This window comes from Trifolium pratense, linkage group LG1, assembly GCF_020283565.1.
Source record: "Trifolium pratense cultivar HEN17-A07 linkage group LG1, ARS_RC_1.1, whole genome shotgun sequence".
NCBI classification, from domain to species: Eukaryota; Viridiplantae; Streptophyta; class Magnoliopsida; order Fabales; family Fabaceae; genus Trifolium; species Trifolium pratense.
The window spans coordinates 44,655,471-44,708,964 of record NC_060059.1 but is presented as its reverse complement, the minus strand read 5'-3'; the positions used below and the strand labels follow the sequence as shown (position 1 = coordinate 44,708,964).

Sequence of the window (53,494 nt, the reverse complement as noted above, 5' to 3'; positions counted from 1 at the left end):
AAAACTCCACTAGAGAGGGGGGTGGAGAAGGTCGTGAGGTAAAGCACCGGGATCGCCATGATGGGGCCCGAGGGCTGTTACATCTAGCCCAGTCACAGTTCATGGGTTTTGTTGCATCTATGGCACACAAAATTACAGAGAATACCCTTTGATAGAAGAAGATTAGTCTCGACTGAGATTACATTATGAAGGATTCTCCATAATAGTTGGATTTGTTTGGGTGTGGAACCACAATTTTCCATAGCTTGTTCCAAGAGTTGTCACCCTCTAGATAATTACTTGTCTGGGCTTGCTTAGAATTTGAAAATTCCCACTCCACTTGAGCATTGTATCCATATTTAACTGTGTAATTACCATTTATAGTACCCTGTTAGTTGAGAATGTCCTCCTCGATGGTGGCAGTAAGAGGGATTTGGAGGATTTGATCAACTTCAATATTAAGAAAAGTTTGGGTAATAATTTGAGCATTCTAAGAGTCGTTGAAAGGGGTCGACAAGGTCTTGGACCTTCTCCAAGGTAGTATTATCAGGTTCGAGAGTCCAAGTGGTGTTTCCCCCTAGGGTTGATCCATCTGTCTTCCCAAATCTTAATGTTTTGCCCATTACCAACTAACCAGAAGCAACCCCTTTTTAGAATCCAATTGCCTTTCTATATGCTCTGTCGATAGTAATTAGATATGTAGTCTTGTTTTGCTTTAAGAAACTTGTTATGGGGGAAATACTTTTCTCTTTTGATGCATTTGGTTGCCTTTTATTTATTCATTTTTTTTCTTTTTCATATACACATGCATTTCTAGTCGTTTTGGGATCAACAATCTTTTCAGATGAATAATATATTGGCCGGGTTACCCTTCTTAGTTCGAGTAGTTACCTTTTACTGACTTGTCATTCATACATTACATTTTTGCTCAAGAATTATCACCACACAAGTTTTAGAAAGAAGGACTTATTGATGGAAGAGTGACAATAACTTTGATTTTTTATTAGTGAGCACTCCGGTACACATATTATGTGGACATGTACCGGTACATCGCTAAGGTGTATAATTTAAACTGGTCCATGTGTAATGATAATTTCAAGACTTATTTAAATATGAGTTTTCTAAATTACTATTTTAATTTACAAAAATTTCAAAATCACGCCCTAGGAATTATTGTAATTTAAAAATCTTATAACATGTTTCAATAATTTCAAAAGAAGATCAAAACCTCTATCCTAAAACATTTTCTCTTCTCAGTTCTCCATTTGTTCCTCTCTCTCTCTCTCTCTCTCTCTCTCTCTCTCTCTCTCTCTCTCTCTCTCTCTCTTTTTCACTTCTTTGTTCTCTTCTCTCTCCACGGCGTCCTTCCTCTTCCACCGCCGAAATAATAGTTTTTAGGGTTTTTCTTGTCTCTCTGTTCTTTAATCTTCTACTTTTAGGATTTTTCAATTTTGGGAAATTGACCTTCTTCTCTCTTATTCCTGTTGTTGTTTGTTCAGTTGACCAAAACATTTTGTACTGTGCAAGAAGAGTGTCAAACTTTATTTTGACACAAAATAATAACCATTGATCTCTGTTAATCCAACAGTTCATATTATTTCACTTAAAAACTCATGTGATATTCCTTCGGTGATTGTCTCTTTCGCAAATTCAACCCAGGCCAACTCCTATCTGTTTCATTTTCCATCTCTGCTGTGGAGGGTAGGGTAACAAATTCAAGAAATTTCTCGTCTGGAAAGAATTATGTAGAGTCCAATTCTGATGTGAGAAATAAACTGCAAAAGATTAATTGACTTTCCGGTTAAGGAATAAGTTTTTATCTCCATTGATTTTTTTTTTTGAAGCTGAGTATTTATATTCATTGATAGATCCTTTATCGAAAAAATCTTGGAACAACTAAAAGTCAAAAGCTTCATATATGCATTTGGAATCACATCGTATCAATTACAAAGAAAAAGAAAATAGGCAATGACTTGCGATACAATAATCATCACAACAACAATGGAAAATTCAGAGAATTAGAGATTTGGAGGAAAAAAGAAAAAGGTGTGCTGGAGTGTGTACGTAATAAACAATGCTCACACAAGTTTTTACGTGAAATAATATCAACATTTGGATTAACAGAGATCAAGGGTTATTAAGGACCGTTTGGTCTGGCTTTTATAGGTCTTAAGCTATCTGAAAGCTAAAAGTGAAAATAGCTTTCTAGAAAAAAAAAAACTAAAGTTGTTTGGTGGTTGTTGTTTTTTTAGCTTCAAAGCTATTTTTAAGCTAAAAGTTGTTTGGTAAAATATATTTTTAAAAACTTAAAAAAAAAATTTGAATATCAAGCGTATAAATAAATAAATATTTTAAAAATAAAAGATAAGTATGTAGTAGTATAAAAAAAGCTCCAAATATTTTTTTAAAATTAGGTTTCAAGCTAGCTTATTTTATTCAATTTTCCAGATTGAAAAAGAAAATTGCTTTTATAATTAAGAGCTTTATTAAAAAATTGTTTAGCCAATCTTTTCATTTTAAGGAGAATAAAAAGCTAAAAAAAGTCAGGACAAACTGTTCTGGTAAAAAACGAGGGGGTTTGTATTATTGATCAAATGGTGTGATTACACTCAGTTCAATCCCAACAACCCTGGGAGTTTAATAAGTCAGAATTCGATCCTCCTTTACAGATGAAAGTATCAAACTATTTATAGACCATTAAAGCCTTCTTCTCCAAGCTAGGGTTCCTACAAATCCGGTCTTCAGCGCCTTTTCCGGTGATGCAGCGTGAAAGTAGGAATAAAACCTTGATCTTCAAGCCATGGCGGTTTCAAGGAGTTGGTTTCTTCGTTCCCAAGTTAATCGCTAAGACAGGGAAGGATGAAGATATTTTATTGTCATATGCAAATCCGTCTTATGGGCGTCGTCCGTCATTACCCACCTCGCCTAGGCCTTGTATCGCCAAATGGGCGTTTGGAATTCAATTGTTTTGGGCCTGTTTCCTTTCTTATATTAATTGGGCTAATTTGATTTTGCCTTTAGGCCCATTGCCCAGTCCACAGCCCCCCAAGCATGAAATCCGTAGGAATGAAATGCTTAAGTACAATTCGAATTTCCCTCCAAAATTCTTGGCGCGCGATATACCGCGTTTCTCTCCCACTCTTTGGTGCACGTTCTTACATTCATGAGCAACTCTCATTAACCGTTTCCCCTCCTGCTGCTGCCACGATGAGACTCTCCGTCTATAAAAGTGGTACTTTGATGAAATAATCAGTTCATCCCTTCTTACCTGCAGAACTCTAAGCTTTCCTTTCAGAGTTATGTCTCCCAAAAATCCTTCTTTCGAATGTGGTCAATCCCCGGCTTCCCCTGTCATTAAGCGGCTCCGGCGTATGTTGGCCTTAAGCACGGAGGACTTGATGGATGATTTTGGCGAATTCTCAGAGTTCGTCAAAGAGCTGAACGATTATTGCTGGAGGCTGACCAAGGAAGAGAAGCGTTTTCTTGACAGTGTGCTGCGTCTAGAGAAAGAGTTGAAGGATAGTGCATCCTTCGTGATTGCTGTGGAGAATGTCAAAGAATGCCATGCCGAAGTTACCGAAGCTGTCGACAGCCAGATAGAGATCACGAAAGAGACCATGGGTGTGCAGGAGGAAATCTTAGGGATATGCTTCAACGAGGAGCGGAGAGTGGACGATCGTTTGGCGCTGCTGAACAAGGAGATGAAGCCGCTTGTGAAGAGGAAGAGGGCTCTCCAAGGCGAGATTAGGGACGATGTTGCTAAGCTGATTTCAAGGCGCCATTCTTTGATGGACCTTTTAGACAAGCAGAACGAGCTGAGAGAGGATCTGAAGCCCATTGACGAGAATATGGTGAAGGCGAAGAGGGTGAAACGGGCATTGGAGGAAATGCACCGTATCGCCGTTGCCGATGCTGGTGAATTGGGGAATTCCACCATGCCATGAAGTCTTTTGTTTGCTCATCTTTCCGTTTTATGCTTTTCTTTCTAGTATTTGTAATTTGCTTCCGGATTTTGGGATCTTTGTTATTTTTATTCTGTTTCTTTGCTTCCGTTGTATTTCTTTTGTACGAATTTGAATGCTTAAGCAATTTCCTTTACTTATGTGTTGCTCTTCTGTCCTTTCTGGTACCGCCTTCCTTTGCAGTCTTTAATAACTAAAATGGGTCAAATTTTGACTCCTTGGAAACGTAAAAGTGACATTTTTCGAGATGGTCAAAGCTCGGTGGCTGCAACCGTTCAAGCATTTATTACTACCGTTAATAACGATGTTAAGGTTAAATATTGACTATAAATATCACCTGCTCAAAACTCGAATTTTTATCCTCTTGTTTTGAATCTTTAAGATGGAAAATAACAATGCGAAAAAACCTGTTGCCAGAAGCACCCCGCCTCAGCGAAGGAAGAAAAGGGTAGAGGTGTCTACCTCCAACTTCACTCGCTCCCGAAGGTCTAAGGATGTCAAAAAGGTGGAGGTTATCGTCCTTTCCTCGGATACCTCCGATTCTGGTAGTGGCGATGAGGATTACGTTTCGTTTCTGGAGACCTACGTTCCTCCTGAGCTTCGTGCTTCTTCGTCTAGTGAAGAAGAGGGGTCTCGGGTCACCGTGGAATCCAAGATGACTTTCCCTGAGCCTGCGCCAAAAGATTCCGAGTCCGAGTGATAGGACTTTTAAGATTAGTTTTTCTTTGTAATTTTGCTTTCTGTCGTTGTACCTTTATTTTTCAAAATTAATAAAGATTTTTGGTCTAGGGCTGAATTTATTGTTCTTGTGTTTTGCTTTCTCCTTAATCTTGAATTTTTTCTCTTTTTGAGCGTTTTTCCTTTACTTATATTATGCTCAAAAAAGGCGAGGTTTGTACTTTTGGCGTGGTCACTCCAGAGGCGCATTGTGTTTCGAGGCGACTTCATGTTCGCCTTTTAGGGTGATAACTATTTGACGATAAATCTTCCAAAACTTATTCTCGGGATACACGCTTTTTGACGCGTATTTAATCCGACGGCGCACTTGGTACTTCTTACTTCGACTTCTGGACTTCAACCAAAACGAAAAGATTTCCCTCTTTATAAGTAGTATCTCCGTTTCTTCTTTCCCTTTACTTATTTCTTCTCGCGAATCAGCATTCTCTTTCGCATATCCTTCTTCGATCCAGCAAGCCTTTGTTCAACGATTAGGACGCTTCCAGTTTATTTCTCCAAGCTTTGTCAATTCCTTTGAGGTATTCTTTCTTTCATACCTTACTCCTTTTTGCCGATTTGGTCTGTCTTGAGTAGGGACCCTAATTTTTTAATTAGGTTTAGAAAAAATGGTTATTTTGAGGGAGTTAGATGAGGATGATGGTGGGAGAGTTCCTATTTCCTCTCCTAGTTATCTCGAGTGGGCGCAACAAGTTCAAGCCCACTATACTAGGGCTAACGGCGTTCTTAATAGCCGGGGGTTTTATTCGGAATTATGGGGTTTTGATGTTGGGAGTAGTAGTAGTGATAGTGATAACAGTAGTGATAGTAGTAATGACAGTGATTGCGTCATAATCTCCCCTTCCTCTTTCACAGGAAAGCGGAAGAACCCCTGCCGAGACCTGGTCGTTGCCGACTACGCTCCAGTCACCATGGAAGTTTCTTCAAAGTATACTAGTGTGGAGATGGTGAGGAGCTTTAGGAAAGCTGTCAAACTCTCTGATTCCCTTCTTCGTGAAGATCTGATTATAACCGAACCCGTCAGGGAGGGCGAGTTCGTGTTTCTCCAGAATGTTACCCCGCCAGATTATTTCTATCTTTATACTGGCGTGATCCAGCCCCTCAATATTTGGTTGCCTTTCACCTCTTTCGAGGCTGAGATGTTGAGGGTTCTTAATGTCGCCCCCACCCAACTTCATCCTAATAGTTGGGCCTTTATAAAAGCTTTCGAGGTAATGTGTTCAGGTTTTAACCTAGACCCTTCTGTTGGTGTTTTCTTCTCTTTTTACCAAATAAAGAACCTAAAACCTCAATCTCTAGTTTCCCTTAGTAGTCAACCCAACCGTCGTCTCCTAAGCTTATATGCCTCCAATTTCAAAAACTTCAAAGATTCTTTCCTTCGGGTTCGCCATGATGAGAAATTTCCTGACCTGATGTATGATGAGGTTGAGGATCCTTTATTTCCTTTCTATTGGACCAAAAACCCTAGGCTTATCAAGGGAGCCATCTTTGAGGCTTTGAGCGACTTTGAGCAAGATACCGTCAACTTCCTTGATTCCTATGCCCTTATGGATACCTCTGACGTTCTTAGGTGTGAGGGTAATAGTGGCGCCTTGGAAGAATATTTGCGTAAGTAATAAATTTGTATCTTTTATTTGTTTAATGTTGATCTCGCCTCGTTACTAACTTGTATTTCTTTGCCTCTTTTTACTTTTGCAGAGAGAATGAGGACTATTTCTAATGAGGAGAGACTGGCATTCTTGGCTAAAGCTCGCCAGCAAAGAGCCAATCCTGTTGTCGACGTGACTGATCCCCTGAAAAAGCTGCAAGTGGAGGAAGCTGCTATGAAGGAAGGGCGGAGCAAGAAGAAGCATGAAGGGCGGATCCGTGTTGAGATCCCTGGAAAGACAGCTGCTGAAGCGGAGGGAAACGAGGGTGCTGCTCCTCCTCCTCCCAAAAAACAAAAGATAGAGAAAACTATTCAAAATGCTGGGGGTGCCGACAAGGGCAAAGGTGCGGCTTCCAGTTCTTCTCAGCCTCCTTCTCAAGATGCTGAAACCGCTGCGCCCCTTTCCTGGAGCTCCTTCGATCCTCTGGAATTCATTGAGAGAGGAGTAACCATGGTGGGTGACATGACTCGCTTCACCAACACTTCGACGGAAGACCTGAGGAAGAAAGCCTTAGAGTATGAAGTCAAGGGTACTCTTCTCAATTATCTGTTGACAAACCGCCAGGAGCAAGAGGTTGTGGAGGCGAGGCAGAAGGTGAAGATGGTTGATGATAACCTCGCTGATATTGAGAAGAGGTATTCTGAAACCAAGGCGAAGCTGGAGGATGACATTAAAAAGTTGAAGGAAGAAAGGGAGGGCGAGACAGAGAGACTGAAGAAAGAGTATGAAGAAAAGCTGTCTAAAGTTAAAGAAAGCTATGCCGCTTCGGAGGCTAAGCTCAAGGAGAATGCTGCTGCCCAGGCTGAGAAACTCTCTAAACTATCCAAGGAGAAGGATGAAGCGGTACAGTCTATTGGGACCTTAGCTGATGAGAAAGTTAGATTGGAGAGTGATGTCACAGAGCTTCAGCTCTATGCCGCCAACCAATATGACGAGGGCTTTTCTTTTGCTATAGAACAGGTCAAGCTTCTTTTCCCGGATCTCGATGCTAAGCGCCTTGGCGAAGCTGATGCAATGAATCAAATTGTTGACGGCAAGCTCGTTCCCTATGTTCCTCCTCAATGAATGATCTCTTTGTAATGATCTTGTTTCTGCCCTTCTGTGGCTTTTTGTAATTATTTTGTATGCCCTTTTGTGGCTTTGAACAATTTTGCCCCTTGGCTGGGTCCTTTATAAAGTTCTTTATTCGTCTGATTTCTTCTTTTCATAGCTTTACGAATTATTTTTGCATTACGTTGTGAGGTAACGCCTTCTGTCGTCTTTGTCTAGGAAACTTCGTCCTTGCACCTGTGACATCTTCTACTTTCTATAATAATTGTAAATTGATGCAAATAACTTTATACCTGTTGTTTTTTTGTGGTATAATGAATCGCCTGCTTTGGTTGTGTATAAGCTTCTTCCGGCGGTGTTGATAATTTCGCCTTTCTTTGTTGTATCTTTTTCTGACGTACCCAACTCGTAAGACTTACAGGTAACGCCAAGGCCTTGCAACCTTTTTTGATTTTTCTTTTTCTGACGTACCCAACTCGTAAGACTTACAGGTAGCGCCAAGGCCTTTCAACCCTTTTAATTTTGCTTTTTCTGACGTACCCAACTCGTAGGTGACGCCAAGGCACTGTAACCCTTGTTTAATAAAATTTTTTTTTTTTCTGACGTACCCAACTCGAAGGTGACGCCAAGGCACTGTAACCCTTGTTTAATAAATTTTTTTTTCTGACGTACCCAACTCGAAGGTGACGCCAAGGCACTGTAACCTTTGTTTAATAAATTTTTTTTTCTGACGTACCCAACTCGAAGGTGACGCCAAGGCACTGTAACCTTTGTTTAATAATTTTTTTTTCTGACGTACCCAACTCGTGGGTGACGCCAAGGCACTGTAACCCTTGTTTAATAAATTTTTTTTTTTCTGACGTACCCAACTCGAAGGTGACGCCAAGGCACTGTAACCCTTGTTTAATAAATTTTTTTTTTCTGACGTACCTAACTCGTGGGTGACGCCAAGGCACTGTAACCCTTGTTTAATAAATTTTTTTTTCTGACGTACCCAACTCGAAGGTGACGCCAAGGCACTGTAACCCTTGTTTAATAAATTTTTTTTTCTGACGTACCTAACTCGTGGGTGACGCCAAGGCACTGTAACCTTTGTTTAATAATTTTTTTTTCTGACGTACCCAACTCGTGGGTGACGCCAAGGCACTGTAACCCTTGTTTAATAAATTTTTTTTTTCTGACGTACCCAACTCGAAGGTGACGCCAAGGCACTGTAACCCTTGTTTAATAAATTTTTTTTTCTGACGTACCTAACTCGTGGGTGACGCCAAGGCACTGTAACCCTTGTTTAATAAATTTTTTTTTCTGACGTACCCAACTCGAAGGTGACGCCAAGGCACTGTAACCCTTGTTTAATAAATTTTTTTTTCTGACGTACCCAACTCGAAGGTGACGCCAAGGCACTGTAACCTTTGTTTAATAATTTTTTTTTCTGACGTACCCAACTCGTGGGTGACGCCAAGGCACTGTAACCCTTGTTTAATAAAATTTTTTTTTTTCTGACGTACCCAACTCGAAGGTGACGCCAAGGCACTGTAACCCTTGTTTAATAAATTTTTTTTTTCTGACGTACCTAACTCGTGGGTGACGCCAAGGCACTGTAACCCTTGTTTAATAAATTTTTTTTTCTGACGTACCCAACTCGAAGGTGACGCCAAGGCACTGTAACCCTTGTTTAATAAATTTTTTTTTTCTGACGTACCTAACTCGTGGGTGACGCCAAGGCACTGTAACCTTTGTTTAATAATTTTTTTTTTCTGACGTACCTAACTCGTGGGTGACGCCAAGGCACTGTAACCTTTGTTTAATAATTTTTTTTTCTGACGTACCCAACTCGTGGGTGACGCCAAGGCACTGTAACCCTTGTTTAATAAATTTTTTTTTTCTGACGTACCCAACTCGAAGGTGACGCCAAGGCACTGTAACCCTTGTTTTTGGTTCAGCGCTCACATCTGAGTTGATCTTTAAGTAAAGATTCAGAGCTCAAGTTTGAGATAACCATTTTTGTTGGTTCAGAGCCCGTAACTTAATCAGGTTGACCTTTATTGACGCAAATATTTTGGGATATGCAAGAAGATATAAACTACTAGAATTTTGAAATTCAATGAGCCTCGATAAAAACCCCCGTTGAAACAGGGGAAAAGAGTGTCTCATTGTTTTTTTTTTTTTTTTATTCCTTTATGAAAACGGTTCTTATACATCATTTAAAAATATTGCTAAAAGAAGAGAATGGTTTTACTTATTCTTCCACCGATAAAGTGATGCTCCGTGATTAGCTATAGTAGAACTTTAGGTTTGCTACGTTCCATGTCCTTGGGAGGATTTTTCCTTCCATGGTCTCTAGGCGATATGCTCCTCCTTCGAAAGCTTCTTGCACCCGAAAGGGGCCTTCCCAGTTTGCTGCGAACTTTCCTCCTTTATCCTTTCCCATAGGTCTTTTCAGCACCAGGTCGCCTTCTTGAAAACTCCTTTGTTTGACTCTCGTATTATAACGCCTAGCGGCTCTTTGCTTTATGGCGAATTCCCTGAAATGCGCTCTTTCTCTTCTTTCCTCGATCATGTCTAGGTTCTCTTCCAGAGCTCTGTCGTTCTCTTCCTGCGTCGTGGTTTCTCTGCGCCAACTAGGAGGATTTATTTCCACCGGGATCATCGCGTCCGAACCATAGACCATTGTAAATGGCGCTTCTCCTGTCGAGGATTGGGGAGTGGTGTGATACGACCAGAGGATGGGTGAGATGTGGGCTACCCAAGCTTCGCCTTTACTATCTAGCCTTCTTTTTAAAGCTCTTAGTATCACCTTGTTTGCTGACTCTGCTTGTCCGTTAGCTTGTGGATGCTCCACTGATATAAAGGTGTTTTTGATTCCTTTGCTTCGACAGAATTCAACGACCTTTTCGCTGGCGAACTGTGTACCGTTGTCGGATACGATGTATTTGGGCAATCCAAATCTGCAGATGATTTTCTTCCAATAAAAGATTTTTACCTGTTCCGCCGAGATGCTGGATACCGGCTCTGCTTCAATCCATTTTGTAAAGTAGTCTACGGCGACGATGATCCATCGCGCTTGTTTATAGCCAACCGGAAATGGACCAACGATATCTACACCCCACATGAAAAAGGGCCAAGGGGATAATACTGACTTTAGTGGCTCCCCCGGAACGTGATGCAGGTTGGCGTGTCTTTGGCATTTGTCACAGTTTCTTACATACATGGCGGTATCATCATGTATATCTGGCCAATAAAATCCTGCTCTCAATATCTTTCCTGCTAATGCTCTTGAACCGATATGACTACCACATGATCCTTCGTGTACTTCATTCATGATGCGCTTGGCTTCTTCAGTATTGACGCATAAAAGGAGGGGGGACGCGAATCCTCTTTTATATAGCTTATCCCCTACCATTGAATACCATGCCGCCATTTTCCTTAATTTAAAAGCCTTTTCCCTTTCTTTCGGGAGCTCATCCTTTTGGAGGTACCGGATAATGGGCGATCTCCAGTCTTCTTCTTCTATTACCATCATTACCTCTTCCCCGTTGATGCTGGGAGTTTTTATGGTTTCTTGGATAACGGTTCTATGGCTTCCTGGTTTTTTGGTGCTCGCCAACTTTGACAATAGATCTGCTCTCATGTTTTGTTCGCGGGGAACGTAGACTAATTCGAACGAATCGAAATGCTTAGCTAGGTTCTGCACCTTCTCCACGTATTTGATTAACTGCGGCTCTTTCGTTTGAAACTTCCCTGATACTTGGTTGGTTACCAGCTGGGAATCACTCATGGCCTTTAGCTCTTTTACCTCCATATCGCTTGCCAACTTCATTCCTGCTATCAAAGCCTCGTATTCCGCTTGGTTGTTGCTAGCTTTGAAGGCGAAACGTAGTGATTGTTCTATCATCACGCCATCCGGTCCTTCCAGTACTATTCCGGCTCCACTTCCTCGCACATTGGAGGCCCCGTCAACTGAGAGTGTCCAAAACGCCGTTTTCTCTGTTGTTGGCGGAGTAGACATCTCCAATACAAAATCAGCTAGTCTTTGTGACTTAATGGCCCCTCTAGGTGAGAAGGTGATGTCAAATTCCGATAATTCCACGGACCACGCCACCATCCTTCCTGCCAAGTCTGGCTTTCGGAGGACGTTCTTGATAGGGTAATCTGTTTTAACAACTATCTGGTGGCTTTGAAAATACTGCCTTAACTTTCTTGCTGTGACAACTACCGCGAGAGATAATCTCTCTATTCTTTGATACCTTGTTTCTGCTCCCCTTAAGGTTCTACTTACAAAATATATAGGTTTTTCTTCGCCCTCTATTTCTTGAACTAGAGCTGAACTCAAAGCTCTATCCGAGACTGCGAGATATAGGTAAAGGGTGTTACCTGGTAATGGGCGTGTCAAGATGGGCGGTGATGCCAGGAACTCTTTTAGTTGTTTGAAGGCTTCTTCGCATTCTGGCGTCCAGGAAAATCTCTCATTTTTCCTAAGAGATGCGAAGAAGTGGAAACCCTTTTCGCCCGCACATGATAGGAATCTGGATAGTGCGGCTATTCTGCCTGTCAAGGTCTGTACTTCTTTCACGGATGTAGGGCTCCTCATGTCTATGATGGCTTGGCATTTTTCGGGGTTAGCCTCTATTCCTCTGCTGGTGAGCATAAACCCTAAGAATTTTCCGGCTTGTACCCCAAAGGAACACTTTGCTGGGTTTAGTCTCATGTTGTACTTTCTTACTGATCCCATGATGTCCAACAGATCATCATCATGGTGACTTCCCTCGGAAGTTTTTACTACCATGTCGTCGATATATACCTCTAAATTCTTCCCTATTTGCTCAGCAAAAACCCTGTCCATCAACCTTTGGTATGTTGCTCCCGCATTCTTCAGTCCAAAAGGCATGACGTTGTAAAAGTAGTTGCAGGTATTCGACATAAAGGCTGTATGGCGGGCGTCGGAGGGGTTCATCTTTATTTGATTGTATCCGGAGTAGGCGTCCATAAAACTCAGCATCTTACACCCCGAGGCGCCATCAATTAACCTGTCTATGTTAGGTAGGGGATATGGATCTTTGGGACACGCCTTGTTTAAGTCTGTGAAGTCCACGCACATTCTCCACTTCCCGTTGGCCTTTTTCACCATGACGACATTTGCCAACCATGAGGGGTATTTTATTTCTTCGATGAATCCTGCTTCCTTTAGTTTCTCTACTTCTTCTGCAATAGCGACTCGTCTTTCTTCTCCCACCTTCCTTTTTCTTTGGGAAACTGGTTTTGTGCTGGGTGATATTGAGAGTTTATGTGTTATCACCCCTTCGTCAATCCCTGGCATATCTGAAGGTTTCCATGCGAATAGGTCAGCGTTATCCTTCAGGATTTTGATGATTCGTCTCCTCTCCTCGCTGGGCAACGCTGTTCCCAAGCTAGTTGTCTGGTGAGGGTAATCGCCAATTTGAACCTGCTCCAGGTCTTCTATAGGGCTTACCCTTCGATCTTGGAATTCCTCCCTTGGATCCATATCTGCGCTCTCTATCATGTTTATGCCGCCTGGAGTTGCGGCTTGTCTTCTTTCGAATTTCCCGCTTGCGCTGGAAGTTCGGTGTCGTATCTTTAAGCTAGACTCGTAGCACTTCTTGGCGAGAATCTGATCGCCCCTTACTGTTCCTACTCCCCCATTCTCGAGGGGGTATTTTATTGCTAGGTATAAAGTGGACATGGCCGCCCCTAATGCGTTAAAGGCGGGTCTTCCTATAATAATATTATAGGAGGTAAAAGGAGTTTTAACTACCAGATATCGCACTTTGATAGTTTTGGCGTTGATGCCTTCTCCAAACGTGGTAAGAAGGGAGGCGTAACCCATTACGTCCACTTGTTCGCCAGAGAACCCAACCAGGGTTCCGGAGTATGGTTGCAATTGCTCTTCTGCTAATTGCATGGCCTTGAAAGCTTCCCAGTACATAATGTCCGCTGAACTCCCCGAATCTATCAGTACTCTTTTCACATCACAGTTCAAAATTTGGACTTGTATCACTAAGGGATCATCGTCGTGGGGTGCTACCTCCAAACCATCCTTTGCCGTGAATGCCAAATCCGGTACGTCTAATGGCTGGGGTTGACTTACGAGGTATATCTCCGAGATGGCTCGGCGTACATACCTTTTCCTTGCTGAGCTTGATTCGCCCCCGCCTGAGAATCCCCCCGCTATTGTATTTACGGAGATCCTCCCCTTGGGAGGCTCTCTGTTTGGCCCAGGAGGGTCTCGTGGCTCCTGCCGGGGAACTTTTGGCACGACAACTCGCCCTTGGGCGGCGTCGTCAATAAATTTGCGAAGGTGTCCGCTTTTGATTAGTTCTTCGATTAAATCTCTTAAGCGGAAGCATTTCTCCGTGGAGTGACCTCTACACCTGTGATATGCGCACCAGGCGTTGTCGTCCAGCCCCATGGGGATGTTACTGGTTCTCCTTGGGGGAAGGTTTGCCAAACCAGTGGCCAGAATCTCATTTAAGACGTAAACCTTTGAGGCGTTTAATGGCGTGAAGTCTTCATTGGCGGGATGATTCCTGAATTCTCTTCTGGGCGGTTGGCGGTAGGGCTTCCCATGGTGCCTCTGCCATGGGTCTCCTTGGTGGCCCCCCGATTTTGGTCGTGGGTGTTCGGGCGCTCTAATGGCACGGCCCACGTATTCCTTCTCCTTAACGTCTCTTTGCCTTTTCTCGGCGTTACTTTCTTCGCCCTTAATATAACACTCCGCCCTCTTGTTTACCTCTTGCATCGACGAGGCTGGCTTTTGGGCTAAGGACTCATTGAAATGTCCCGCTCTTAGCCCATTGTGGAAGGCTGCCACAAACATCTCCTGATTTGGATTTGAGACTTTGATGGTAGCTTCGCTAAATCTGGCGAGGAAATTACGCAATGACTCGCCAGGGTTTTGGCGGATAGAGAAAAGACTGGTTGATGTGACTTTCACGTGTTTCGATCCAGCGAACTGGTGAATAAATTTTTTATGAAAGTCAGCATAACTTTCAATTGAGTTTTTTGGAAGGTTCATGTACCAACGCAGGGCGACATCCTTGATGGTGCCGGCTAGTAATTTACACTTTAGATGTTCCGGAGCATTGATTATGGCAGTTTGTGTCCCAATTGCCATCAGGTGCTCCCTTGGATCCGTCTTTCCGTCGAAAGTAGGAAGGTGAGGGACCTTGATTGTTTCCACCACTTGGGCATCCCACAGGTGCTGTGCTAAGGGTTGTACGTCCATGACGCCCTCTCCCTCCTCCTCTTCCAAAATCAACTTCGCTTTCTCTTTCTCATTAGTTCTTTCGGCTTCTATGGCCGCAATCTGAGTTTGTAAGCGCCGAATCTCTACGACGGCGGCTTGCAGGGTGTTAACGTTAGAGTTGTCGTGGTTTTCGTGTTCTCCAGCCATGTGAAGATGTTTGATTTTTCGTCTAGTTGCTGTGATAGGCTGGGATCAAATGATTTTACCGCAGCCCCACGGTGGGCGCCAAAATGTTCTGGTAAAAAACGAGGGGGTTTGTATTATTGATCAAATGGTGTGATTACACTCAGTTCAATCCCAACAACCCTGGGAGTTTAATAAGTCAGAATTCGATCCTCCTTTACAGATGAAAGTATCAAACTATTTATAGACCATTAAAGCCTTCTTCTCCAAGCTAGGGTTCCTACAAATCCGGTCTTCAGCGCCTTTTCCGGTGATGCAGCGTGAAAGTAGGAATAAAACCTTGATCTTCAAGCCATGGCGGTTTCAAGGAGTTGGTTTCTTCGTTCCCAAGTTAATCGCTAAGACAGGGAAGGATGAAGATATTTTATTGTCATATGCAAATCCGTCTTATGGGCGTCGTCCGTCATTACCCACCTCGCCTAGGCCTTGTATCGCCAAATGGGCGTTTGGAATTCAATTGTTTTGGGCCTGTTTCCTTTCTTATATTAATTGGGCTAATTTGATTTTGCCTTTAGGCCCATTGCCCAGTCCACAAACGAACTCTTATTCATTGTCAAAATAAAATTTGACACCTGGTGTCAATGAATCCTAACTCGTGCGGAAAGGTACCGATAAAAGTATATTTGCTATGTGTTGTTTGGCATAACTTATGCCTACACATGATAAAGTATATTTTGTTGTGTGATTTTGTATAAGTGATATAATGATTATATATAGAATATATTTGAAGAAAATCAAAGTTGAAAGATGTTGTTACTTTTTGTTTGAATATGTAGTATTTTTTTAAAAAAATGAAGTTCATAAATTTGTTAATTTTTGCTTACAATAATAGTATTTTCGATGAAAATCAAAATTTAAAAAAATCTTGTTATTGTTTGTTCACTGCGACATCAAAATGGGGTTAGGGATACAGTTTTAGGTTTACCTTTTTCTCTTTCTATTTTTAATTTTATTTTAACAATATAAAACAAAAGATTTTTTTTTGAAACAAAAAACAAAAGTCTAATATAAAAGAATAACAAACACTTTATTTAATAAAATGATCATTTGTCTTTGTTGGTAATAGTAATGTTGTATGCTTTTTTTTTTTTTAATAATGTAATATGTTGTATGCTTTGTTAATCAAAGGTCATGGTCATGGGTTAATTTTTATTTTACTTTTTTCTAATAAATTTTTAACCTTTACAAAATTACGATCTTTTATGGGTATGTTTGGATTAATTTATTTATGAACTTATAGAAAATAATTTATGTAAATAAATAATGATTAAATCTCAACTAACCAAACTAACAGTTACTGTTTGACCCGTTTTTTTAGGTGTAGAAACTCTTTTAACCATAAAGGTGGAAATAATAGCTTTTTAACTAAACTTGTTTGGTAAATCTTACTTAAAAGTTTTTTTTTTTGTTTTTTATTATAATAGAGTTAAAAGATATGTTTAATAATATATTATAATTTTTCCTAAAATATAGAAAGCTGTTTTTTATTTTTACTATAGCTTTTAAAAATTGTTGTTTGACCTGGCTTCTTACTTGTAAGAAAAAAGAAGAGGAAAAGTTAGGTCAAACGGTACCTAAGAATCCTTCGTGGACCAAATTTTATTTTTTTAAGCTTAAAAAAAATATTTCTCTCTAACAATTAACTTATTTTCGATATTCTAATGGTAACTGAACTAACGGTCAAGTAAGAATCTTAGTTCCTAGGAAAGGACGATTAAGTCTCAACTAATTCTACCGACAATGATTTCTCAAAAAAAAAATAAAAATTCTACCGACTGTGACTAAGGAAGTCAAATTTTCTCTCAAACAATTCAATACGACCTGATTGGAATGATCTACCAATAAGATTCAAATTTTTTGCAATATAACAGCTCAATATCAACTACTTTGATTAACTATTAATTACTCAAATAACCTAGTCATCAATTATTAAGTCTCTACCAATGATCTACCAATAAGAACCAACGAAATAAATTGACAAAATTAAATGGAAAACACTTAAGAAGTTAAATGTCCTTAATCTAACCGTTCAATCAACTAGTTAGATTAATTATGAGTTCTTCACAAAAAAGAAGAAGATTAATTGTTGAAAATCAAGTTACTTGAAAAAAAGGCAAAAATGATCAGGAACTAATATTTACTTATACATTTTAGTGTCAGGACTCAAATTTATTTGTACATCTTATAAATGTACATGTACATTTTGGTAGTTCTCTGCACAAACTTGCTTTAAAAATTCTGTTACACCGTTCCTTGCAATATATATATACCTCTTAGTAACTTTTCAAGATAAAAGAATACGAAAATATACAAACACATTCTCCATCTTCCTCATCTCTCTAAGCTCTCATCTCTCTAGCTTAACATCTAGTAGCTTTGGGTGCAAATATATTATATGTAGGATAACGTTCAATCATATGATTAGGAAAATTTATGCAATTGGATTGAATTGGTGTTTAGGGATTCAAAGAAAACCTAGTGTTTCTCTCCAATTGAGATTGGAGAGTTTTGGTGACAAGTTCATTGCCAAAATCAGACAAAGTTCAAGGGTTAAAGATAGAATCTTGCAATTGAAGATTGAAAAAGGATTCTCACAATCAATGGGGGAAAGTCTTGGTTTTGGATCAACCTGGGATCCATCTTCGTGTAATCAAGATCAAGAGTACAACGGAGTTAAGGTCTTGAAGCTATAAAGATTGAACATCTATAGTTTCATTACTATTGTTTTGTATTTCCTCTGATTCTTTGTACAAACGTTTTTCATAGCAATATATTGTTCGATGGACAAAACTTACATGCATTTTCATACATGAATTTCTTACTTTTCCACTCACAAAGAGGTGGTTATTTGTGTTTTTTTCATTTTGCAAAAATAAAAGAAATTTTTTTTTTAATAAAAAAAACTACCTCTTTGTGAGAGGAAAAGTAAGAAATGATATGGTTTTTTGTGTTTTTGTATTGCGGAATTTGGTGAGATATAAATTTAGGGAGAAAACTCTCCTCAAATATAGGGTTATATGAAGAATACTAAAGTTCTTGTTTTATTCATTATGCTTATGGCTCTATATATAGAGCTACATAAAAACAAATCATATATTTTAAAAAAAAAGAAACTAATCCTATAATAAATTCTAAACAAATCTTAGATATTCTAACAGAAATATAAATCATAAACCCTAATATTATTTTATTTCAAATATAAATCTAAACTATATTTAAATATAAAATCTTCCAAAAAAGATATTTAGGCATTATTCCCAACACTCCTCCTTGACCGAATATCTTTTTGTTGTATCCAATCTGAGATTTGCGCTGAAATTTTATTGTATTTTTTTGTTTCTCAAGCCTCTCCTCTTTGACCGAATATCTTTGTGTTGTATCGGACATGAGATTTGAGTTGAAAAAACTTTTTTTTTGAACACTCCTCCTCGACTGAATATCTTTGTGTTGTATCCAGCATGAGATTCATGTTGATTTTTGTTGTTGTTGTTGTTGTTCATCCACATTCTTTGTTGCTGTTTTTGTTTAACACTCCTCCCTGACTGAATATCTTTGTGTTGTATCCAGTCTGAGATTCATGTTGATCTTTGTTTTTGTTGTCTACATCTTCATATGAGACTTGAGCTTTTTTCAATGTATTTGTTATGGTTATGGGTTATATAATACATGAAACCATCTCTCGCATATAACGTATGAAAGGTGTAGGTTATGGTTATGGTTTTTGGCTATGGATTGTTTTTCTCTTCTTTTTCACATCTTCATAATAAAGATGCAGTCAAGGTTATGGGTTGTTGATTTCATGATTTCTTCTTTTGGGTCCTTGTGAACGACGGCGCTCTGATGCCACTGATATGGTTTTTTGTGTTTTTGTATTGCGGAATTTGGTGAGATATAAATTTAGGGAGAAAACTCTCCTCAAATATAGGGTTATATGAAGAATACTAAAGTTCTTGTTTTATTCATTATGCTTATGGCCCTATATATAGAGCTACATAAAAACAAATCATATATTTTAAAAAAAAAGAAACTAATCCTATAATAAATTCTAAACAAATCTTAGATATTCTAACAGAAATATAAATCGTAAACCCTAATATTATTTTATTTCAAATATAAATCTAAACTATATTTAAATATAAAATCTTCCAAAAAAGATATTTAGACATTATTCCCAACAAGAAATGCATGTATGAAAATGCATGTAAGTTTTGTCCAACTTGTTGGAAATTGGGGGCAGAGGTACCCGATAAACGAGGACGAGAAATCGGGGAACTGCCTAAACATATTGTGGTGTGTGCTTTCATTCTCTTGTTGTGGCTTTTCTTATTTCAAGTTAAATTGGTAAACTAGTTATTAAGTACAATTAATTGAACAATCTTGCATTAGTATGTTGATTTAAAGTTGAGGTTTAAAGTGTCAATCAAATCCTCTATCTGATCAAGAGCATTTGATTTGCCTTAAACCATTAATCCTATCATCATCCAAGTCCAATTATCAAACCGTTTTCAAAAGTATATTGGATATTGCATTCAATCTCTTCAATAGTGGGTTTGGAAGACGTTTTGTCAATCCAAATTCTTTTGTTGCATAAACTTTTTGAAAAATTCTCGATTAAAAGTAAGCGACATATTCACCCATCTCTAGTTGTGTTGCCAACGTCTAAAAAAAACAACGTATACGCTTAGGCACCTCCAACTTCCACAAACGCAACCACATACCATTTGTATTAGTTTGAAAATTACACAACATCCAGTATGCTGAAGCGACTGAAAAATCACTAAGCTTTCCTCCCGGCTAGGCACGCACATCCGGATCATGATCATTAAGCGTCACTGTAGCAACAAGCATCTTGTTATAAAATCTTTCAAGCATATAATTAATCTTCAACTTAACTAATCATATGTTTGACAGGTACATGCAGAATTAATGCATTTCCCTTTCAAAGGAGGGAGACACAAAGGTTCGCAAATAAAGTTGGCAAAACAAATGAAGCGTCTTCCTGTGACAAAAATCAAGAAGATAAGAATTTTATTGGAAGGAGATGACAAATTATGCACAAGGTAAATAATTATTTTTGAAAGAATGAGAGAAAGGGTTTACCGGCATTTACATTAGTTACAACAAAAAATAGGAAAATGAAGATCATCATAGCATATTCAGACATGGAAATTTTAGTAATATTATTTCTCATTTTTGTGTAACAAACCTTAAATTTTTGTATCAATGAAGAATGTGTTTTTAGCACTTATATAGATCCAAGAAATCCTACAGATAATTAATGTCACCGTAAAAAGTCTTTAAAGTACATCCATGTGGTGTGTTTGTCTCTTTGGATCACTCAATTAAGGATCTAACATAAAGATTTCATTCCAACCTTTCGTTATATTGTGTATTTTATAATCTTTTATGATAGGATTTACTAAACATGACAACTACAAGGTTGGTACTACTGTGAATAGGTGACAATATATTTATGCATAAATTTAAATATTGTAAGATCAAAGTTAATACATACTTCCTCTAGCCATAAAGAACAATAATAGTTTTGAACAATGACAAAGTATGTTGTTAGTTATGCGGTGTGAAGAATTGAGTTTGACAGAATTGAGTTTGATAAAATTGATTTTGGATAAAAGTGAGTTGAACAGAATTGATTTATGTTTGGATATATTAACAGAAAAGTGATTCTTATAAACTCATGATGTTTGGATCAAAATTGATTTTGAGTGCATAATTACTGAAATGGGTATTAATATCTATTTAAAATTATATTTCATTTCTATTTTATATATGGGGGCTGCTAATTTAGACCCAGTTGGGTCTAAATTAACAAGGTGCACCTTTTGAGTTAGACAAAAATACCCTTTCTTTTTTTAAAAAAAAAAAAAAAAAACATATTGGCGCTGATCCAGTGTCGCGCGCCTACCGCAGGACCACCGTTACAGACCGTTGATTTCCATCAGACGGCCAAGAGATGATCTCATCATAGCTGTCGGATCAATCAGACAGTCCAAATCATCCATCTCCATGATAAGCCAGCGCGTGCACCACACTAGATCTGCGCCTGGAGAGAGAAAATTTCATTTTAAAAAAGCAGGACACGTGTCAACTGCTGGGTGGTTGGCGTGTTTTTTTTTTCATTTAATACTTTAAACTCAATTATTTCGTTGTAAATTAATTTTTTATTTTTTTATTTTTATACCAAAATTCATAATTTTTTTTTGTCTACAAATAGAGACTTGGTTCGTTTGATTTGGACACAAAAAAAAAACTCAATTTTTCACTACCTTTAATTATCTTTATATAATACTGTGAAACCATTTAGCTGGTAGAATGGTTTCACAGTATAACTCTCTGAAACCATTTTACTGGTAGAATAGTTTCAGTGAGTAATTTCTTAATTGTTTGCTTCTGAAACCATTCTGAAACCATTTAGCTGGTACAATGGTTTCAGAGCGTTGTACTTTGAAACCATTTCACTGATAGAATGGTTTCAGGGGAGTTGATTTTTAATTGTTTGCTTCTGAAACCATTTTACTGCTAGAATGGTTTCACAGTATAACTCTCTGAAACCATTCTTCCAGCTAAATGGTTTCAGAAGCAAACAATAGTTTTTAATTACCGTTTTATCTCATTTAATTAACGAAAAATAGTTTCAGGTCTCAAAAAATTTCATAAAATATACCAAAAGTTCCAGAATATTATCTAATATTTTATTAGAAACAAATAAAAAAAACAATTGGTTTCAGAGTACAAATCTATGAAATTATTATTATTATTTGTTAAATGGTTTTAAATAATCAGCGGAATTTGTGAAAATAATTTCATGACTTGAACTAGGGAGAGTGAGGTACACAAGAGGGTTCTAAATAATTCATAGTACTTTACATAAAATTTTGGAAATTTTTTATGGAATTATAATATTTTTAATTACCTTTTTACTCATTTAATTAACTAAAAATAGTTTCGGGTCTCCAAAAATTTCATACAATATACCAAAATTTCCAGAATATTATCTACTATTTTATTATGAAAAAATAAAAAAAAAATAGAGCCTCCCTGAGGCCGCACGCGCCCCCACGCGCCTCCGGTGAGAGTGGGCGTGGGCGACGCGCACTGTTCATCGTCCCTCCCACCCGTTTTATGCAGAAACGGGTCGTGCGACCCGGTTTTTGACCCGGTTCGATCTCCCTCAATACTCAACGAAACTCGACGTTCCTTATATGGATTTTGATCGTTTTTCAATTTTACAAAGGTTTCCGGTATTAATTTTTGAAATCGGCGTTCGATTCGCACGTAAAATGAGGTCGAAATTTGGAAGAAATTTAAAAAATGTAATAGTTGTTCTATTGTTTCAAAAAAAAAACAAGGGTATTTTTATGATGCAAATTACATACATGCCCCAGTTGCTCTATTGTTTCAAAAAAAAAAAAATGGGTATTTTTGTCCAACTCAAAAGGTGCACCTTGCTAACTTAGACCTAACTAGGGTCTAAGTTAGAAAACCCCTTTATATATTTAGTTTGTGTTGCTTAATTAATTTAATTATTTTTATAAGACTTACTAATTTATTATTTTTTGCTTCAAAAAAACAAATTTATTATTTTTGATAAAATAAAGGAGTATTAATTTATTATTTATAAATTAGAAAAAAATCTATGAAAAATATAATTGTGAAAAATTCGACAAATATATATAAAAAAAATACCAAAACTGACAAATCATTAAAAAAAAAAATGAATTACCAAACGCTATTTATTTGTTTAAAAAGAATATGTTAAAAACCAAAATAAAAAACTATCAAATGTTTTTTTTTAACCAAACAAACTTAATTCATATCATTAACTAATAAATGTTCAATACATAAGGGAATAATCTCAAATTTATGGAAACTAGCTCAAACATTGGTCGCCCTAGCAAGAGTATGAGAAACCAAATTCGCTTGTCTCCTAACAAACTTAACCTCAAAGTTTACAGAAGAATATGACATAAGAAGAATAATGTCGTTAACAATTAAACTAAATTCCGAATTGCCCCGTCTTCTCGAATGAATAGCGTCAACCAACAACTTTGAGTCACTTTCAAATTGGACTCGCTCAAATCCACGATGGATAGCCTCTTTTATAACATGTAATAGTGTCAATGCTTCGCCTTCCACTATGGAATAAAAAGGCTGCTGCCATTGAGTCAAGCCAGCCACAAAATGCCCATTGGTATCACGAAAGCAAAGACCCAAAGAAGTAACGCCGAACCCAACTACAAACACAGCATCAAGTTTCTCCCTCCGAACCGACCTAGGATCCTCAACTGGAACAAGTTTTTTTCTTTAGTTTTTGTTATTTATCTTTATTAATGGGCTTGTTTATGAAAATGAAATATGGGCTTTCAAACTTCTTCTTCAACCCTGAGGAAGAGAGAGAATGTTCTAAGTTCCATTTCAAACTTCTTCTTCAACCCTGAGGAAGAGAGAGAATGTTCTAAGTTTGCAGATCTGCCCCATGAAACGCTAAAACAAAATTTATAAGAAATCTAAGGGAAGGGAAAATCATCAACACTGTTTGAAATGGAGGAAATTGGTTTACAAATTGTACGAAATTGTAAAAGAAGCCATGGGTAATTAGGGAAAAAAATTCTTCGCTTTTAGTTAAGGCAAAAGCTCCAATTTGTAGCTTCAGGAATACTCACGTTTGAGTAGAAAATCACATTGCAGGGATTCACATTTGCATTTAGCCAAACAAACCAGAAACCGTCGGAATCGCTTTTGGGGTCGAGAAACGCATGTTTGGTGTGCCAAACTTTAAACAGAGGCAACGTTACTTTGAAGAATAAAAAAAACTGGCGAAAACATTTTTTTTCATAATTGAAAGCATAATTAGAATCGAAGTTTATGAATATTAAATGTGTGACTTAAAATATGAAAATGGTCTGCAAATATGAATAGTTTTAAATTTTATCCTTGTATAAAAAAATTGGTTCGTACCACAAAAAAAAATGGTTTTAGTCCTTTATTTTTTATTATTAATGTTATGTTTAGTATTTCGAAAATATGTTCATGTTAAAAATAGTCCAAGATGTTAGAAAAATAAAAAATAGTCCTTGTGATGAACGAGATAGAGGACGACTCAACATAGCAAGACTTGTACCGATCTGACTTAGCAATTGCATTGAGGAGCGAGTAAAATAGGCCAAAGCTGTATCTGCGCAAAGATAATTGAAGTTGATACTGAGTGGGTATGAACTATGGACACCACCCGAAAGAATAATTGGGAAGAGGGGAAGAAGACAGGTGAAGATAATTGAAGTTGATACTGAGTGGGTATGAACTATGGACACCACCCGAAAGAATAATTGGGAAAAGGGGAAGAAGACAGGTGAAAAAGCCAAAAAACAATTATACGGTTACAGAAATTTACGTTCAATTCACTTTCAACCAAAATCAACATACAAAATCAAAATTAATTTCTCCATAGCAAAGTATACAATAAGTTCTTTAATGGCAGTCTGATCTCAAACACACTGTTTTTGATAAAAGATTAAGCCTACTTGGTTTGAAAGGCAGCTCAGTTCAAAAGGAGAGGAAAAATCTTTCATTTCAGGAACAAAAAGAAAGAAAATGCACAAGATAAAAGTTGCTATTCCTTACAAATTTAATAAACTCAAAATCCAAAGACATTTAAGATTTAAGGTAAAGCCTAGAAAACAAAGTTCAATGCGAAAATATAACTGGACTTCACTGTGAGACGCCCAACCACTTGGAGAAGTTATCAAATTCTGTATAATCAGAATCAGACACCATAGTTTGATACCATGCTTTTCCTGCTGCCTTGATTGCAGAAGCTTCTTCCTGGAAGAAAGACCGGAAATTAATGTTAATATGAATAATAACCAAAGATATATTTAACTAAAAAAGTAAAACAAAAGCGACACACACAGATAGGGAGCAGACGACACACAGATAGGGAGCACGCATAGAATGCTCAAATTGTTAATCTTTCTCTCCTACATACATAAAACTGACTGACCCATCCTTCCTCATACATGGACAATAATGAAGTTCAAATTACTAATCAGAGATAATAATCTTTCTCTATAATAGAAATTTTAAAGAAGACCAATCTCTATCGACAAGCACAACATGAAACTAAACATGGATACATAAATCAATTTAAGAGAGTTAATCAAATAGAAATAAAACACAGGAAATTGGCAATAGCACAATTAATAAGAGTAACTACTCAATTCAGTCTTCAAGTAGTATCATTACAGTATCCTATATCAGAAACATTTCAAATCAAAGTGATATATTATGTACTAGGGACTATATAATGGGATTAAATTGGTAATTAGAGGAATGCATTTGAAACTAAGTGAATAATGTAAGGGGGTTGACTGCATTTAAAAACAGATCCAAACTGAACAAAATTACGTATTTTAGAATATTAATAATGTTAGAACTATAGTGATGCACGGTCCTACAATTTCAGTGTAATACAGCAAGCTACTAATTTACTAAATCATCATGAATATCTGTATAGAGCCATAACAATAACAAATATGCAATCAAGTTTACTAGTTTGTAAGCCAAATTAATTAATTAATAATATAATACGGAAATTAAACTCAATATTAATTAATTAATTAATCAAGAATAATTGCAAAATAGTGAATTACCTTGGAAACAGATTTCCTCTTTTTGTCAAGCTTCTCCTTCTTAGCCTTAACCCTCTCAGCTTCAGCAAGCAAAGCCATCCTCTTGGCAGTCTTAGCATAAGGATTAAGCCTGAGCATAACATTCAGATTCTTCAAAGGATTCTTTTTCAAAGTAGCCCTCTTAACATCCTTCTTAACAGGCCTAACAACACTCTGAACCTCATCAGAATTAATAATCCTGGTAAGATCAGAGTTCACCATCTTAGCCCTAGGAAGAACATAACCCTTTTTCTTCTCAGAAGCCTTGTCAAAAGACCCGTAAATCGAATCCAATTTCTCGAAAGCAGTTTTAGTCCAAATCACAAATCTACCAAGATGACCACCAGGTGCAAGCTTCAAAAGATTCAACCTTTCAACATTGGTGATCTCAACACCAGGAATGTTCCTGAAAGCCTTAACAGCTTTAGCTCCTTCAGTTCCGTAAACGATCAATGGACCCTTACGGGAAATGTAGCGACGGTTACGCATTTTACCTTTTCCAGGACGGATTCCGTGGCTGTTCTTTGCTTTCTCGGCGTCGGGGAAAGCTCCAACATGCTTAAGAAGCTTGATAGCTTCCTTAGTTTTCTCAACTCCTTCAGCAGAATCTCCGACAACGAGAGGAAACTCCGGGACAGACTCGATCCGGTGACCACGAGCCAGAACAAGGGAAGGAACAGCAGATGCAGCAATAGCGGAAACAACAGCATAACGTTTCTGGTTAACATTGATCTTACGGTGCCAGCGGCGCCAGATCCTGGTAGGAGCGAACATGCGACCACCACGACACATGTTTCCGAAAGCCGCTTGACCAGCACGGTGAGTACCACCACCAGCAACACGAGGGATACGGGAAACAGCGCGTCCAGTACCCCAGGACTCAGCGGATGTTTGGTGGCCAGCTTTGCGGCTGACAGCGTAGGGTTGGCGGCTGTTTTTGGAGATGTTGGAGTGAACGAAGTTCACTATGTCAGGGCGGATCGCAGCGCGCATGACATCGGGAATGGGAAGAGTTACGGGGGAATCAGTGGCCATGTCTCCTTCAAGAGAATGGACAGTGACCAGGGGACGAGCTGCTGCGGCGGCCATTGTTTAGGGTTGTAGCAGAAATGGAGATGATGGAAGTGGAATGAATAATTAGGGTTTTTTGGTTATGGAGCATTTTAGAGTATATATATATCAATCATACCGTTCACAGTTTTGGGGCTTTGGATATTTCTTCTCATACCCAATTGTGTTTTGGGCTTCAAAATTTCAAGCAAATGTTTTTTTTTTTTTGACGCATTCAAACAAATGTTATGGGCTTCATTTTTTTTTTTTTATCTTAGTTGGGAAGGAAAAAATATATATTACAGAGATTTTTTCTCCATGATTTTTTTTTTTACACATTTTCCATGATTTTCAGAAATCGATATGCATGTGTTCAGTTCACCTAGTAAATTATAAGCTATTATTTATCGGGTATTTTATGTGTATACTAGAACATCGACCCGTGCGGTGCACGAGTCTGATTAGCTATAAGATATATAATGATTAAATAAGATATGATAATTCCAATAATGTAAGGTATATGAAAAAAGTTGAGTAACATTAAACGATAATTCAACAATAATTTTGGATATATATTCATACAAAGAAAATTATGTTATATTACAGAAGACTTTCTTATAGACCACATTCGAAGTCTTAATCGTATCTTCACCGTCGTTATCGATGATCAATATTTTTAATCCTTTTCTAGAAGTAACTATTGAAATTGCAACATACAACTGATCATGTGAAAACACTGGCGATGGAGGATATATCTCAACATGCTTTAAAGATTGTCCCTGACTCTTATTAATAGTCATCGCAAAAGAAATCATTATAGGAAATTGTCTCCGTTGAAATTTAAAAAGAGAAAATCTAGGTATGAAAACCTGATCACCAATATTACTTCCTGAAATAACTTTTCCTTCAAGAGCACGTTTTCCCAATCTCGTAATAATAAGTCTTGTTTCATTGCATAATCCTAATTTTTGATTCAAATTTCTTAACAGCATAACTTGAACTCAAACTTTAAGTCTCAACTTGTGATTTGGAATTCCCGACGTAGAAATCGTGTTCAAAAATTCGGGAGTATGAACATCATCCACTGTTTGACCGTCTACATTTTGTGTGAGTGGAGTATCATAACTCAAATATGTTTTTTCTTCACCATAAATTAAATCCAACATATAATCATTTATTGTGTCGACTATTGAATTTTTAGGAGCTAGTATAGCTCTATTTTGGAAATATGTTATATCGTTCATGTTTTGTAAAAGTTGGGGATAGGTGCTTTCAACGATAGAAGCAAGAGGATCACCTGAATTTGGAATCAATAAATCTGATGGATTGTCAAGTTCTAAATCGTCGTCGTTGTCATCTCCAATTTCTCCATCGCCAACACCCAAAACTCATTAAGAAAACAATCTTCTTTGTTCAACGTCTGCACTCGAAGCACCACCGAGAAGCCCCATGTTTTTACTCAATGTTAAAACTTCACAAAAATTCCAAAGAACCGAAGAATTAATAGTAGCATGAACAACTTCTGGGCTTGTACCTTTGGGTATTACTGATAGAATTTGTCTAAAATCTCCGCAAAAAACAACAACTTATCTTCCGAAGGGAATGTGTTTATTTTTTTCATCAACAGAATTTTGAGAATATCTTTTAAAGTTCGATCAACAGCTTCGAAATAGTGTTTGTGCATTGGTGCTTCATCCCATATAATGAGTTTTGTTTTTTGTATTAATAGTGCCAAAGGGCTTTTAGGAACTATGGTACATGTTGAAAACTCGTCAACATTTAGAGGAATACAAAACCTTGAATGTGTTGTTCTACCGCCAGGTATAAGCAATGCAACGATCTCACTCGAGGCAACTGTTAAAACTATCTCACCTTTTGAGCGTAATGCGGCTGACATGACCCTCCAGATAAATGTCTTCCCTGTACCGCCATAACCATAAAGAAAAAACACACCAGGTTTGTTTTCCTTAACTCTTGTCATGATTCTGTCATATACTTTACGTTGCTCTGAAGTCATAGTTGACATCAATCTAACATGTTCCTCAACTAATGATTGTCTATTTTAATTCAATTCGTCGTGTATTAAACTATTTTGTATACCAGGAACTAATGATGTGTCTGCTCTAGGCATTGGAGGATAATCTTTTAAACTTCCCACAACTACGTAACATCATCTCAATATCTGCTAGTGCATATTGTATCAATTGATCATCGGTTAATATTAAATCTGCAATGTTAAAATCAAAATAATGAATGTGATTAGTGACATGACTATGGTTGTGTTTGGTTGTATTGCAAAAAAAAAAAAATTGATTTAGCAGAATTGAGTTTGATAGATTTGATTTTGGTTAAAAGTGAGTTAAACAGAATTGATTTATGTTTGGATACATTAAAATAAAAATAAAGGGTATTTATAAAAAATATCAATTCTTTTTCCATTTTTTCTTTTTGACAAAATTCTTTTTCCAATTTTAAAAAACTACAATTTAATAAACTGCATAATAAATAATTTAAAAACTGATATAAGCAAGGTTACATGAGTAAAAAAATAAACAACTAATAAGTATGGTTTTATAGAAATAGGTGAAAATATTTTATACCTGGAGCACCAAGCAAGCGTCTCTGTTTGTGCAAAATGTCATCAATCAAAAGGTGTGAAGTAGTTGTCCAAACTATTTCTGACCTGGTCAGCTGATCTGACACCAATAATGTTGCAAACATTGATCAAGAAAGACATAAAAATATTTTGTGATAAATAATATAGTCAACAATAATTTTGATATGATATACTTTTAAAATTGATAGTGCTTATCAATTATTGCACATAATTTTAATCACAATTGGTATACTTGTCATAGTGGTTGGAAATATTGTCTTGCACTGAAAGGTTGCGGGTTCGAATCCTAGTTAAGACAAAATTGTATTATTTTTTAATAAAAATTGCAAGATAAAATGGAGGAAAAACAGATAAAACAAATTAGGGTTTAGAATTTGCTTGTGTATACAAGCTTATAATATAAAAGATATGTACTCTAGTAATATGTACGCTAGTAATTATTATTGTAATACTTTTTCACGGGATAATTATTGTCTAATTCTAAATAGTTGTCATGATATATTAGTAAAATTGTGATTAATTTCCTTACATGTGTACTTGCTATGATGTGATTATTTTAGGTGTACTTAGTTATTCTTATTTGTGGTGCATTTGAAGTGTTGATATTGTATCATTTTTATCAGTTTAATTTTTCTCTAAAAAACTAGTATTTTAATTTGAATATTTTAAGAAATAATTTTTTTAGCTATGGGTGAGTAAAATAAAATAATTGTAAGCATGTATTAGACAAAAGGAGTAAATTTTGTCCATATGATTTAAATAAACGATTGTGATGATTTTGCAATTAAAAACAGCATATGACTTTTATCTTCTTTGATCCACGTTCGTCTCTTTTTATTCACCCAGAAGAATCTGGTATAACAACTTGTTGCTGTTATGATTTGATTAAGTTTTTTCTTGACCACCTCCACTTTTCGGGAAACTTGGTCAATGGTCTACTTTTGAAACAAAGTTTTAAAATGCTCCACCAAAATCTTTATCTCTTGGGTTTTCTTTTTTTCCCCTTCTTTTTAAAGTATTTTGTATTTTTATCACCATGTTGTAGCCAGTAAACTCTGGATTTTCCTTCCACCACATCTCTTCCCCGTCTAATAGAGTGTCCACCTGCAGCTCTTTTGTTTTGATTTGATTAGATAGGTCTACATTATCATAAATCTGATTTAGTTCCATAAGTTCTTAATGAACTCTTTTGATTTTTCTAGTAGAATTCCAAGCAGGTTGTTCCCCTATGTATAGGGTATTGAGGTTATGTTTCCATCTTGTGGCTATGTGACCCTGATGATACCTCTAAAATATGCATAAGTTTTAGTAGCTATTTTACTTAATAAACTTTGCTTATTGTGCAAGTTACTTGAGCTAACTTGCTACAATTCTCTTATTTTGCAGGGCAAAGAGCTCGAATGACTGGAAATGAGCATTTCTTAGGCCCAAATTCATGATTATCTAAGCATGACATCACATGAATTTTAAAGGAACGATCCGTTTATGAAGAGATAACCAAAAACAAGCCAAATGTTGATAAATTCGTGCATTATGACACTTTTGCATTTGGGAGTGAAAAATCAAAGATGATAGGTATGGAGATTTCATGGTTGTGACAAACAATAAAATCGATAAACAGTGCCTAAGAGGAAACACTATCACGGTCGTGACAGCGAGCCACACGACCGTGACAGTCTTAGCAGATGAAATTTGTCAGTTTCGATTTTCTATTTTCCTTTCTATTGATGATCATTATGATTATTTATTGTATCTTTATCACTTTGTCTACAAAATTCTCAGTTTGTAAGCCTATACAAAGGCCTCTTATGTTTTCTAAACATCATCAAGCAAGCTTCATATCATTTGCAAAAATCAAATAAAATTTCTTGTTATTTTTATGTCATTGTTATTTTTATAGTTTTTGTTTATATTCATATATTCATATATATATATATATATATATATATATATATATATATATATATATATATATATATATATATATATATATATATATATATATATATATATATATATATATATATATATATATATATATATATATATATATATATATATTGTCACGATGTCAGGGTTTAGAGATATATGTGTATCTATAGGTTAAATGTTGCATGAGTACGTGTCGGGAGCGGCAATTCCACTACCTACACTGCCTGAGTGGGGTAGGGGATAATACAGTCTTAGTAGTATTGAGCCTTATAGCACCTCTAATGGTTCAACCCAACATTAGTATTTTAGGTGGGTCCATGTTGCCACATCATCTTAAAGCAATTCATTCAACTTTTCACTCCAAATGTGGAACGCTAAAAAACTCATATTGGGTCCCACAATCTTACCACCCATATTAATATTTTATTCATATTTAATATTATTGCAACTTAATGCTGGCGGATGGACACAAGAATCTGTAACGACCCAAATTTAATTATTATTAATTAATTGATTATTTGCATTTATTTTATTTGTGGTTTTTAATGTAATTAATTAATTATGTGTTAATTGTTGGTTTACGTGTTTTTAATAGAAATAACCCGTTAAGAATAGAATGAGGGAAGCGATGTGTTAGAATATGTTTTAGGCCCATTTAGTAGAGGGGTATTTTGGTAAAAGAAGAAGGTGGTAAACCTAACTATATAAGGACCAAGTTAGAGAGAGGTTATCATAAACTAGTCACCGCCCCGTGCGATGCACGGGTTTGGAGGAACGTCATATACATAACAATCATGGTTGTTATCAATCATGGATGCTATGAGCCAAATGAAGTTAGTCATAAGCATATAAAAATTAATCAAATTGGTTCATTTGGAGGAACACCAAATTTATTTCAATCATGGATGCTGTCAATTAAGTGGGTTAAACATAATATATCATTGCAAATATAGGATGTTTTAAATTAAAGACATCATATAATTTAATCTTAATTAAGTGGGTTAAACATAATTGATCATTGCACGGGTTTTGCAAAACGCCCAATATATATCAATCATGGTTGTAAACAATGAGAGGGGGCAAACATAGGCATCTATATGCCAATCATGGTTGATATGAGCCAAGGGAGTTAGTCATAAGCATATGAATATTAAGTTAAAGTATGCAAAATATTCTAGTTAAGATAAAGTTTAGAAAAATAATATGGGACATGTATATGATTTTGATCGAGGTAGAGGCAAGTAGATGAACCAACGCCACAATCAAGACCACTCTAGAGATAGGATTTTTAACCTCCTCACTCCATTTATACTTATACTTCAAGCATCTCCTATTAAACCCGTAGTTTTAACGATTATCTTAAAAATTAAGAACTTGTTATTAAAGCCCAATATTTAAGTGCTAGGTAGAAATTGATAATTTTTCCGAGATTTAAGTGTTGGTTTTATCTTTTGTCGAAAAAAAAATTGCTTGTTTTATCTACAGAATAGCAAATGATTCCATATTCTTTCTTAAATTAACTTCACCATAATGCGAAACTTAAAGATCCCTATGATAACTTTCAAACATAATACAGTAGAGGAACCTTCACCTTCAAGATACATTACAAAGAAGTCATCCAGTGATCAAATCAGATCTACACAATACAAATGAATAATGATCCTCTCTTAAATATCACACACAGACCAAAACAAAACAATCACCTATACAATTTAAATGAGCAGGAGTAACATTCAGCAACAGGATAACGACATATAATCTATTTTTCTATTGATTATAATAACAATACATATGAGCTATAAACATATTATTGGCCGCAATTTACATAAAGTGAATAAAACATAAAAAAACAAAACTATCCACTTAATTCAGCTTGGCTTCAGGGCAAAAGATGTCATTGGTCGTCGCCATTGTTTATCTTGATCTCTATAAGCTCCTCGATAGCTTGGCGGCATATAGGGTATTTATCTGATTGCACTCACTGCACATACACTGAAAAATACAACAAATGTAAATGAAAATAATCAAAATAGTGAAGAGGATATAATATGCAGCAACATGATTCAAATGTGAAAACCAAAGTTTCTCAAATAATGGTACTATGTTGTGAACAAACTTGCTCCAAATAGTGAGTGAGATGGTAAGAGTGAGTAGTGTAATCAATAACATGCTTGTTCACAAGCAATAACATGATTACTAATCTCTTTGAACAGTGAGTAGTGTAATCAAATCAACACAAAAACCAAACTTAATTCATATATACTATCAGTATAAATGTTTTTCTACAATGGCAATATATCGGTAATCGTTGTACAATCATAAGTTCATAAACACTTCTAATTCATATATCCATATTGAACACCCTGTTATTAATGCATCCTCTTTCTGGTTGAATGACCTTGATTGCATGTACTTCACCAACAGCCATCAAGTGGTACAGGCAAGAAAGTCATGCAGTTTCCCAAAATTTTGTAATCAAACATATATGAACAAAGACTAAGATTAATCATCTTACACATTCATATTATTAGCTGCTTGATTTGAATAACACGAAGAAATGTTGACGCAATTATTCAATCTAAATCAACTAATAGCTCAAGCAAATAGGCAATGGCCAAAGGCCTTTAGGCAACAGCCTATATTTGTTTGAAGTGTGGACAAAACACAACAATACATCCATGATCAAAGCAGCTGCGGTGATGGCACCGCAGCAATACAAGCCACATGTTTCATTACAACACCTTATTCCCCCACATAAAATATACAGGAGACCATAGAATACTACCATGTCAATGTTGAATTTCTTAAATGCAGAGTGTATCTGAGGTGCTAAAAATATATCTGCCTGCAAATGATCATGAACATGTTAGATTATACTGTACATAATTAAGTAGAAAATATATTCCAAAAAATATGCAAATCGATCTAGTGCTTGTTCCTACAGCTAACCCTATTAATTTTCAAAAAGATGTGATCATTAACTTTGGGGTTGAATTGCATTATATTCTAAAATATCAGAAGATAAATGCATTTATTACATTATAAATCAGTGATCAGACATTCAAATAGTTGACATTGTTAGCAAATATTTTTGGGGTACCGGACCCTTTTGAAAAGATTAATTTATTCCATTTATTAGTTTTCAAACGAACAAATTCCAACGATTAGCAATGTACCATGAAAACTTCATCTCCAGTGGCAAACCTCCCAGTGTGTTCTTTCAATAGCTTTTCAAGAGCTGAAACACATTCAAATGTAAATACATTATAGATTAGATTAAGCCAACAACACACTGAAACTTGCATCTATTAGATTACCCCATATGAGCAGTTCACTGTGGGTTCTCATTCCATAAAATTTAGCATTGAAAATACAATTTTTTTCTGAAAGTGGTAAGAGGCCAGTACCAACCTGAAAGCATTGAGCACCAAGATAGCTTTGCAGCATCCTAATAACAGATGCACCTTTTCTATAACTTATTGCATCAAATATTTCATCAATCTAGCGAGCATTATTTATCTCCACCTTCCTTGTCCATGCCACACTCCAATTATCCAGCATAAAATTGTCCACATAGATAAAAAGTTCATGAATAAGAAGTAACTCCAGTTGATCATATAATTAGAAAAACAAAGGGGTCAAGGAAACATAGGTTGGAAAAGCTAACAGAAATCTCATACCATTTTAAAGCAAGTAAAAATAATGATACAAAGTTTGGATAAAAGATGCAACTTTAGCAATTATGCAGAAGCAGGATATACTAACCATATTTAAAAGCTACAAACAATTGAAGGGGTAAGGTAGAAAACAGCTCTTCAAAAGAAATGTCACTAAAATTGACAGAGGAGAAAAACATTCAAACATATGGAAATCGTATACAATCCGAATTAATTTTGTTGACAAATTAAGTCCAAAAATAATAAAATAAGATTTATTATTGTCTTAAATCTTAACAAAGATTTATTATTGTCCAAAAATAACACATGAAAAACAAAATGATAGAGATAGTAATCATACAAAACATGTCAATCTTCCTTGAGACCATTGTGGTAGCATATGACAGAAAATGGATGAGGATATGCAAAACTACAAAGAAATCAATCTTTTATATATAGAGAAAGATGTATATAGAGATTATACTTACATTGTAAGATCATATTCCATCCGATAAGTGTGAATCTTGTCAAGAACATTGTGCACACATGAACCTTGAGCATGATCAATCTCCTTGCAAAAATAATGAAGGAGTGATTGGTTGAAGATGATAGATGGGAATGGATGGTTTTGGATGCAAGAAAATTAAGGGATTTGGGTTGTCTGATGGTGGAGTTAACCATTCTTATATTATTGAAGTATTAAATGAGGAGAGGATGCAGATAACAGAATTGATGTCAAGAGAGGAAGGATTAGCGCATACATTCATCAATTTTAATTTGTTGATTGGCCATGGATATGTAGATGTATACACATACATCATGATCAAAACACTAGCCATTAAGATACAGCATATCCCAAGGCATGCATACATAAATATGAATACATTGATATATCATCATAATGTAAGAGATGCAAGAAGAAAACTACCTCTTATAAGAGATGATCAAAACCTTCAAGCTAGATCAAACTCCACCCTTTATCTGCAAAAAAACACAATCTCATCAAATGTTTGAAAATAAATCATTTTTCATTCTACAAACATAAAAAAGAGATATTTAAAAGCTGAAACTATTTTACCAAACTCAAAAACATAGTAACCTTAATCACCAAAAATAAAAAATTAGGTCCAAAATAATATACTTTCTTGTTAAATCTAAATCAACAGAAATAGAATAGCAAAATATTCACCTCTTGAAACCTACAAGCTTTCACTCATTCAATTATCATAAAATCAGCTGCACCATCTTTTTTCACTGCAAAATCATAATAATCGTTATTGTTATTAGTATTAATTTAATTAAAACTAAACATAATGTTCATGCTGGCAAAGAAAGGATAAATACACATCAATTGTCAAGTTATAGAACCACTAACAGCTCTATTCAGTCCTTGAAGATTCCGATGCTCAAAAACAATAGTTCTGCCAGGTTGAAGTGAGGCCTGAACAAAAATTGAGCAGCAAATAATCAGATTAATTGAACAGGAAAGATCCATCAGTTGTTGAAGAAAATTGATGTTTAATTTTATGGAAATACCAGGGTGGGATACCCTCCTCGTCCAGGAACAATACTCCATTTAGTATTGACTTCAGCTGTCTTCTGATCCAACTCTTTTACCTTAATTTCAACAATTATGCCTCCCTCACTATTCTCATCAGGCCGTGGATTAACCTCAATATTCAAAAACAAAGCAAGAGAATTTATGTTTGGATAAACTTCCCGTAAAAATTTATGAACAAAAAGTATTAAAAAAATCTTGTAATAACCATGAGTATTTTAAACAGAGCTACTTGTATAATTTAAAACTACATTTGACATCTTACTTTTTCAAAAATTCTCTTATTCAATGATAGAATCAACTGGTATCTATGGAAAATAATTGGAAGAAAAAAAAAAACAGGAACTTATTGTTAATCCCTCAGAACAATGTGATCATGAGCAATGAATGAGTACATTTTTTAGGGCCCATTTGAGAGTGCATCATCTCTACTTGTTCTGACTATCTTATCTAAAACTAACTCTAACCCCCTCCCTTCTGTCTATTTAGTAAATTCTATTACAAAATATGGTAGTTACAGCTTACAATCAATTAGTTTCCCCTTACTCTCACCCCTCCTTTCACATATACATTTCTGATAAAAGGCCCCCTATCATTTAACTGTTCAATAAACACTTACAAGCCCGTAAAAACTTTATCATAAGTAAAGAACCATACAAGCTATTAATTAATTCAAACTTAGGAAATCATGCAGCAATAATCCCAAAAATACATACTTGACTTCCATAAAGACAACAAACATAATGCTTAATTGTAATTTAAAAAGAGCAAACACTTCATCTCAGCATACCAACAGGGTTAGCAGTGATAAGCTTCTCCCCCACAGCCCTTACTGCATTAATCAGAGCTGTAGCCTGGTTTGTTTGAGGCACCCTTTGCTGTGAAATCACAGACCGAAGCAACTCTGCTGTCTGCTTTGCTGTGGCCTGAGAACCTTCAATGATAAGCTTCTGAAATTTACTATTAATTAAAGTGTGGCTTGATAAATTTAACCATATAAATAGTCAAATCAAATTATGTGGGATCTTACAGTTTGATATTTGTTTGGGTCTGCAAAAAATGAATCTAAGCTCTGAAATTCACTATTAATTACACATACGATGAAACAAAAGCTGCAATTTTTTTTTTTAAACAAACACTTTGAAGAGAAAAACGAACCTTCTTCTGCTTGCCACCACCAGATTTGGCTAGCTTGGAGGAAGATGGAGTTCTGGAGGAGCCTTATCCTTCCATGGAGCCTGCAAAAATACAACACAGAGAGGAGAGCTTGCCATTAAGCCACAAAAACACATCAATATTTCCAAATTCAAACACCAACCTTCTTCAACACATAAATTAATCAAAAAAATCATTCCCAAACCAAACCACCATTTTCAATCAATAAAACAAACATCATTAAAGAGTGAAAAAATCATCACTATCACCATCCACCGTATTTAAGTTCAATGTTGGGGTTTTTTGCAGAGCATAAAATTGATAGGGGAAGAACAGAAAAAACCTAAAAAAAATCATCACTATCACCATCCACCATAACTACCACACATCACCACCACCTCCAATCTTCAACCATCCTAACAAAAAAAAAAGCAACACAAAAAAATAAAATAAAATAAATAGAGTATAGAAAGTAAGGGATCTAACCAGAGGAAAGAATGAGAAATCGTCGCCGCCGTCGCCAAGCACCGCCGTGTCACCGCCACAAGAATTCTCTCGGCCGGAACTCCTCCTCCTCGCCGGAACTTCTCTCCCGCCGGCAAATCTTCTTTCACTCGGCAAAAAATCACTCTCACGAGTGATTGATTTGTAGATGGTGGTGGAGGTTAGGATTAGATGGGAGAGGGCAGAGAGAAAGAGATTGGGAATGGTTGAGGTTAAAGAGAGATGAGAGTGTTAGTGAGGATGGTGAGAAAAGAGAGAGTACGAGAGAGAGAGAAAAGAGAGAAGAGAGAGAAAAACACTTGACAAATGAAAAAAATTTGGGAAAAAATAAATATATATTTTATTGGGCCCAATGCATGTGTTCCATGTAGCTATCCATGTGTAAGTTTCTAGTTCTCACTTCTCAACATGTGGCCATTTGATAGCAATTAGGGTTACCAAGGGAGAAGGGAATTAGGGATGCAAACCTAGAGGTGTCAACATTTTATTGGCTAATACACAAAAATGTCAAGTGACAATTGGACAAAAAATTAGGGCTTCAAATCACCATAGAATTAGGGCTGACAAAGCAGCCTTGCTTTTAGTATAATAAGATTATGATTTTGATGGAGGTAGAGAGAGAAGCTCTCAAGAAAGAAAGATAAAGAGAAAGTTAGAGAAAAGAAGAGAAAGAATGAAGAGGAAAGCTAAGTAGAGGGAAAGATTGAAGAAGAGCTAGGAGATGAAGGACTAAAGAATCCAACATCAATAAGGTATGAGAGTATTAATTTATTCATTTTGAGATGGTTCATAAAGAGGGGAGAAAAACCTTTCTTCTCCATACCCAAACTCTTTCATCTCTATGGGTTGTGGTTAATTTGGGAATTAGGAATGTGTTTATATTCCTTGTTGATGCATATATGATGTCATTGCTTTTGATTGATTGCTCAAGCTTTGCAAAAATGGTGGGTTTTGAGATTTCTGATAAAATCTAATAACTTGAAGATAAGTGATTAATCTTGATGATTTGATGTTTTTAACTTATGTTTAAGTTGTTTTATATGAGTTATATGTTGGGTATTAAGTGTATGTACTTTTCCTAAGTTCAAATAAGTGATTTTGGTGAAAATAAGCACTTTTGGATCAAACCCACCTTCAAAACCCGTTTTTATGAAAATCTGCAATATAGTATTTGCGTCGAATAGTTGGACGCTATGGCGTCGCTAATTTTTCTGCATAATAATTATGCAGTATGAACTGCATTTGCGTCGAAATATATCGACGCTATGACCGACGCAACTGTTGGTTTGACAGTTTGACTGTTGACCCTTGACTTTGACCAGACTGCGTTGATTGTTGACTGAGTGTTGACTTTCCGATGGTTCATGCACCCCGAACCTATTTTTCACAGTTTTTTGTGTAGATTCCGAATCTGAAGTTAGTTTTCTGGAATAATGATTGCTTGTTAATAATTTCTTATGTTAGAAACATTATTTGGAAATAAAATGAGTTTTGTGAATTCAAATGATTGAATAATTAGAAATATATGCTAGTATTATATTCAATGATAATTGGATTGTTGATTGATGGAATAAATGCATTATGTGTGACAATGATGTTTGTGATTGAATCATAATATGAATTGTTAATTGATCATGGAGTTGATAGTTAATTGGAATAGTAATTATGATTGATATGATAGTGTACATACATATTGGTATATGTGTAGATGTAAATATCATATAATTGATATGTGAATATTTCATGCACTCATGTTGTATGATTGGCCTTTGGTAAGGTTGGAAATCCAAAGTAATTGGTCAAATGCATAACCGCTTTGGTAAGCAAATGAGAGATGCAGAGGGATATAAGTTTATCCAAAAAGGAATGGTACCACATGCATTAGATATGCATTAGGAGACATACATTTCTAATTGACATTAGTGTGCATTTAGGAATTATGTGTCATTTGTACTTGATAATTGTCATTGATTTAACATAAGTGTTTCTTTGATAATTATGTGTGTATTTGTTATCTAATTCGCTATGCTATATTGTTAATGAGTATGCTTATTAGATAGAATTGTGTAGGAACATATATGCTTATGCCTTACTTTTATTTACTCAAGTGTGGATAGTAATCGAGTTACTTGCACTTAGTCGGATATTTTGCTAACTCTCTGTTTTGTGTATGTGCTGGACCTTTGGGGGTCCAGGTTCTCAGGTCGTGTGTTCGAGTATTGATGAAGCTCCGCTCTGATTGTGACACGGGAAAAGTGGGTTTTATATATGTAGAGTCCTCTAGTCTTAATTATTTTGTATAATTAATAATACTTTATTTAATTCAAAGATTTGTTTAAACTCGTATTCTACCAATTAATGTTATTAGTAAGGTTTTGAAGTAATTTGTAATATCTCGAACCAATATTTTATTAATCTTTTTGATTTAAGTCTTTGACCTTATTTGATCCGCTGCGTAGTTTTTGAAAATAAGATTCTAAAGGTAGAATAAGGCTAATATTGGGTTTGGGTGTTACAGAATCCAGCCGCTGAAGATGCTCTTAAGTATATCGAGTTTCAGTCATGTCCCAAACAACTAGGTTGCTTCTTATAAAAGTCATAAACTGACTTCTTATTCGCACCTCCCCTTTTTCTTTAGTTTTTCTAAACTTTTCTATAGTTTTACTACTCATACTCCCCTTTCTTTCCAACTTATTTCACACCCCCCTTCATTAGTTTTTTTCTTGATTCTCTAATTTTCCCTCTACATCCATTTCTCTTACTTTCCTTCACTCTAATTTAATTACTAAATTAAATAAATTCTTATTTACGGTTTCTTTCACTAAATCAATACCTCTACCCCACCAATTAAATTAATGCATAAACACCACATCACATGAGATAATTGACCATGATACATGTCATAGGGGGTAATTGACTAAAATTTGCAAAATCATGAGGTTAATTGACTGAAATTTAATTTACATATAAAGAAAGAGATGGAGACGGGGAGTGACAGAGATAGGAGTGGAGAGATAGGGAGATGAATATATATATATATATACACACACATATACACACACACACACATATATATATATATATATATATATATATATATATATATATATATATAGAGAGAGAGAGAGAGAGAGAGAGAGAGAGAGAGTGAGAGTTAGAGAGGGAGGGAAAATAGAGAGAAATGGAGAGAGTTATAGAGAAAAAAAGAGAGAGAACAATTGCAACAATAACAACCTTAACAACAACCTTGTAAAATATTCAAATTATTATGAGAGAGAAGTAGGGAGAGCGAGAGAGGGGTGGGTGGGGGGGGGGGGGGGGGGGGGGTTAGAGAGATTGAGGGCGAACTGTTCAATATAAAATACAAAAAGGTGTCATCATTGATGAATTCACAAATATTATTGAGAGAGAGAAAAAAGGGGAAGGAGAAAGAGTTAGAGATAGGGGATAAAAAGGGGGAGAAAGTTAGAGAGAGACAGAAAGAGACGAAACACGATTGAAACAATGACAACAAATATAATGAAAGATAGAGAGAGGGAGAGAGAATTAAAGAGCGGGGGCGATAGAGAGGGAAAAAGAGAGGAAGAGGAAGAAAGTTAGAGAGAGACTAAAAGAGAGGAAAAACATATACAATTGAATTCACAAATATTGTTGAATTCCATGATTGATTTGAATACTTTACAAAATTGTTGTTTTGTTTTTGCAACTGTTCTCTTTATCTTTTCGTCTCTCTGTAACTTTCTCCGTCCCCCCCCCCCCCTTCTTTTTTCCCCTCTCCCTACCCCCTCCCTCTAACTCTTTCTTCATCTCTCTCCTTCTCTCTATTTCTCTTTCTCACTCTCTCCGTCTTTCTCCATCTCTTACTCCCTCAATTTCAAAACTTTAGTCATTTTAGAGTTTTGCATGTGGATTAAGAAATAATAAAGATTGACAAGTTAAGTCATTTTTACCATTATTTTATCAAGAAAGAGAAAATCCATTTAATGAATGCTTTAGTTTTTGTAAGAGTATAAATGATAAGGCTTAACTATATATTTGGTCCCTTACGTTTATTTTAGGTTTCAATTTGGTCCCTTACGTTTAAAACGTGTCAATTTGGTCCCTTACGTTTCCTCCGTTACCATTAGTTGGTCCTTTCTGTTAAATTACAAGTTAACTCTGTTTAAAAATGCCACGTGGCTAACATTTCAAATTTGTCCCTTGTCATATCCATCATCTACCGTTGATAAAAATTGACTATATATGATTATCATACACCCTCCCACACTAAATAATAAACATGTCTCCCTCACCATTGCAACTTGCAAGACCTTCCTGCAACCTTATTACTTCCATCGCAACTATCAAACCATATACAAAAATAAATAACAAAGAAGAACAAATCAAGAGCAATCAATGGTTAATTTTTCGATTTGGTAGAAAACTTATTTTTTAGATCTGGAATCATTTTGAGATTGGGTTATGATCTGCAACTTTTTTAGATCTGCAATCAATGAATAATTCCAGCTCGGAACTGAGGGAAGAATTAATGATTAATCATGTTGAATTTTTTTTATGTTTGATTTGAGTTGAATTGAATTCGTTAATCATTCTTGTTGCAGTTCTTTGGGTACAATTTTGTTAATCATGTTGGATTTTTTATGCTTGATTTTTTATGCAATTTCTTTAGATCTGTGATTTTAACATAAACTGGGTTTTTGTGATTTTTTATATTTGACTTTAGATATGCAATTGTTTTTGTTTTGGATGTTGTGGTAGAGATTTTGGTGGCGTTGGTAGAGAGAAGAAGAAGATGGGGGCGGTGGTGTTGAGTGAAGGAGATGATGAGATGATCTCATAATCCAGTGTAGGGTAGTCCATGATAATCATACACAATCCTTTGTTTTAAACGGTGTTAGTATAAAAATTAACGGAAAGGACCAACTAAAGGTAACGGAGGAAACGTATGGGACCAAATTGATACGTTTTAAACGTAAGAGACCAAATTGAAACCTAAAATAAACGTAAGGGACCAAATGTGTAGTTAAACCTAAATGATAAAGTATCATTAATTGTGCATTTGTTTCTTAAAAGGACTAAAGTTTTGGGACAAAACCAAAAAGCTAAAATGACCAACGATTTGAGACGAAGGGAATACTTTTTATGCAAATTAAATTTCAAGCAATTAGCCCAAGAATTCTTTGCAAACTTTAATCAATTACCATGTGAGTCTGTGACGTGTATCCTAATCAATTATCCTTGTGACGTGGCACCACGTTGACAAGTGCCACATATGTTGTCAACGACCACATCATCAAAATAGACGGAGTAAAACGAACCGGAGTCAATCTGATTGGCGATTTACAATTTCAAGAGGTATTTGCATATTTCTAAATTTCAAGGGTATTTAACGAATTTCAAAATTTTATGGATGTATTTGGCTTTTCAATGATTTGACAATTTTCTAATTTCAAGAAATATTTGGGAATTCAAAAAATATTCGAAAAATTCTAAAATTTCAGAGGATATTTAACATTTCACTATTTTAAATAGTTTTGATTTTCACGGGAACACAAAGTGATGTGAACTGTTATCGTGAAAGGGTAAATCGGGAATTCCATTTTTCCGTAAGCTTCTCGAATCCAAAACTCGAAACCCTAATCTAACACTAACATTGGCAGCAGGTATACACACATATCAATCCTCTCCACAGGATTGAATCATCACCCACATCTTCTTCTTCTTCTTCGTCTCGTAATTTGATTATTGAATTGAATCTACTACTACATATTTTCTATATATTTATTTTCTTTTTGATGCCGATACGAGATGCCTCCGAAGCAATCAAAAGCTGATGTAGCGAAGAAGCAGAAGGTTGTAGAAGACAAAACTTTCGGTCTCAAGAACAAAAACAAAAGCAAAGCTGTACAGAAATATGTTCAGAATCTCAAATCATCTGTGCAGCCCAAAATCGACCCCAAAGTCGATGCAAAGGTATCATCATCATCATCATCATCATTCGATATTCTTTTAAATTAGGGTTTTTAGTAATGTAACACCACTGTTTTCAAATGGCTTAATCTTTTACTTATTGATCTTAACAGAAAAAGAAGGAGGAAGAGAAGGCCAAGGAGAAGGAGCTGAATGATTTGTTCAAAATTGCTGTTAGTCAGCCTAAAGTCCCACCAGGTATGTTGTTATTTTCTGATTAAAAAAATTTCATTTTTAATTTGGTTTTTCTCTATAGTCAAATGGGTTTATATTATTATTTAGTGTTGTTGGGTGCTAATATATACCTGAATTTTGTTAGGTGTTGATCCCAAGTCTATATTATGTGAGTTTTTTAAAGTGGGGCAGTGTGCTAAGGGTTTCAAATGCAAATTTTCCCATGATTTGAATGTTCAGAGGAAAGGGGAAAAGATTGACATATATAGTGATAAGCGTGACGATGGTATGTAGTTTGTTGATGCTGATTATTGTTTTGGTTTTTATGACTTTTTCATTTTATAACTTTTTGGTTTTGCTGCTATGTTGTCAGAAACAATGGAGGAATGGGATCAAGAGACATTGGAGAAAGTGGTGGAGTCGAAGAAAAATGAGTATAATCAGAACAAACCAACTGACATTGTATGGTTTATTTAGATTTGTTGGAATTATATTACATTGTTTACTTGATTTTTTCCATTTTCTTGTTTGACGGTTCATTATGAGGCTTCTTTTGTTTGATTGTTGTGTGCATTATTCAATTTGAAATAATTTGTTTGTTGTTTATGTACTTTATTTAGGTTTGTAAACACTTTTTGGATGCGGTAGAGAGGAAGCAATATGGTTGGTTTTGGCAATGCCCCAATGGTGGTAAGAATTGTCACTATAGACATGCACTTCCACCTGGGTATGTTTTAAAATCCCAAATGAAGGCTTTGTTAGAGGAAGAATCTGATAAAATGCCAATTGAAGAGGAAATTGAAAAGCAGGTGAACTGTTTTTTCCCCTTATACAACAAAGCTATGTTAGTTAATTATTGTATCGGATTTTCTAACGGAATATGTAATGTGGTTTAGCGGGCCCAAGTGAAAACTACAACTCCCATGACTCCTGAGTTGTTCATGCAATGGAAGAAGAAAAAGTTGGACGAGAGAGATGCCAGTTTGGCTGCCCAACAGGCAGAGAGGGCTAAGAATGACCGTATGAGGTATGTCCATTATCTATTCCCAATCATTCACATAGGAATCTGTATATTATGAAGGCTGATACGTGTTTCTTTATTTTTTTAAACCTAATCAGTTGTATTATCTCCTTAAATGCAGTGGTCGTGAGCTGTTTTTGTCGGATGCTAGCTTGTTTGTGGATGATGCGGAAGCATATGACAAGTACCAAAGAGAACCAGAACCTGATGAAACTGAACAGAATGTAAGTTTTTTCTCAATGCATGTCTCTTTGAAATCTTAATGCATTTTCCATGTATATAGTTGAAAGCTGCAATATGACTTGAATTTTGTAGCTTTATTCAAAAACAAAAATTTAACAGTTGCAAATTTGGAAAATTTTATGGCCATAACTGCCACTTTTCATTATGATACTGTAAAACTAATGTTGTTTTTGACGGTATATACAATTATGTACTGTTCAACTTTGCTTATGGGTCCGTTGGATCTTAGGTTAGACATGGGGTGTAGCTCATCCCGACGCCGATCAGTAACAACTGGGATTTATGGTGCGAATGGGCTTGTGTGCAACTTTTTATGCATGAGCAGTCCCATAGCAAATGGAATTTTACTCATAGCAAATGGCTTTTAGAAGCAGATTCTCCTACATATTGTGTTAAGCTATAAATTTTGCCTGCAAATTATGGTTTGCATGCAACAATGTAGGGTGTAATTAGTCAGTGTCATCTCTAGGCTTACCTATAGTTCTTGGGCTGGCACCTTGTAGCCAGTTGTTTTATGAATGTGTGCTGTGTAGTCAAAATGGCGAGCCGATGCGTGAAATCATGCGGTTTTGCGATCTTGCTGGGTCAGGCCGAGTTTGTGCACGGGAAGAATCTCAAATTGGTGGGAGCGGATGGGATCGCTGTGCAAGATCGTGAAAGCGGTAGAATCGTGCAAGTAGTTTGTTGGCAGAGTTGTTATTGGATTATAAAATGACTTCCAAAAACTAAAAAGCAATATAGGTTATTGGATTATAAAATGTGCCTTTTCATTAATGCTTGCATCTAGGCAGCGTCTGGTTGGCCATCTGAATAATACTCTTAAGGCCAATTCTTCACATTTTCCCTCTGTGTTCATGTAGTTCTACCATTATAATGAATTGTAGATTTGCTGAAATTATCAGTCTTAGATAAAATATGGTGTGCTATTAATAATTACTTGATACTGATTATACAATATATTTTGGTTTTGCTAATTTGTTGGATCCAATTTCAGGGGAATGGGAGTGCTGCTAATAATGGTCCCAGCACCTCAGCAGCAGGTGGTGCTGATGATGAAGTTCCTGATGACATTGATGACGATGAATTGGACTTGGATGAGTTAAATGAACTGGAAGCTAGTCTAGCCAAGACATCAATTCAAATTAATGAACCAGGAGCTGAAGCTTAATCTTGAAAATTTATCTCAACCATGATGTGATATTTTTATGCCTCTGCTTAACAATCTATCATTTGCTTCTAGCCACAGGCATTCCGCATTTAAGGAAGTTTTTCATATGAAGCCTTTGATGATAATGAAATCACTATTTACAGCATTGCATTTGGTATGAACGATGACAGTTTTTGTACGATTCAGTTTTCTGTACTTAGGTCCCTCATTGGACCCGTGACTATGACAAACTTTTTGTTGTTCTAATGTGGGTAGTCTTTGTACAGACTGTACCTAATTTTTGTTATTTGAGTTTCCCCTACTTTGCAATGGCTTATTCGCTGCTTCAATATTTTTTTGTTTTCTGATTCTCTTGAAGCTGCAACCGCATAAAGTGATTGCTGTTGTGTTATTGATGTCAGCTTGGATTTGCATTGGATTTTGCGGTTGCAAGAAACTGAAGGGGAAATTAGTACTGGGGATTAAGGTATTCTGTGCATCCTTTCATACAAAATAGAGGGAAAAGGAGAAACTAAGAAAAGGAAAGGATGTTTCGTCCCTGATATTTTCTTTTGATCTAAGAAAACCGTGATTGTCATAGGGAAAATGTTTGGTTTACAGAATTATAAATTGAAAATGTTTGGTTTACAGAATTATAAATGAAAATGAGCTAATCATATTGGAATTTAAATTTCTAGCAGCAAGACAAATTGGTCTTTCAATTTTTATTTTTTTGGTTTTTCATGACTTTAGAACTTATCACTAATGGGACTAGGGTTGGGAACATTTGATAAGCCTGAGCCTGGCCTACAATTTTTCTTCAGGCCTGAGCCTGGCCCGCGTCCTATCAAATGTTATTTTTTTTGGTCTGGCCTGAGCCTTTTAAAAGCCTGGTCTGACCTTGTAGCCTATTTAAAAGCCTGTGTTACATTAAAGCTTCTCTATATAGTCTTTTTAAATAGGCTAAACATGCCTTAAAAAATTCACATTTAAATTTTTATAATTTCTACAACATTAAGAAAAAATTGATAATATGATTAGCACAATAATTAAAACTACTAAAATAACAAATACGATTACGACCAAGTCTCCATAATACAAATTGTTTGCTAAGTGTAGTCAGCAACAAGCCAACAACCAAAATATAGGATTAGTTGCTACTTGCTCGAGAGAATGGAGATGGAATGGAGGTAGGGTTTCTACTTTTAATTTATATGCATGAAATATAAAAACAAATATATTTTCTCTGTTTTGTTAAAAAAAATAATTTTCTCTGATATATTTATATAAATAATATTTTTTATAAGATATAAATAATAATTATTATAAACAGGTCGGCCTATCAGACTTCGTAGGCCTTTTTAGAAGCCTAAGCCTGACCTATTTATGTAAACATGCTTTTTTCAAAGCCTAAGCCTGACATTTTTAATAACCAGGCCAGGCCAGGCTTATACAGGCCGAAGGCCCCTGTAGGCCGCATGGCCTATTCCCAACCCTAAATGGGACCAACCACATACTTAACAATTAAGAATTAAAAATATAATATTATTAACCTAAGTAGCAAGGTATTTGTTTGATTTTTTCTAACAACACCCCAAAAATTTCTGATTACACCCAGATCAATTTAAAATTTAATTATAATACCGAAAATATCCTTAATTCTATATTAACTCTACAAACCTTTCAACTCTGCAACTGCATAGGTATGTAGACTCAATTGAATTAAGTTTGTGTATGCTCAAGTAAACTAAATTCTTGTATTTGAATCATTGTGGAATTGTTTCCACCGCTTGAATTGCTCATGCTCCCGAAAATGGATTGTTTTACAAAATGCTTCAAAGACAGGGGAATGAGCTACGATAGATTCTTTGAACGCATAATAAATTAAAATTCAGAGGTATTTTTACTTGGGCACAAACCCAAGAAAAAATTACTTAGACACACATACATGTGCAAAAACATTTAAATGAAAAATGATTGAATGATGTGACAATAAAATTTTGTTTTAATTTTTTATCATTTTTGAGTGTGACTAATTTTTTTTTTTTTTTTGGATTTGTGTCCAACTAAGTATTTCTCTAAAATTAACCCACATAACTTTGCTTTCAGTTCAATTGATTTCAAATCGAAATGAAAAAAATAAAAAAAATTACCCACCCAACCCCAAGTTTGACTTTGCGTTCAATTGATTTCATAAAACATTCACGCAGAAAACTTGTAAAAAGAATAAAATGTAAAAAATGGATAGTTAAATTGAGATGAAGACAAAGATAAACCATGAGAGAGAAAAAATTGAGAGGAAGACCAAAGTTTAAAGAAGATGAGAGAAAAAATGATAGGAAGACGAAAGTTTAAACAAGATGAAGAGGAAAGAAATATGACGAGAAATTAGAAAAGGGTAATAAATTGAAAATTTGAAAAGAGAGCGAGGGTATTTTAGTCTTAAAGGGGTGTAACTAAAAAAAAATTGTTTAATGCTACGGTGGACCACTTTTACAAGTGGTTCACAATAGACAAGTGATCAATATTATTATAACGAATACAAATTTTATAAAATTTACCGTTGGATTGAAAATTTATATCATATGGATCATCAAGATTAACCGTATTTAATAAAAATCAATAAACCGTCAATCTCGATGGGTCTTAATAACATATTTAATTTTGTCTTATTTAAACCGTATTATTTAGGAGAATGAAGACTTGATGTGCGTGCAATCTCTCCCCCTCTTACTTCACTTTCAAGTTTCAACCTCATGACAGACAACATCTAGGTACGTGTGTCACTCATAAATCTCATTAGTATGATATGCAGAGGAAAACTCAATTTTTAGTTTACCAAAAACAAATTTGCACAAAAAACTAATTTTCAAACTTGAAATATATAATTGAGGTGAGACTTACATGCCAAGTAACAGAGCTACAAACAATTATCAATCATTCATCATAGAAACAAAGAAAAAACAGTACCATACAATACAAGTTATATATAATAAGCATTATGCTACATCATGCATATGAAATTTTGATATGAGAGAATGCAGGCAACATATAATGCTAGTTAATTAATGATACTCTGGACCTAATTAAGCATGACTAGAAGAATCATATGACTCCTCTGCCACCGCCACCTTTTCCTTGCTAAACATTGATCTTCCTGCTTTGACAAACTGTGTCATTATCTTAGCTTTGATTTGGCCTCTTTTTGGAGGAAGTGGAACTCTAACAGTAGACTTAGTAGTAACCATTGATTCAACATTTTCACTTGTTTTTTCCATTGCTTCAAATGAAGGAACAAGCAACTAGTTTATACCAAATACAAATTAAGAGCAAAAGAAAACATGAAAGTAAGCGTATGTGTGAGCACAAAAGTCTATAAAGCATATTTATAATGTTGGGATTGAGACATCAAGTTCTGTTACATGGACCCTTTTGCCTCCAAAATAAAATGTGGAAAGAAGACCCGACAATAAGTGATTAATTAGTGGACTTTTTCCAACTGCACAATTTAAAGTGAAAAGTTTATACGTATGATAGAAGACATTTCCGAAGACATGCATGATGGTATTTTGGAAGTAATTAACCTCGCAAACAGATTTCCTGCAGTTACAACATGTTGCTGTAAGTTACTTCCACGACTGAGATCGTTTTATTTTATAAAACTGTATTTTAAATCTGACCGTCTGATTTAAATAAATGGTCATGATTGATTATCGCGGAAACTGGGTCATTGTTTGACAACAACAAATCCAGGTCCATTAACCTCTAAGATACCATCATGAGTGGAATTTTGAGAGTAACTATTGCAATTATGTAGCCCTCTAAGTAAACAGCAGTGCTATATATAGCGAGAGAATTCTCGCGAAAACTCACGAATTTTTTTACTTAATATATAATCTTAATCTTAATCTTAATACTATACATTTGAGGCTTATTTTCTAAGCTCTCATTTATTGTTCATTTTCAAATGCTTTGCTCACATTCATCCTCACACAACCATATTAAAAGCATACTTTAAAAAGGAAATATTTCAAATTCAAATAATAAAATTCCAAACATACAATTATAATTATAATTAGTATAATATAAATGAAATATAATAAATAAATCACAAATATATAACACATAAATAAATAAATTATATTATAAAATATTATATATTAAATTTCGTGAATAATCGATATTCAAAGTCAATTTATTTTTTTAATAAATTTAAGTAATAATTAACCAAATTTGTTTAAATATTATAAAAATATAACCAAGTTTAAATTAATAATATATATTTATATTTCAAATAAAGTACATATTTATGAAAGATTATGGAAGAAAAAAATTTATTCACAAATTTTTTTTTTCATGATTTTTTTTTCTAATAAAAAACGAATTTAAATACTAATTTTCATATTTAAATTATTATTTTATTATTATTTCAAAAGAAAATAATTTTTAAATCGAAATTATTATTTGAAAATAATTTGTACATTAATAGCATTAAATTGACTTCAATATTTCGAGATTTTTGGCTTTTTTTGGCTTGCTTAGAAAGTTGTTATAATTTTACTACCTAAATTAAAATTTTCATTGTTGTCAAATTTTGCTTATAATAAAGTCATTGTTTGTGTCTTAATTCAAATTCAAATTTCGTATCACAGATTTATTCAATATATAAAAGGTAGTATAAATCATGTGCATAGAACATTCCTAAAATATAATATTATATGTTGATTTATTTTTATTAGGGTAATTTAAAAGGAAACATTTAATTTCAAGTGATTGATATTGAAAAAATAAAGAAAAAAATTAAAAACATATTCTAAAAATTGTAGTCGGTTTATATATTTTATATAAATAAATTATTTGTTAAATTATTTTTATAATTAAAAGTAATAATCACGAAATTATTTAAAAATTATAATAATTTTTTCAAAGTTAATTTTAGTATTGCATTATAAGCATTTAATTTTCATGAGATTTTTTGCTTCTTTCTAATGTTTGTGTGTTAAATATTAAATTTTCTACAAAAAATCATAAGATGACATTCACCAAAAAAGGAATCAATATATTTGTTATTAATCGGTTTAATTACATATTATGGATAAAGTTACTTATATACCCATGTTTTTCCCTATATAAATGGTCTTTGGTTGAACATTCAAATCACACATTTTCCATCTCTTTTCTCTTTAGCTATTTTCTTTGTATTATTTTCAATTTTTCTATTTTCAATTTTTCTATTATCGATATTCTTCTTAATCTATATATTCATCATTCTTTTCACTTTTTGCAGATGTGGAACCCAAAAGAAGAATATAAGTGATATGTGAACTAGGGTTAAGTGATTGTTAATCATAATATATGAGTTTTAAGTGATTGTTAATCTTTCTCACAAGTATGAATGTAAATTAATTTTAAAGGTGTATTGTGTATTTTTTTTATATATAGAAAAGATGTAATATTTCTACCGTAAATATTATTTTACAGCTTAAGCAATGTGTTGCTTTGGTTTGAAAGATTATGTTATTGCTTTAGTATAATTAACTTTCATCTTTTTATTTATTATGATTTTTCTTTAAGAGTCTCATACATATATATCATAAGAAAAATTATAAAACGATGTTGTCATGAAAATGTGTTGTGTATATATAATAAACTATAAAATATTTTATATGAATTTTCATGTTATAAAATGAATTTGTTTTTTTTTTTAATGAATTGAAATAAATAAGCGAAATAAAATTTAAAATATTTTATAGGAATTCTCATACAGGATGTAACAAAGTAAAAAAAATATATTGAATTGAAACAAATTATATTTTATATGAATTCAAACTAATTTATAAAAATAAATAAATTTTAAATATTTTATATGAATTTTCGTGCAATATATGTAACAAAGTAATGTTAAATAAAATTAAATAAATAAACGAATTTAATTATAAAAATATATAATATTAAATGTTTTCTTTGTTAATTTTTTTATAATTGAATGAATTTTTATTTTTCTCATACATAAATAACATTAAATTGATTCCATGAAATTCTTGAATTCCATTTTTTGATCCGAAATTATTGGCTTCCTTTAATAGATTGAATATTGAATTTAATGAATAGATCCATCCCGCAGCAAAATATAACACAGAGGAAAGGCAGTAGAAGACAACAATGTTCACAACACGTTAAAAACAAAATATTTTCTGTCAACCTGTGCAATCGGTTACCCGGTAAAGAAAGAAAAGAATTTTAAGTTTCAATGCTCCATACGTATGACTTTCACTAAAAAAAGTCAAACATAACATTGCGTTTAATTTGCATACTTAAAAAAGAAATAATTCAAATTGTTATTATCACAAATTTGTTTTCCAATAATTTGAAAACTTGAATAAATTAATTATTTTTGGTTGCAGGAATTTTTTTAACAAAATACAAGTTTAATTTTTTGTGCTTTTTTTTAAAATATGTTTTTATTTTAAACAAAAATTATTATAGTAAGGAAATAAAATGAATGAATTTATTTGTTGTTGTTGTATATATATATATATACATATATATAATCCTTTATGGTAAAATAAAATATGATTGTACCATATTAATTTTTTTTCCTATTTTGAAAATGTAGTATCCCGTCCAATGATCGACTATTTAAGGGGATCAATTCTACCGTTCACTTGTGGGGGTCAATTTAAAATTAGAGTTTTTTTTTTTTCTCCGAGAGGAATCAAACCTGAGCCCTTTGAGATGGGCACACTTCAAAGTCTCTAGCCAACATCATTATGTGAGTTTGTACTATATTAATTAATATTACTAAAGAAATACCGGAAACATTTATAATTTATGTGCAATTTTTTTATAATTTAGATATGATTTATATTTACTACCGGAAACCATCAACTACACACGCTTAAGATACCGTGCAAAGTTATTTTCTTAAATAAATTATTTTTTTTGTATAAAAGAAAT

At 34.8% G+C, this 53,494-nt stretch overlaps 2 protein-coding genes and 2 long non-coding RNA genes across 20 annotated transcripts; 2 read left to right on the top strand and 2 right to left on the bottom strand.

Moving 5' to 3' along the window:
* Window positions 1–24,385: 24,385 nt before the first annotated feature.
* Window positions 24,386–26,737, bottom strand: LOC123922893 (60S ribosomal protein L4). The gene is made up of 2 exons (XM_045975558.1): window positions 25,493–26,737; window positions 24,386–24,665 (listed from the first exon to the last, which is right to left on the bottom strand). The coding sequence occupies exons 1-2, from the start codon at window positions 26,597–26,599 to the stop codon at window positions 24,552–24,554; spliced, it is 1,221 nt and encodes a 406-aa protein (XP_045831514.1). The 5' UTR covers window positions 26,600–26,737; the 3' UTR covers window positions 24,386–24,551.
* A 5,913-nt stretch (window positions 26,738–32,650) lies between these two features.
* LOC123917995 lies at window positions 32,651–38,486 on the bottom strand. Of its 16 annotated transcripts, none has more exons than XR_006812647.1 (11): window positions 37,965–38,446; window positions 37,354–37,561; window positions 37,114–37,273; window positions 36,302–36,436; window positions 36,141–36,206; window positions 35,955–36,019; window positions 35,694–35,746; window positions 34,521–35,333; window positions 34,286–34,347; window positions 33,895–33,954; window positions 32,651–33,101 (listed from the first exon to the last, which is right to left on the bottom strand). It is a non-coding gene; the product is annotated as an uncharacterized LOC123917995 (long non-coding RNA). The 16 variants fall into 16 exon arrangements; XR_006812671.1 differs by having other exon boundaries at window positions 34,521–35,336; window positions 37,482–37,561; window positions 37,965–38,445; XR_006812670.1 differs by having other exon boundaries at window positions 37,482–37,561; window positions 37,965–38,445.
* Window positions 38,487–38,576: 90 nt separating this feature from the next.
* LOC123918038 lies at window positions 38,577–40,366 on the top strand. Its single transcript, XR_006812680.1, has 2 exons — window positions 38,577–38,734; window positions 40,178–40,366. It is a non-coding gene; the product is annotated as an uncharacterized LOC123918038 (long non-coding RNA).
* Window positions 40,367–43,508: 3,142 nt separating this feature from the next.
* LOC123922501 (zinc finger CCCH domain-containing protein 11) lies at window positions 43,509–46,874 on the top strand. Of its 2 annotated transcripts, XM_045975222.1 has the most exons (9): window positions 43,512–43,645; window positions 43,791–43,955; window positions 44,066–44,150; window positions 44,272–44,412; window positions 44,500–44,588; window positions 44,747–44,935; window positions 45,023–45,153; window positions 45,269–45,371; window positions 46,385–46,874. In XM_045975222.1, the coding sequence occupies exons 2-9, from the start codon at window positions 43,791–43,793 to the stop codon at window positions 46,556–46,558; spliced, it is 1,077 nt and encodes a 358-aa protein (XP_045831178.1). In that variant the 5' UTR covers window positions 43,512–43,645; the 3' UTR covers window positions 46,559–46,874. The 2 variants fall into 2 exon arrangements, with proteins under 2 accessions (XP_045831173.1, XP_045831178.1); XM_045975217.1 differs by having other exon boundaries at window positions 43,509–43,955.
* Window positions 46,875–53,494: the final 6,620 nt, after the last annotated feature.

What these genes read in the sequence shown, in the direction of transcription:
- LOC123922893 (XM_045975558.1), bottom strand. Translation starts at nt 26,599, where the DNA reads ATGGCCGCCGCAGCAGCTCGTCCCCTGGTCACTGTCCATTCTCTTGAA. An exon ending in AGAGGAAATCTGTTTCCAAG is followed by an intron (nt 24,666 to 25,492) that starts GTAATTCACTAT and finishes TCTTTCTTCCAG; the next exon opens with GAAGAAGCTTCTGCAATCAA.
- LOC123922501 (XM_045975217.1), top strand. Translation starts at nt 43,791, where the DNA reads ATGCCTCCGAAGCAATCAAAAGCTGATGTAGCGAAGAAGCAGAAGGTT. An exon ending in ACCCCAAAGTCGATGCAAAG is followed by an intron (nt 43,956 to 44,065) that starts GTATCATCATCA and finishes TGATCTTAACAG; the next exon opens with AAAAAGAAGGAGGAAGAGAA. An exon ending in TAGTGATAAGCGTGACGATG is followed by an intron (nt 44,413 to 44,499) that starts GTATGTAGTTTG and finishes CTATGTTGTCAG; the next exon opens with AAACAATGGAGGAATGGGAT.